This window comes from Talpa europaea (assembly GCF_964194135.1).
Source record: "Talpa europaea genome assembly, chromosome: 1".
Classification (NCBI taxonomy): Eukaryota; Metazoa; Chordata; class Mammalia; order Eulipotyphla; family Talpidae; genus Talpa; species Talpa europaea.
In genome coordinates this window covers 8,306,224-8,378,143 of record NC_140073.1, presented here as the reverse complement: position 1 = coordinate 8,378,143, position 71,920 = coordinate 8,306,224, and the positions used below count along the sequence as shown (strand labels likewise).

General features: G+C 50.7%; 1 pseudogene across 1 annotated transcript; it reads right to left on the bottom strand.

Moving 5' to 3' along the window:
• Positions 1-46,641: 46,641 nt before the first annotated feature.
• On the bottom strand, positions 46,642-47,449 carry LOC311185593 (olfactory receptor 8H1-like; annotated as a pseudogene). Its single transcript has one exon. The product of its transcript is annotated as an olfactory receptor 8H1-like (transcript).
• Between the last annotated feature and the right edge of the window lie 24,471 nt (positions 47,450-71,920).

The window sequence follows — 71,920 nt, the reverse complement described above, 5'->3', positions numbered from 1 at the left end:
AGATATGATCCGTTATAAGGTAAATTCATATTTTTTCCATCCTTCCTTCCTACCCTTGACTGCCTTCCATTTGTTTGAGGACACATTATCCATCTTCTCCACATGGAAGACCGCCCGGGCGTTTCCCCTCTTCCTTCCTGAGGGAACCACAATTACGCTGAATAATACATTAACTCTAGAGAACATCTCACAATTGGCTCCAAGTGCAGAGGTCCCTTCCCTTACCAGAGGTGGGTCTAGAGAAAACGTATGACCCAATGTTGGCCAATGTGACCTAAGAGGAATTCTGCTGGGTGCTACTTGAAAATACTCCCCTTCCTGGTAAGGAAGAAAGGTGTAAGAAGAGTCTTTTTGCTTCTCTCTCCCTTCTTCGTTGGTGACTATTGGGCTGTCCCATGATGCCTGCAACTGGGGCAGCCGTCCTTCCACATCCCAGGGTGCTCCCTTGGCCCAGAGCCAGTGATAGCAGAGAAGAGGACAGAAAGAGCCTGGGGTTGGAACAGTCCCAGCCTTCTTGAGAATTCCTAAGTAAACTAGAATTTTCCTAATAGTTGAAGTCAGGCTTTTCTGTAACTTGTAGCCACAAAAGCATTTCCCTGTACACCTGGGCTCTAAAATCAAGTGGAAAGCTCTATTACATTAAATAGAAAAGTAATCGTGTTAATTATGATGACAGAAATATGATGAAAGAGCTTTGGCTCCACCCAAGACTGATAGTAGCACTGTTTGAAGGGGGTGGGGAAAGCACCCCATTCTGTCTCCCAGGAGGAGGGGCGGGTTTGGTGAGGCATCTGTGGTCACTGCTAAATAATCCTGAGCAAGATTTATTTATTTATGCATACAAGAACTGTGGTATAGGCCAGAGTTCTGGGGGGTGAAAGGATTCACCAGAGACAGAGTGGGGAGCACAACAGGGGGATTGATGGAAATCCACTGCTGAGGGGAGCAGCGGGGAGACAGGAGAGGTCTGCTGCGCCATGTGGGTAGCTCCCTGGCCGGCTGGGCATCCGAACTCGTGCCGCAGAGGCTGCGGAAGCTTCATAGCTTGCGTCTTAACCCCAGGGAGGCCCTGAGCAAGTTTTTAAATCCCAGTAGACCCGTTTTGCCGTTTTAGTGGCTTCCTGGCGTTTTCGTTGGTGTATTTCTGGAGCAGACAGGGCTATTGCTTCCTTTGAGTTTGATTTTCCAACTTGCCGGCGGCAGCGGGCCTGCGCAGTGGGCGTGGCCACCGAGGGCGCGTCGGGGCGTGGCCGCCCCCACCTGCCGCACCTGCGTCCCCCCCCCCCCCCCGCATGTGCTCAGTGCTGTTGCTGTGGCTCTGCTCCCGCCCGCTTCCCCGACTTTGGGGGGAGTTGGGGCTGCTGGGACCTGGTCTCACTAGACCCAGCCGGGGGTCCTCATCCGTGCGATTGGACGGGGCCCCTCGGGCTGGCAGAGGAGGAGGTGAGCCGAGGGCGAGGGGCGGGGAGCACATCGCCCTGAGGGCAGCTGACTGCGGAGGGCAGTGGGAGGACCCAGGGCGGGAGGGCTGGATGTGGAGACCTGGGGGGGATTTGGGGTTCGTACTGGGCCTGGAGGAATAGAGGGGTCCGGGCTCATTCCTGAGCGTGACCCTCCGTGTCCGCCTCCAGGCGCTGAAGCGCGGCCTCCTGCGCCCCCGCCCAGGCGCCTCTGCGGCCTGGATGGCCCCGGGAGCTCCCGGGCTCTTCGGCGCCGCTGGCCTGGGTGCGGTTATCAGAGCGGTTCATCATGGAGTTTGGGGAGCAGGGAGCGTTTTCTGGGGCTGACGTCCCCTCCCGCCCGGGTCTAGCCAGTGGGAGGCAAAGCCGCCCAAGGTCGAGTCTGAGCAGCCGCACCCCCCCCCCCAATGGCCTTGGAGGCGGGGAGAGAGGAGGTGAAGAGAGCGCTCATCCTTTGGGGCTCCCCAGGCGTCCTTCAGATAGAAGGTGAATCCGGGCCTCCCCGGGAGCGCTGGGCTGCGAAGCTGCCCGCGGCCTCTGCGGCACAGGTTCGATCCCCGGCTGCTCCCCGGCCACCAGAGGAGGGTCCCACATGGCGCGCAGACCTCTCCTGCCGCCCGCTGCTCCCCTCAGCAGTGTACCTCGGTCCTTCTGCCTGCTCTGCTCCCCGCTCTGGCTCTGGTGAATCCTCTCACCCCCACATCTCTGACCTGCACCCTAGCTCTTGGATGCATAAATAAATCTTTAAAAAATATATCTCCACCCCACACAGGGCCCTACAGGACATGCAGATGCTGGGACTCAAAAGTGCAAACACTTTCCACAGCCCCTGCCCTCCCCTCCCCACTGCAGTCTCCTCCACGATGGCGTCCTCAGCTTCGTATCCAAGGCGCATCCGAATTTGTCTGCTGAGCTCCATCCTGCCACCACCTGGCTGCAGGCGTGTCCTCTCTCACCTGACTTGTTGCAGCAGCCTCCTTACGGGTATTCTCATTTTATCTGTCACTCCTTCCAGAACATTCTGGACACAGCATTCCTGGAGGCTCCTCCTGGCTCCACACCGTGAAGAGCCGGCGGGTCCAGGTATGGAGATGCCTCTCAACAAAGGGGTTTGGCTCCGACAGTACAAAGCGCACCCATAAGCTCCAGTCTCGGACCCCACTTTCCTGGCGTGTGTCCCGGGGCAAGACAGGGAAGCCCTTTAGGCCTCCTTCCCTTCTCCATGCGCGGCATCTGCCCTTGGGCTGTTGGGGCTCCCTGAGATGCCCACAGGGGCTGTGCGCATGGACCCTGCGGGTCAGTCAGTTGTTCTGCTTGTGTGGGTCACTGGGACGGCTCAAGTATTTATCCATTTGAGAAAAAAGTGAAACCCTCGCCTCAAACTATTCAAAAAATTGTGGATAGGCCAAGCCCCTAAACACAAGGCTGGGACGCAGGCGGCAGCACAGGCAAGGGAGCACCTGGGGAGGTGGGGGGCGCCCAAGAAATCAGAGCTTGGCCTCGGCCAAGGCCCCAGACCCGAGCCCTGGGGGGGGGCAGCAGGCTGGGGAGGCCCCTGTGGAAACCCCTGGGCACGGGGAAGGGGGAGGGCCGGGGATGCGGGAGGGAGCGCGCTCCACTTCACGGGTCACAAGGAAAGGGGGGCGCTCCCCCCATGGATGGCTTTGCTGGAATCTGGCCACCCTGGAAGCTGGAAGGGCGGTGACATGGGGTCCCGGCTTTCGCTTTCCCGGCGCGGGCGCGCGGTGGGCGCGATGGCTCCCCACCATCAGGCCGGGAAACTGAGGCAGGAGGGACGACACGCCAGGGGAGGATGCAGTAGTAACCATGGGCAAAGCCGGCCCCTGACCGGGGGATCTGCCCCCCTCGCAGGCCGCCTGCCACACTCCTGCTGCCGCCTTTCCCACCCCCCGTGCCCCCCCCACCACCGATGGCCGCGCTCTCTGTCGGGCACCCTGGACGCGGCTTGTGTATCTGTCACCCGGTCGCGTCCTTCTGAAATCGCGACAGCTCGGCCCGTGCAGGCGGAGCCATCCCTGGGCCTCACCCTCGTCCTGCAAGCGGGGGGCCGTTGTCTCCCCCTCTTCGGTCTGAGGGCTTCCTGGAGTGGCCCAGAGCACCCCAGCAGACGGCCATCGTCCTGGTGGCATGTGTGCTCTCCCTGCTCCTGGTGCTGACCGGGAGGCCCCTGGCGTTTCCCTGACCACCGCGCCGCCGCCGCGGGTTCCGCGTCCTCAAGGAAGTGACCGGCCAGCTGAAGGGCAGGCCGCTGAGGCCAAGTGCCCGCCCAACACCCGTTGGGACATTTCTTGTGTTGCGTTTAACCTTTTGGGGAGGCTTTGCACCCGTGACCCTGAACGAAGTCATCCTCCATGCAAATGTTTCCTATCCCACTGGGCGGGGGGCAGGGATTCGCCGGTGCCCCCAGCTGGAGGTGCAGCCCGACCTCGCAGAAGGTGGACGGAGGGAGCTCTGGGGGTGGACAGTGCTCGTAGCTTCCTGACCTGTGTCCTTGGGGTGTAGGATACTTCTCCAGCTACTGAACCCCCGTCTAGTTTCCGGAGGAGTCTTGTGTCTGTGGAGTTCGGGGTCACAGCTAGAGACTCACCCTTTATCTGCTTGTAAACAGTCCTTCCTTGACATTTGGAAAGAGGCCGCCATTAAGGGATCACGTCCTGGAGGCTGAGTCTTGGCTCCCGTGTATCCCTTGCAGTTTTTCATTCATCCTGATGATGGATTTTGTTGCTAGAAAATCCTCCCACTCAGCCGTTCCCATGTTTGCCTTCTTTCTACCATGTTACCTTCCCTTTTTGGTTGATTTGTAAGTGTTGGCCTAGTTGACTCTTGCTTCTCCGAAGAAACAGCATCAGGATGGATTTGTATCCACTCCTCCAGCTTTGCGATGTTCCCATTACTAGGTCTTGGGTTTGAAAAAAATGTGTTTTTACTCCTGGTGTCAATGTTGAGGGTGAATGCTTTGTGTTCTCTGACCAATTAGCCAGTGGTAGAACCAGCCTTGGCAGCTTCCTGAAGTTGGATGCCCCGTGTTTTTTATGTCACACTGTCCTGTTTCTAACTCGCAACCACTGGACTGACCCAAAAAGTCACTTTCTTGATTTCTGGCTCTGGGAGGCAATGTGGCCTCTCTGCCGCTTTCCCAGGCTTTCTGGAAGCCTTGGCTGCGGCCCGCCTGAATCACAACCTGGGGCGGGGGTGTGTGTGTCTTTGAGGCTAATTTTCCATTTCTCGAATCCCAAGAATGTGGGATTCATGCAAGAAACCCCAAATAAATGGTGAAATGAGTCCATGTCACTTGACTGGGATTCCAAGGCCTTTTCCTGCTGGAGAAATAAGGACATGCAGGTTTGAAATAGAGGGGTCTCTCCCCATCGTGATCCTAGGGTGCAGTTACCCCAAAAAGGGGCATGTAAAGGGACAAGGACACAAATCTGAAATGTCTCCGTGTCCAGTCGCTTCCCGCCACGCCCCCCCACGCCCCGCCACGCCCCATCCCACCCCACCCCACCCCACCCCACCCTGCCCTGCTGTTTTGGCCCCTCGAGCCTCATCACGCCCCACCCCAAACCATCGTGCGCTGTCCTGCGCTGTCCTGCCGCCACCTGAACGGGCCATCTGGTCGACCTCAGCAGGGTGCAACCCCACCTCCCCACTGGCAACCCGGCGAGGAGGAGGAGCCTATATATATAACCCAAGGCGGCCCTCCTGCATCACAGGAATGGACCAAGCAGAGCCACCAGGGGGGTGGTTAAGAAAGCACTCCTGTCCCACAGCCCCCTCTGCACCTTAGAGAGCAGTCTCTCAGACCCTTCTGGTATATAGAGCCTCCCAACAAACAAAAACCACTCTGGGAAGAGTGGTATAAACCCAAGCAGACCTCAAGCCACCACATCACACCCCAAGAGGTAGTCTACTCCAGTAACACACGATGGCCACTACCTGACAAAGCCCAGGCCCACCTCATGTAAGTGGGTAGACCAATTCCAGCAACAATGCAGTAAAGACAGACACTACAGGCTATAAGACACATACAAGCAAACCCCCCCAACCACCTTGTTCCTACATACACCAAAGCATCAAAGACCTGGGCCATATAAGCAGGGCTAGGTCAAATCAATAGGAAAGCACATGACAAAAACAGACCCCAAGCACAGAGTCAACCCCAGAGGCAGGAGCTTAAACCACAGAAGCCCCACCTTCCCAGCCCTACTGCACTAGAGTCACAAGCCCAGGGAATATCACCACCAGGGCTTAGGGCCTGGGCCCAGCCCCACACACAGGAACTAAATTCAGCACTCAAATTTTTGTGCTTCACAACACCATATTGCCACAGGGTGCATATCCAAGACAGCACACCCCTCTTAAAAATGGGGGTTTATAGGCTGCAGCTCATGCCTCAGCAAGTAGGGGTATATACACAACCCACTGTACCAGCTCTTAAGCATATAAGCTTGCAGGAAACAAGTCCCACCCCTTATAAGTGCAAACCCCACAGCCCCTGTAGTCTCTCAAGGCTGCCACCACACTTCACAAGCCCATCTTTACCAGCACAATCTCAAATCCATGGATAAAAAGTGGCACCCAACAGCAAGAACACAGGCATCAAGCCCAGCCTACATACCACTCTTTAGGGTTAGGGTTAGTCATAGTGAGTAAAAACAAACCTTGTAAAGGTGGCATAGGAGATGCAAGGGCCTGCAACAAGGAGCCATCACAACCATGACAGACCAGGCCATGGCCCCAACCACACTAATGGGGCAAGTTCAGTGAGGGGTGGAACAAACATGGGAACACACAACAGGGCACAGAGCCACTCAAGTAGATAGGGGCACAAAACCAGGGCATCAGTCCCTGCTGAAAGCTACAACAGCACAGCACTCCCACAGCCATCCCCATGGATGCTGTCTAAAAAGCTATGGTCCAAGCACACCTCTGGGCATGGCTTGTCATGCCCCCCCCACTGTCTTGAGAGCTGGATACCCCTTCTCCAAGCTGTAGCACTCACAGCAGGGAAGATGCCACTTATATGCAGGACTCAGCCAGCACTTGGCCCTACATCAAGGAGCAAGAACAGCCATTGTGGTGGCTCAATAGCATTGACCCCCACACAGGGAAGGGGCTCAGCCAATATAAACCAATTGCTTGCACAACAAAGTCTTTGTCAATTCAGGAATCCCCCCTGCCCACACAAAGTGAGGAAGGCTGCAGTGATAGGGGCACTGAGGCAACAGTGACCAGGAGGTGTGGTCACCCCCCACTAGGGGTACCATCACTTAACAACCCAGAGCTAGAGGGCTCTACCCCAAAGCCAGCCAACACAGGGCCCAAATGACACCAGCTCCTGGGGGGGCAACCAACACCATGTGGGAGATTGGTACTACTGGTACCACCCAGAAACTCAGGCCTGTGACACTTCCAGGCAAAACAAGTACAGCCAACCCAGAGCCATCAAAGTTAACATTTGCTGGACCTACCATAGCCTGGGTACTTACCCAGGGACAATCACACACCTAAGAGTCCCAACCAGCACCAGCTCCCAGGCAGGCCCACCAGGTCTCTATTGTACACTAGGGCTTTCCTCTGGCATCTCCTCCAGCAGCACCACACAATGGCTGCCCCTCCAAAAGCCCCAAAACAGGCCCATGGGCACAACATGGGGGGGCACAAAGTACTTGCTCATTCCAAAGTAAAAGCACCAGATAGCAGGACACCCCACTGAGAGAACCAGGCAATCCACCAGCTGCCCAGATAGCAGCCACAGGAACACTCACAAGCTCTGAGGGGTTAGGGAGACTGATCCCAAGCACAAGATTCACCTGGGGATCCCTATACAACTTAACTGCTCAGTGAGAATCAGCTATAGAACACAAGGGCCCTTTCATGCACCCCAATTGGGTAGTAGCCTTGGGAAGAAATCCAGAGACCTTGGCACAGTGTTAGCCAAAAGGCAGGAGCATATGGCCAGAGAATACCATACAAAAGGCCACCAGAGGCCCAACTCAGGATCTATATGCACAGCAGGGCCAGTGCATTGGAAACTACATGACTGATCATCCAGGAGGTGAGGAAAAGCTCCCGAAGGAGCCACACACTCCCTTCAGTATATGGTTGTAGAAAACTCACTCAACCCAAACTTGGCCTGAGGCCAGCACCACCACAGGGAGTCCACTGGGACACAAGGCAGAGCAGCACCCACTGCTGTGGTGCTGCTTTCAGGGCATCAGAACAGCAAGGCACACTGGGTGGGGTCAGGCACTATAGATAAGCAAAAAGGAACAAAGAGAAGCAAGTTCTAAACCCACATGGGCACACAGAGGCACCTCCACAGAAAACATGCACCCATGCTAGGACACCTGCATCCTTCCAGCTTCAGTGTGCCACACCCACAGCATGGAGAGCAACTTCCAGCACTGGTACCTGTGCAAGGTTTACACCTGTAACAGTCTCAGGGATTTTCTCCACACAGCTATGTGTGCTTGAGCCCATCTTGTGGGCACAGAGAACCCCCTTTTCACAGGAAGAGCTGAACAGGTCATAGTGCTCACCATACCACTGGGGCACTGGGGAGTGTTGTCTATCCTTGAAACAAGGCCTCTCATCCAACTCAGAGCACCCCCTCACTAGCTTTCCAAGGTGGGGGGTGCAGTGTGGATCCAGTATCTGCGTTATACAAGAAGCACAGCCGTGTTTGCCAGGTTCTGGGAAACCTGCAGGAAAGCACACAATCCTGTTGGGCAATGCTCTGCTCGGTAGCACCCTGAACTGTTTTAGATGTACTCACTTTGGAAACTCTGTAATTACGCAGTATGAACAGTTTTTTTCTCATGTTTGTTTCTCTTTTGACACACATTCCCTTCACTGTTAGGGAGAGGTGATGCCCACCCAAGACCACGTAGAGTAGCCGGCTGTGCTCACACCACGGCCTGGGCCTACTGCAGTTTGTGGGGCGCTGCTTCAATGTGCCATAACAGGCGCACGAACCGGTACCAAAATTCAAAACCGCAGGCACAGGTGAGGGAAGGCGTGGAGTTTCGCCAAGTGAGAGAAACCAATAGTCTGGTGGCAAAAAGCGCCGATTTTGGGCCAGAAAAACCTCAGCGCCAGAGGCGGTGCTGAGCCGCAGGTCCCCGCGGGTGCCTGGAGCGGTGGCCCAGCCCCCGGCTCCCCGCGCGACCCCTTTCCCGCCGCTCCAGAGCGCGCCGGGGCTTCTGGTCGACCTCGGGCGCGGGGCGGTGTGGACAGGGGCTGGGACCCCGCGGCGGGGCCGTCCAGCTTCGGCCGTCCGTGCGTGCGGAGGCCTCTCCGCGCTGGGGGCGCGGCCGTCCCGGGTCCCCGCAGCGGCCCTCCCTGAGGGCGGCTCGGGCCCGATCCCGCCGGAGACCCGGGACCTGCGGTTCCAGGGCCCAGCTTCAGCCCACGGCCTCGGCCCCGGCCCCGGCCCCGGCCTTTCCGCGGGTTCCGGCGCGAAGCTCGCAACTCGCGGGTCTCGCCTCGGCCCCCGCGACCGCCCCCGTCCCAGGTTCTCGGCCCGGCTCAGCCTCCCCGGCCCCGCCCGCGGCGCCGGGTTCACGAATCGGCCCCCCGGCCCCCTCACCCGCGGCTGCTGGCCCTGCTCCGGCTCCGGACACCCCAGGCTCGCGGCCCCTGCCCCAGCTCCGGCGCCGCCCCCACCCGCAGCTCGGTCCCCAGCCCCGGCCCGACCCCACCCCGGGGGCACCGGCCCCGCTTCATTCCGGCGGCGGTTCCTGCCGGAGACTTGGGCCGAACCGCGGCGGCCCCTGCGACCTCCGGGCACGGCAGCGGCAGGAGCGGGGCTGGACCCCGGTCGCCCCTCACACCCCCGTGCACCCCCGGGGCTCCCTCCCCCGGAGCGGGGCGCGGCAGTCGGGCCGACGGAGATGCAGCCCCGGCGCTGGGCAGCCGCCGCCTCCCCCGGGGCCCGACCGTGCGCCCCGCGCTGGGCCGTCGCGGGCTCCGGGCGGGCTGCGTGTGTACCGGGTGCGCCGGGTGCCCCAGGCGGGCTTGGCGTCCCGGACGCCCCAGGCTCCGGTTGGGTGGGCTGCGGGGGTCTCGCGCGTGGGATCCCGGCGGCTGCTGGTCGACCCGCGCAGCGCGCAGCCCCCACCCCTCTAGGCGAGCGCGCTGACCGCCTCCCCATGCATCTGCGCCCACAATCCTCCAGCGTCAGGCGCCGCGCGCACAGCCCGCCCGACCAGCCCGTCCCGCCCGCGCGCCCCGGCCTCCTGGAACCGCGCGCCGGGCGCTGCCGCCAAATCCGCCCCCTTCGCGGGTGGGCGTGCGGGCGGCAGGCGCTATCTACGCGGCCGCCAGGGGGCGCCCACGCCCCCCACCTCGCCCGGCCGGCTCCGCCTCGCGCGCGGCTCTGGAGGGTCCAGGCGGCCGCGCTCCCGGGAAGACACCAAGACCCAACGGCCGAGGCGAGGCGGGGGGTCGGCGCGCACCAGCACGAGCCCCGCAAGGACGCGGGACACGACCCAATGGCCCGGCCCTGGGAAGCGGGAGCGGAGGCGGCTGGGAGTCCTTTCCCTGTGGCCGGAATTGGGGAGCGGCTGTCCGGCGCCCGCCTGGAGGCGTGGGGCGCAGGGGTTGCCCCAAGGTCAGGCCTCCTGCTGGGTGGCCCCAGGCGGTGGCCTCAGGCCCTCCCCTGAGGTCGCTCCACCTGCGCGGGCCCCCTTCGCGCGCGCCTCTGGGGACAGGGCCGCCCTCCGCTCCCGCCGGCGTCCGCTAGTCTCGGCTGGGGGGTGCCAGGACCCTCCTCTGACAGAGCCCTGCAGCAGTGCGCCCGGTCTCAAGGCGGCTCCGCGGCGGGGTGGCTCCTCTGGGCCCTCCCAGCAGGTGCAGGAAAGAACCGGAACGCTTGGTTTCTGACTTGGAGGGCCCCCAGGGCTAGTGCTGTGGATGCTCACCGTGCGGCCCTTCACCCCAGGACTCATTCTTCCTGAGGGCCCCCTGTGTGCTGAAGCCCGACATCCAGAGTACAGGGGAGATTCAGACCCCACAATTCCTGACCTCCTGGGCGCCAGGGCCAGGCCAGGGCTTTCCCCCCTTACTCATTTCCCCGGATGTTTTCTGAGGACATACTGTGTGCTGGGGCCAGTGCCAGTGATGCCAGACTAGAAGCAAAAAGTCCGACAGTCCCTGGTTCCTTCGCAGAGCTGAGCTGAGCTGAGAGGCCTCCCGGGTCTGGGCTCTCCTCCAGTTATACACCCACAGACCCCTTGGCTTAACTTTTCAAATAAATCATGTTTTTCAAACTTTGGGGGGTGGAACAAAGAAACCTGAGTATGGCTTGTGCAAGGATATGAGGAGATTCACTCTTGGGATGACGCTGCGGCTATTTAGGAGATGATTTTGCTTAGACACACAAGTGAAGGTATTTACCAGTGAAACGAAGTCAGATCGTATGAATTTATTTCAAAATGAATTTGGAAACATACTTTCATGACTTATTTTAAAAGCGGTTATGTGTTATAAACCTTAGTAAACTCTTGTTTTTCTTGGTGGCGTTTAACATTTCAAAGGTGTTGGATTAAGGAATGCACCACGCTTTATACTTTTTGTTATAATTGACAAATCTCATTGTTTTTTAAACGTGTTTTCCCAGGCACAGGGCAGTTCGTCAGTCAGCGTTGAGCCCAGACTGTGGGCATCTCGGGGTACCCCGTGTGTAGCGTGTAAGAGAATGAACGGAATCCCCAGGGGCCGGCCGTGTGGGGGTGCACTCAGGCAAATGAGCGAATAGTCACAGGAACCCTCGCTTACAGGGAAATAGAGCAGAGGCGGCCAGGGGACCACAGACAATGGTCTGGGAGGGGCCCCTGGGAGGACTCTGTGCTTCTGGGGGGGACTTAGTACCTGGGGGGGCTCGGTGCCCGGGGAGGGGTGGCTGGTTATCTTTTTGACTGCACAAGTTGCCCACCACGGGCCGTGACTGGTGAGATGATGCTGGGGTCCTGCTGTGATTATGGCTCCGAGGGAGGCTGCGGCGGACCTGCGCCCAGTGGGCCATGGGGTGCTGCGGCAGCGGGGCGCCCCGAAGGCAGCGGCTCCTGGAAGGGGGTCCTTTGGTGTGCGGTGCCGGCCCCCGTGCGCGGCCAGTCTCTCCGCTGCCGAGTCCGGCGGGGCCGCAGCCCGTGCGTCCTGCTCCCGGCGGCTCCGCCGCAGTCTCGGTTCCGGACCTGCAGGGCTGAAAAGGGAAACCCGAGCCGGCGCCCTTTGTCCTGGGTGCCCTTTGTCATGGGGAGCGGGGGGAGTGGGGGGCGGGGGGGGAGACACACTCAGGGCAGGAGGGCCCAGGCGGGGGCGGCTGCGAGGGGGGCGGGAGCGGGGCCCACACCGGGGCGGGGCAGCTGCGGCCACGCGGGTGAGGATCAGATGGCGCAGGGGCTCGGGCGCTGCGGGCGCGGGTCGGTGTGGGGGCTCCCTCGTGCTGGGGGTCCCGCGCCCTCGGGCTGCACCCCTCTTCTCCCGGGGGCGCAGCGGGCATTGGGAAGAGGACGGGCGGGCAGGGGGGGGAAGGGACCGCGCGGGGGGTCGCCCTGCCTCTGCACCGCGAGGGAATAGACGCGCAGACGCGCCCTCCCCGTCCGGGTCCCACTCCGGGGGCTTTGGGCGGCCTCCGCCGGGTGCAGCGAGTTCGGGCCGCTTCTCGCCCCGAGACACCCGTCCCGCCGCTGCGCTGGGGTGCGACGCGTCCCGCGGCCGGAACTACAGCTCCCAGAAGCCCGCGGGGGCGGGGCGTGCCGCGGGGGCGGGGCCGGCGCGCGGACCGGAGAGGCGGAGGCGCCGGCCCCAGGTCACGCAGCGGCCCGCGGCGCCCTCAGCCCACAGCCGCCCCCGCGCGCCCCCAGCTGCGCGTCCAGCCCTCGCCGGTCGCTCGCGGGCTCGGCCGATTCACCGCGGTGACAGACCCGCCCGCGCCCCTGACGCCCGCGGCCCCCACGCCTGTCGCGCCGCGGGCGGGCCCCGAGGGGGCAGAGCAGGGGGCGCGGGGTCTCCGGGGAAGGAGCCCCAGGGGAGCCCGGGAACCGTCTCAGCGCCGCGACCTCGCCCGCCGCCCCCGCCTTCCCGCGCCCGCCGCGGGGCCTGTCCGGGGCCGGGCGGCGCCTCCGGAGCTGGCGCGCGGGGAGCGGGGCGTCTGCGCCGGGGAACGTGTCCCTGGAGCCCCGGGGTCGCCCCTCGGGGACAAGCTGACGGGCACGAGCGTCCTGGGGGGCCGGAGCCCGAGCAAGCGCGGGACCCCCGGCTCAGGAGGGCGAGGAGGGCGGGGAGGGCCCGGCGGGACCCCCCAGGCTGGGGAGGGCGAGGAGGGCGGGGAAGGGCGCGGGCGCGCGCGGGCTCTCGGCACAGTCGCCAAGTCATGTTGGGGTGCGGAGGGGCGCAGGGGCTGATAACCTGCGCAGCTCGCGCCCCAGACGCGCCGAGGGCGGGCGGGGCGGGCTCCCAGGCCGGGCGGGCGCTGCATCGGGGACGAAGGAGCAGCCGCGCCCTCGGCCGAGCTTTCCGGGGCCAGAACGGGGTGGGGGGGGTGAGGTGCTCGTCGGCCCCGAGCCCGGAGACCCGCCCTGGCGCTCCGTGGGCGCGAAAGGGCCGCGGGCTCCCCAGGGCCGGCCCGCGCTGTCCGGAGACGGGGCGTCGGGGCGCGAGCGGGGTCCAGCGCCTGGGAAGGGAAGGGGGTGTCGAGGGCCGAAGACAGACGCCGGGCGGGGCGCGCAGGAGCCGGGGCGCCGCGGGGTCGGGAGCTCCAGGCCAGGTCCGGGCGGCGCCGGCGGCGTTTCCGGGGACGGAGGGGCCGCGGGGACCGGTCGGGGCGCCGCGTCCCGCGGCCCCGCTCAGCCAGACCCGTCACGCAGCCCGTTTCCCGCGCCCCGTCCCGCCGCCTCCGCCTCCAGGCGCCTTCTGCGCGGGGACAGGACAGCGGCGGCGAGGACCGGCGGCGGGGAATGCGGGGGGCTGCGGAGGCGCCAGGGGTGAGGGGACGCTCCGACCCACTTTCCTTGGGACTTCAACGGCCGAGCCGCTGACCGAAGCCCCCAGCCCGCGGCCCTCCCGGGCGGCTCGGGGCGGCGGCTGAAGCGGAGGCGCGGGCGGGGCCGGCCCGGAGGGACCCCTGGGGCTCACCTCCTGCCCGGGGGTGGGGGGAGCGCCTGAACCCCGCCTCTGTGGGACCCCCACGCGGAGGGAACCGGCGCCGGGTGTGCGGCTGGAGCAGGAGATGAGAGGCTGCGGGGAGGGGCCCCAGCCACCCCCGCGTCTCCCCTCCAGCCACCACGCCCCCCTCCAGGCACCCAGCACATCCCCCCCAGCCACCCACCGCGCCCCCCCGCCCCCCCATGTCCCCCCTTCTTCCTTCCCCGGCGGCTCGCCCAGGCCGACAGGCCCCCGGCGCGCCCCTCTCCCCTCTTGGGCAGCGCGGGCCCTGGGCCGGGAGACTCAGGAGGCGGCGGGGCCCGCGGGCTGCGGGGCCGGGGCGGCGGCGGAGGCGCTTCCCGCGGGGCTCACCTTGTCCGGCGGGGAGCGCCGGGCGGGCGGGGCTGCTGCTTCCTCCTTGGGCCGCGGACTCTCTGGCCGGGCGGGCGGGGCCAGCGGGAAGGGATGGACGCGGACCCGGGCTGGGGCTCCTGTTGGGCCCTGAGGAGCACACGGGCGGGCCTGGCCCCGAGCGTGACCCCGCGGCCGCGGGCTCGCCCCCCCCCCTCCTCAGGGCCCTGAGGGCGCCCCCGGGTCGGGCTCCCCTCTGTCCTGCGGGCTGCTTTCACTCCTGTGGGTTTAGGGTGGCTTTTGGGGCGCACGTAGTAAACTTTCCGGGCGGAGCCCACTCCTGCCCCAGGCCCAGCGTGGGGCGGGCAGAGCGGGTGCCCGGGTGTGCGCAGCTGGGGGGGTCGCTGCTTCCACCCCGAGGGGAGCCCCATTTCACTCCAGTGTAAGGGAGGCGGGAGAGCAGGTGCCCCCAAGAGTATCAGAGAATCGCTGGGGCACCTCCTCGGCCCGCTGACCCCAAGTGCTGTTCGGGGGTCCGTGTTTTGGGGGAGCATCTCCCCTTCTCTCTGTCGGGTGTTTGGCTTGCAGAGTCCCTTCTCCTGTAATCTCCCCCTGTCGGGGAGCCCCTGAGGGCAGTGGACTCGCCTTCAGCTTAGGCCTCCAAAGAAAGAGCTGGAGAAACAGCCTCTCCGAGGCCACACAGTTCTGCAACCCCGGGAGTGGGGGGGTGGTAGCAGAGTGGAGCCACAAAGGCAGTCATAGGCCTGGAGGACCCCCTGGCATCTGTGCCTTCATGCAAGGCTCCAGGGCCCCATTTTTCAAGGCCCTCCCTGCACACTTCACCACTAGTCTGCTCCCCCTTCCTCCCCGCCCCCCTCACTGCACCCCCAATGTCATGAACTGAAAGAGCACTGATTCGGGAGCCCCACATCCAAGTGGGGACCCTCCTATCTTTGGACCTCTCAGCTGGCGCGGCTCCTCTCCCCGACAGTGCAGACAACTCGCTGACTTTATGACTCTGGGGGCCTGGGTGGAGTTGATGGTGGATACTTGACGCTGCTGGTACCCAAAACTCAGCCCTAACCCTGAGCACAGCATTGCCCTCCTCTCTGGGGGCGCTGCCCTGTACACCGCCCCTCCCAGGTGTGCCAACCACTGTTTCCTGCCCTCCCCTCTCTTCTGGTGAAGTCCCAGTAGCTCTGTGAGTGCTCCCTGAGTGCAGAACTGCCCCATATCTGATTCCAGATCCTGCCGGGGCAGAAGCCTCTCGCCAGGAGCGGAGACCTTCGTGCAGGGGAGCGGTTCCCTTTGGCAGAAGGTGCACAGCCGTGAGGCAGTGAGTCTGAGAACCCGCGGGACCAGGTCATACTGAGTAAGAGTGGGAAGGGGAACCAGGCCTGTAGGATTCCTGGGGTGCAGCATCAGGTCACTGGGAAGGGACACGGAGTGCCCCCCAAATCAGGACAGCGGGAGATCTGTACAATTGTTGTGCTCTTTATAACCTTTTCCTAAGAGACATGCCCTGTACCTTCAGCTGCAGCCATTTCTCTTTTGCTTGAAAATGCTCATATAATCAATCCTGTGATGTATTTTCTGTTTCAGGCTAATGAACAGCGCCCCTGGTGTTGACGCAGCTCAGGGTGACTGGGAAGCTCGGGTAAGTGACACTCAGATGGGAGAGCTTTGATTATGATGCATAAATGAAAAATTAATCTGTGTTAATAAAAACCATGATCAATGTTGTCATCACCTCTGGAGATCATCTCATTCATGGCTCCCCCACACGAGTATCTTCTCATTTTGAGAGAAATACTTTATCCTGAAACTGCAATGAAATAAAATAAATTGCATACAGGTAGTGAGTCCCCCACCTGATATGTTACTTTTTCCTATTATGGAACATTCATAAAACAGAGCATTAAAAAAAATCCACCTTGGTGGACACATTAGATGTATTTGGGACACATTAGATGTATTTGGGAAAGAGGAAGAAAGAATATTCCCGAGATAAAACTGGTTTATCATGTTATAGAGGATACGGTATTAAAATAAGGCCACTGTGGAGCTACCACAAAAGTTCACGTGAGCGTTTTAATGCCCCCGGCTCTCCTACTGCCTGTGGCGTCTCCATTTAATGAACCAGGGTTTGAGCTTTAGGAGAGACAGAAAGTTAAAGCCACAGTTGAACTACCAACGATGATCTTTGCCAGGACACTGGATTGATACTGATCTGTGACAGCCTGAGCTGCACATGGGAATTCCATTCTATTCTATTCTGTCCTATTCTTCTTTTTCTTTTTGTAAAGGCAAGGAATTAGTCACAGAGGGAAGCTTTCAGTTATACAAAATTTTGTTTTATGAAATATCCTGGCCCCATTCATTATTCTGTCCTGCTCCTCTCGTAGGTGTAGACAACTTTCAGGACTCTTGTGTTTGGAAGCTGGAAGGGCACAGACTTTGAAGTACGGTCTTGTTTTCACTGCTTTAGTTTTAATTAAAGCTATATACAGCTGTGCATTCAACAGAATAAATTTCTAAATTTAAAAATGAAGAAAAAGGGCAAAGGATGTTTATTTTGGTTGAAAAGCTAGCCAGAGCACAGGTTCAGGCTAGAAACCCAAACCCTCTCACTAAAAAAAAAAAATGAGGTGACCTTGACATTAACTCCCAGCGCTGCTGCTCTGCCCTCGCCTATGTGACTAGCAGGAGGCCATGTTTCATCCTCAAATGTTTTTCTGTAACCACATGGAATTCTTAAGACTTTTTAAAAATTACTTTTCCCCTGCCAAGGAGCAAGGAGGTCATTTTACCAATGGAGTTTTCATCAGCTTCCATTACTGGTCCTGATAATGACAGGGAGTTGTGTATATTATAGAAATTGTATATTATAGAAGAGTAGAATAAAATAGGATGAACAGTATCAAAAAATACTCTTGTGACTTAGCACGTTTCCTTCCTAGTTTTTTCCCCAATATTTGCGATTGTGAAATAGAATGCCTGTGTAGAAGGTAGGTAGTATTTTGAGACTTAGAAAACGAGCTTCCATTAAATAGGTCAAGGAATGTAAAATCACATCATATTATCTTCGTCCATAAGGAAGCCCCTATATGGCTGTCACTAATTTTTTTTCTTTGCTCTTCACTACATATCCTGCTATGCATCACAGCATTTATCATTAAAATGTGATTTAATTTTGTGTGATGTTGTTTCTGTCTCAGATGACAGTCAATAGTATGAAGGCAAGACTAGTCCACATTTTGGATGCACCTAGAGTGTTTATTCTCACTGCTGTATAACAGTCCACTCGATGCTGTTGTTTACATGGTGTTCTACTCAGGTAAGGGGTAAGGAGAGGATGTTTCATCAATATATTCCTTCTGTGGTGGAATGACATCATTGCTAGATATCTCCACTGTCAACATTTAACACTAATATAAGTACTTTCCATATCATTAAAAACTATTCAGTGTTGGGCCTCCCCGGTGGCACAGCAGTTGAGCGGTGGGTTGCTAAGCTGCCCGCAGCCTCTGCAGCGCTGCTTCGGTCCCCGGCTGCCGGGTGAGGGTCCCACATGGTGCCAGACCTCTCCTGCTGCTTGCTGCTCCCCTCAAAGTGTACGTCAGTCCTTCTGCCTGTTCTGATTCCCACTCTGGCTCTGGTGAATTCTCTCACCCTCCCGCGCTTCTGACTGTACCCAGTGCATGTATAAATAAATCTTAAAATTATTCAGTGTTACTGTATGTAGTTTTTACATTTAATTTTGTATATATTGGCGGTTTTTATTTAGTTTCAAATCACTTTACTGTAAATAAAGTGTTAGTGAACATTTTTACACATAGGGTTTTTTTTTTTTTTAAGATTTATTTATTTATACAAGCACTGGGTACAGTCAGAAGCGCGGGAGGGCGAGAGAATTCACCAGAGCCAGAGCGGGGAGCAGAGCAGGCAGAAGGACCGAAGCACACTGCTGAGGGGAGCAGCGGGCGGCAGGAGAGGTCTGCGCGCCATGCGGGACCCTCCCCGGCAGCCGGGGATCGAACCCGCGCTGCAGAAGCTGCGGGCAGCTTAGCAACCCAAGGCTCAACCACTGCGCCACGGGGGGAGGCCCTACACATTAGGATTTTTTAATCTGAATTTGGAAACATTTCTTTAGGTCATTTCCAAAAATAAAATCACTATTTCCATTGAAAATGTAAGTATTTTAGGGCCTCCCGGTGGCGCAGCGGGCTGAGCGCCGCGCTGTGAAGCGTCCGCAGCCTCAGCGCCGGGTCGATCCCCGCCGGCCTCGGAGCAGCCCCCAGGGCGCGGCAGACCCGCCTGTCTCCCGGCTGCGCCCTCGGCCGGTTCGCTCCCCGCCCTGTCTCTGCGGCGGCCTCGCCCCCTCCCGCGCCCCCCGGTCCGTCCCCGCGGTTATGTAAATAAATAAATCTAAAAAAAAAAACAAAAAACGGAAAACGTGATTATTTTAGATTCAAAAGCTCCCCGCAGAGGTTGCGAACTTACTTCCCAGGAACAGTGCGACCAGGTCTCCTCTCCTGCGTCACTTGCTCTGTCCCGCTGTCCTGGTGAAGCCTCCCGCCCTCCCCTGCGCCACGGCGCGGGCCTCCCTCCTCTCAGCTCCGCCATTGCCCAGCGAGGCCCGCGGCGCTCTCAGGCCTCCCGCCGCTCCTTTAGCAGCCCTTTGAAGTATTGGCCCTTTAAGCGCGCCCTCAGCACACGTCATCACTCTGAGACTCCCAGGATGCACCTGGCGGAACGTGAGCGGCAGCGCCAAGCGCGGCTTGGGGGGGGGGCAAACTAAAGGAGCGAATGGAGCGCGTGTCGCCGCCTTGTGGATTGGGGTGGTATCGTGGGAAAATCACGGTCTGAAATGCCAGCTAGACCTTAAATGGCCGCGCCAAGAGCGGCTCCCGAAGGTAAACTAAAGGAGCGAAAGGAGCGAGTGTCGCCGCCTTGTGGACCGGGGTGGTATCGTGGGAAAATCGAGGCCAGAAATGCCAGCAGGACTGGAAGTGGCGTCCTTCGCCAGTGAGGCTCCCGGAGGGAAACATGAAGGAGCGAGATGGGCGAGTGTCGCCGCCTTGTGGACTGGGGTGGTATCGTGGGAAAATGGAGGCCAGAACTGCTAGCGGGACTGGAAGTGGCCGGCCAGCGCCAAGAGCGGCTCCTGGAGGTAAATTAAAGGAGCGAAAGGAGCGAGTGTCGCCGCCTTGTGGACCGGGGTGGTATCGTGGGAAAATCGAGGCCAGAAACGCCAGCAGGACCGGATGTGCCGGCGCCGAGAGCGGCTCACGGAGGGAAAATGAAGGAGCGAGATGGGCACGTCTCGCCGCCTTGTGGACTGGGGTGGTATCGTGGGAAAGTCGCAGTGCAAGGCTTCAGCTGGACCAGAACTGGCGGCGCCAAGAGCGGCTCCCGGAGGCAAAAATAAAAGATCGAGACGAGCACGTGTCGCCGCCTTGTGGACCGGGGTGGTATCGTGGGAATATCGCGGCCCGAAACGCGAGTGGGTCCATAAGTGGTGGCGCCCAGAGCGGCTCCCGGCCGCGTAATGAAGGCGCGGGTGGAGCGGGTGGCGCCGCCTTGTGGCCCGGGGGGGTAATGCGGGGAAACGCAGACTGATGGCAGGGGGATGGGTAAGGTAAAGCGCCTGGAGGGGTGAGAGAGGTGGAGAGGAAGGCGGGAAACGGCAGGAGGAACGAGGTATCGGGGCCAAGCCCGGAATAATGTGCGGGCTGGACTGTGAATAAGGCAGAGACGTGTTTCAGGCAATGGAAAGGGCGGTGAGGACCATGTGAAAAATAACGGGGAGGGCGCCGCCTGGTGGCCATCAGTGGCGAGACAGCACATTCCTAACAAGCTGCCAAAGGGGAGGAGAGGCGCAGGTGGCTGAGCTCAGGGACCACGAGGGGGCCTGTGGGGTGGAGTTGACTGACGGTGGGGAACAGCCATGACGGCCGCGGGGAAGGGGCGGCCAGCGCAGAGGCAGGAGCAGCAGAGCACGGTGGGAATGTGTGTCCAGAAAAACCGGATAGACTGTTAGTGAGACTAGGAAACCTGCCCTCACTAATCCTGAGAAGTAAGTTCACAACCCCTCTGCAGGGAACTTTGAATTTAAAATACTTGAATTTTTAATGGAAATAGTAATTTTATTTTTGGAAATGACCTAAGAAAATGTTTTCAAATTCAGATAAAAATCTTTGTGTAAAATTGTTCACCAACACTTTATAGTAAAATGATTTGAAATTATCTAAATAAAACCCCCCAATATATACAAAATTAAATGTAAAGACTGGACAGATACAGTACGCTGAATAGTTTTTAATGCTGTGGAGAGTACTTACAGTGCAGTGTTAAATGATGAAGAATATAAATTTTTAGCGATGATGTAAGCATACTCTCCTTAACCCTTATGTGTGAGTAAAACACAATGTAAACAACAACTGTACACCAAGTGTAATATTATACAGCAGTGCAAATAAAAGCCTCAAGCTACATCCAAAATGTGGAATAGCTTTGCCATCATACTGTTGAGTGACATTCAAGACAGAAACAGAACATGATTTAATTTATTTAAATATTAAATACCAGACAAAATTAAAATCACATTTTAATGGTACATGCAGTGGATACATACCTAGGATATGTAGTGAAGAGCAAAGAAAAAAAAATAGTGACAGCCATATAGGGGCTTCCTTATGGACGAAGATCATGATATGATGTGACTTTACATTTCTTGACCTATTTAATGGAAGCTCATTTTCTAAGTCTCAAAATACTACCTACCTTCTACACAGGCATTCTATTTCACAATTGCAAATATGGGGGAAAAACTAGGAAGGAAACGTGCTAAGTCACAAGAGTACTTTTTAATATTGTTCATCCTAATTTATTCTACTCTTCTATAACATACACAACTCCCTGTCATTATCAGGACCAGTAATAGAAGCTGATGAAAACTCCATTGGTAAAATGATCTCCTTGCTCCTTGGCAGGGGAAAAGTAATTTTTAAAAAGTCTTAAGAATTCCATGTGGTTACAGAAAAACATTTGAGGATGAAACATGGCCTCCTGCTAGTCACATAGGTGAGGGCAGAGCAGCAGCGCTGGGAGTTAATGTCAAGGTCACCTCATTTTTTTTTTTTAGTGAGAGGGTTTGGGTTTCTAGCCTGAACCTGTGCTCTGGCTAGCTTTTCAACCAAAATAAACATCCTTTGCCCTTTTTCTTCATTTTTAAATTTAGAAATTTATTCTGTTGAATGCACAGCTGTATATAGCTTTAATTAAAAATAAATCAGTGAAAACAAGACAATATCTGAGCCCTTCCATCTTCCAAATACAAGAAAGTTGTCTACACCTACAAGAGGAGCAGGACAAAATAATGAATGGGGCCAGGATATTTCATAAAACAAAATTTTACATAACTGAAAGCTCCTCCTTGTGACTAGTTCATTGCCTTTACAAAAAGGAAAATAAGAGAACAGAGGGGCACCCTGGGGGCGCAAGGGGTTAAGACGCTGCACTATAAGCTATCACCAGCAACTGCAGCTTGTGCTCGATCCCTGTCTAGGGAGCTGACCCACATGGTGCAGCAGACCTCTCCTGTCTCCCCGCTGCTCCCCTCAGCAATGTTTCAGTCAGTCTGCTTGTTCTGTCCCCCACTCTGTCTTTGATGAATCCTCTCACCCCCCATATTTGGCTTACACCCCAATTCTTGTATGCATAATCCTTTTTAAAAAGATTTATTTGTTTATGCACACAAGAACTGGGGTACAGGCCAGAGATGCAGGGGATGAGTGGATTCACCAGAGACAGAGTGGGGAACAGAACAGGCAGATCTACTGAAATACACTGCTGAGGGGAGCAGTGGGCGTGACAGGAGAGGTCTGCCGTGCCATGCGGGACCCTCTCTGGCTGGCAGGGATCGAACCGGTGCTGCAGAGGCTGTGGACAGCTTCACAGCGCTGCACTCAACGGCCTGTGCCACCTGGGGAAGCCTTGTTTTAAATACAATTCTTAACACACCTTACTTTATTTGCATGTAGAGTTAGGACCTTCTAACTTTTGATTTTTAGATTGTAAGAGGTTATAGAAGAATTTCATCTTTATTTATCCCTCAGGCCCAGAGGTGATCTTTTTTCCAAAGTCCGAGCCCTGAGCCATCAGACTACAGAGCACCCATCTCCCTGGCAGGGGCAGATTCGCACCTTAAAGCAAGCAGGGGGCAGAGAAGCAGGAGACTTCCAAGAGCTCACCTGGTCATCTGGGGCGCACAGTCAGGCCCCTGGCCAGAGAAAGTCCATCAGTCACACCCTGAAACCTTTAGTCCACCCCCAGGCCTTCTCCCAACATAACTCCAGCTAATGAGCAGGTCACAGTGGGCTGTGTCAGGCGGGCTAAGGCAGGAGGCACGGGTGTGTCTGTGGCAGGCTCTGGGACTCTCAGCCTTTCACTGACAATGTCCATTGCAGCCAGACCCTAAAATATCTGCAAGTCATGAAAACAGCAAACAAGGTTGCTTGAATTTCTGGGATTTTTTTTTTTAAATCATTGCTAAAAATCCCCTTACCTGAAACCAACATAAAAGCAAGGCTTGGGGCCTCCCTGGTGGCGCAGGGGTTAAGCACCGCACTGTGAAGCCATCCGCAGCCTCTGCAGCGCTAGATCCATCTGATGGAGGACACGAATGGAGATACTGGAAAGGAGGCCTCACAAGACTAAAACCTGACTCACGCAAGGAGGTGGGGGTGGAGGGAAATCACACGACCTTTAACCCAGCTGTGGAGGTCGGACCCTCAGGCGCCAGTGCCTTGTGACAAGGCAGGAGACCTGAGCAGGATCAGATGCTCTAGGGAGTGGTGCACAGGCCTGAGGGGAAGGATATGGAGATTGGGCCCACCCTGGAACCTCTTGTCCCTTTCTAGGGTTGCCTGTTACCCAACATCAGCAACAAGCAGCCACTCCACGGAGGAGTGACCCTCCCAAAGAGAAAAGGGGTATCGGGGCAGTCTCTGCACAGGCTCGAGGCAGCCCTCCCACTGCCCACCCGTGACTGTGCAGGTGCCTCTTTTCACCAACTCTCTCCCTCTGCAGGGCAGCAGCCTCCTGCCTGCCGTGACCTGTCAAGGCCGCCCACCTGCAACCATGCAGGCCTCTCTCAGCAAAACCTGTCCCTTTCTTTTTCCCTAATAAACCCGCTCTTTAACTGTAACTAATGTCTCTGTCCCATGGAGAAACGTGCCTGAGGAACTCGCCGGGTGCCGTTGAAACGGGAGCTCTGGGGACACCTTTGCCAGAGTCAACCCCAGGACCGGCACGCACTCTACAACCTACAACATTTTGGTGACCACAAAGGGACTCGTCATGTCATCTGGTGCCAACATCACATGCCCAGCCAGGAAGGTGACCCACAGGGAGCCGCAGACCTCTCCTGTCTCCCCGCTGCTCCCCTCAGCAGTGGATTTCAGTCAGTCCACCTGTTCTGTTCCCCGCTCTGTCTCCAGTGAATCCCTTTACCCCACCCCCGTACCTCTGGCTGCACCCCAGCTCTTGTGTTCATAAGTAAATAAATCTGTAAAAAAAATAAGTAAAATAAAATAAAAGCATGACTAAAATCATCCTTTACCTGCAGATCCTCAAATGGATCCTATTGCAAACATTAAAAAGCAGCTGCTATTCAAAATACATTATGAGAAAAATGAAGGCTCTCGGCTCCACATAGAAGGTTTCTCTTTGCATATCATGGTGCGGCACAATACACCGTGGCCCAGACTCGGACATCCCTGAGTCTGTTCTGTGGTTTGGTGTAATATTCAGCCTTGAGCCGGGAGCCTGTGTTTATTTTTGGGGCTCAGACGGGTCTCCCGGGGACTGCATAAACTTGGGTTTTGATTCCTGAACCAAGGTTGGCCTCTCTCTGACTTTGTATGGGTGAGTTCAATAGAGGATCTTCTACTGCCACTTTGACTTTAGTTTTCTGGTTCTATTTCCCTGCTCAGCTTTTTCTTTTTTCTTTCTTTCTTTCTTTTTTTTTTTTTGCATTTTCTTCTCTTTAAATTATACAGGAGATTTTTTTTTAACATTTCTTTCAGGGAAGATCTAGTGTTAGTGGACCACTTCTTCAGCTTTTGTTTGTCTGGGAAGAACATTATTACTCTCTCATCTCCATAGGACAATCCTGCAGGTTAGGATATTTGTGACTCGTATATTTTATCTCTATTCTGAATACGTTATTTCATCCTCTCCTTGCCCTACAGTCCTCCAGAAATGGAGGTTGGGTCCATCCCCACATATGCACGGTCCATGACAGAAACTTGCTAAGAGGTGCTGGGATCTGGACCTCGTCCTGGCACCGTTACCTGAGCATTCTGAAAGGATAACTCACAAACCTAGAGCCGTAGATATCACCTACAAGGCTTTCCATGAAAACCAGCATCAGGCTCATCATCAGTACACTCCACCTATAGACCAGAGAGAGAGAGAGAGATTGGAGAAAGATGAAAATTTCAATAGAAAGCAGTCCAATAAATCCAGAAAAGAAAAAAAAATTATTATATAAGGAAAAGATAGCCAAGATCACCAATTTTCTGGAGCACAAGGACCACAGGGAAAGCTTTGGGTCTGGGGACATTGCAAGAGTCGTGCCTACTGTTGGAGCGCCATGCAAGAAATCCCAGGTCCAGATGTGCAAATGAGCCCTCTTACTTTCCTTTTACTTTGTGAAATGAAAGTGTTTATTACTGTAAAACAATATCCTTTGTACTCACTGAGTATTTCTTCTGGGAGAAAAAGATGAGAAGAATAAGTCAGGGGCTACCAGCAAACATTTCCATTTTAAAGCCCTATCAGTGACTCATCCAGGGCTGCTACCATATAAGGCCAAATGTGGCATTTACTCTATGAAGCTAATTCATTTCCTGCATGTTTGCTTGGGGCATTATTTCATTTCTCTGGAAGTTCCTATAAGATTCAGAATATATAATGTTATTCATTGTACCCAAAAATATAATGGGTCTTTATAATGTAAATAAAAATGATGTTTCAGGGTATCATTGCTGCAGGGGGCCTTGATGCCCCAGCCAGATAAGACACTGGCAAGCAGCTAAGTTAAAGGGCCTCACACCGTGAGGCCGAAGCTAAAGGGCTGGTCCCCGGCATATCATCACTGTGAATGTTACATTAATCTCAAGAAATTCATGCATTCTACTTGGATATAGAATATTGAATTGAATTCTTTCCCACGTTTAGTGAGATGAGCCCTATAGACTGACCTCATTTTAGTGGATTTATTTCATACTACTGTTCCCAATATGAGTTACTTTATATTTGGGGCTTTATATGTACCTAGTTGGACAGAAAACTGAGCAGGCAAAGTATAAGCAGACCAAAAATACCACAAAAATAGAAAAAAACCCTCTTATGTTCAGAACAATTGAATAGCAACATTTCTCTATATCAAAGACAAGAAGCTACCTAGAAATCGTTTTTCAACTCTATAATATAGTGATAGCCTGAAATTAATGAGGCAAAAGGAGCTTTCCCAGATCCCACGCAGTTCTGAGTGATCATGTGACTAGTTCTTCCCAATGGAAAGTGAACAGATGTGACAGATGTCACCTCTGGACATGTTAAGAAACTCATGTTCCTTCTCAATGAACTCTTAGTCCACACCCAAAGAATGGATGTGATATGCTATGACATTTTCAAGGATACTTGATCTGTGAGCCAGAGGTTGCGAGTATTCTTGCAAGACCTCGCAAGATAAAACTGGTTCCATCAGAATTGTTTCTTAGAAAGAATCATTTTATAAGAAAAAAATGTTTTATTCTGAACTGTTGCATTTGGATTTAATGATCACCACAATCTTGTGTGTCTTCACTAATCTTTATGATGAATATACTCTCTGCTATTGCTTACAAATCTTTAATATTTCCAGAGATCTCAGTCTATGTATCTCCCTAGGAGCTCTGTAACGTCATCTATTTTCATTCAAGCACACATACTTTGTGGGTATTGCATTGTGTTATCAAATTTACTGGGGAAGGGAGAAGTTGGTCATATAGATTGGTATGAAATGAAATTGTTACTGGAATGATAACCATGACATTAACAATGCCTGTAGATAAGTAGTGATTTTACCACTTCTTAAAAGAACTACATCCCCTTAAATTTAGCTAATACTATTTGCTGTGCCCATGAACATTCTGACAGGTGTGATGAGACTGCACTTCCTTCCTTCGTCATTCAGACAGTGAAAGTAGTTTCATGGAACACGTGTTTTAGATGAAAAGGAACAGGTAGGAAAGAAATATATAATGCAAATCTAGACCCATAGCAGGATAGTTGACAGCTGCATGTCTGAAGGAAAAAAAGAGTCAATATTTTCTGTGAGGATAGACTGAAATGGGATTAAAGCACAGCTGGATTTTATCTGATGCTCCATAACAGTACACATTTCTCTCAGACGTAAAAGAAGTATCTGGATGAGTTTGACAACTTAGACTATTCAGTAATCACAAATTCTATCAATTTCTTGTATATAAATATTGATAATTTTCATATAGCTAATGTGACATTTCAGGAATACGAATGCCTTGCAAAATACTATTGTAATAGATTCAGGTTTGCTCAATGATGCCTATGTGCTGACGTCTCTAAAACCTTACCAAAATGATGTACACAAATCATGACCTTTTTACTTGACTGAGAAAGATATAACCCTGTGATCTCAAGAATTGTATGATGCTGTATGCACTCAGATTCTTCTAGAAATTTCCTAATTATGTTTATATATGAGCTTGATCATTATGTTTAAAATGTTATTCTGAAGAAAATAGATCATATATATAATATTATAATATACTTTTCATTAAACTATTAACTGTTCTTCTATCAACATTCAGTTAATCTTATGTATCAAATAAATCACATTCCCAAATATTTTCTTTTGTTTTATGCTTGTCAGGCAGAATTTTATGTTCATTTTTATTATATTCCTATGTACAATGTGAAAGTTCCTGCCAAAATGCAGAGGTAATTCATATGAGCAAAGGTTTTTTTGGTGGGGGGGAGCAATGGGCTAGACATTTTAATTATTTAAAAAACACAAGAGGGCCTCCCTGGTGGCGCAGGTGGTTGGGCGCCACACTGTGAAGCTGTCTGCAGCCTCTGTAGTGCAGGTTCGATCCTGGCCAGGTGGCAAGGGTCCCACATGGCGAGGCAGACCTCTCCTGTCTAGCCCACTGCTCCCCTCAGCAGTGTATTTTGTCAGTCTTCCTGTTCTGCCCCCTGTTCTGGCTCTGGTGGAGCCTCTCACCCCCCACATCTCTGGCCTATACCCTGGTTCTGGTATAAAAATAAATAAATCTTTGGGCCTCCCCTGGTGGTGCAGCAGTTGGGTGCTGGGCTGCGAAGCTGCCTGCAGCCTCTGCAGCACCGGTTCTATCCACGGCCACCGGCAAGGGTCCCACATGGTGCAACAGACCTCTCCTGCCGTGCCCACTGCTCCCCTCAGCAGTATGTTTCATCAGTCTGCCTGTTCTATTCCCTGCTCTGGTTCTGGTGAGTTCTCTCACCCTTCCGCACTTCTGACTGTTCCCGGTGCTTATATAAATAAATAAATAAATCTTTAAAAAAAAACACAAGAAACTCTCAGTGTTATCCTGTAAATGCTATGAAAGCTAACAACAAGGATTATGTTGCTATCCATTACTCTAAGGACAAAGAATGAAATTCAGCCTGGCCCACAGACCCTGGATCATCTGTACTGGATCCTCCTTTCTTAAAATAAACAGGAAGATATGCCCAGCTCATGGGTTAGAGGAATCAACATTGTCAAAATGGCCATCCAACCCAAAGCAATTTAGAGATTCAATGCAATCCCAAAAAAAACCCCAATGGCGTTCTTCAAAGAAATAGAACAAAGATTACTGAAGTTCATCAGAAATCACAGAAGACCCCAAATAGCCAAAGCTGTTCTGAGATCAAAGGGGGGAAATGAAGGTATCCCACCTCTGATTTCCAACTATGCTATAAAGCCAGAGAAGTAAAAGCAGCATGGTAATGGAACAAAAACAGACACACACACTAATGGAATAGAATTGAGAGCCCAGATGAAAAACTGCATGTTTATGGACAAGTAATATACAAGACAGGAGCAAAGTACATATGCTGGAACAAGGAAAGCCTCTCCAATACATGGTGCTGAAAAACAGGAACTGCCACAAGCAAAATAAAGAAACTAGATCATTATCTCATATAACACATGAAAATCAACTCAAAATGGGTAACAGACTCGGCTATGAGACCTGAAACCACCAAAAAACAAAACACAGAAAAGAATTGGACAGAATAGAATGAAACTCCTAGGTTCCAAAAACTTGCCCCGTTTATAGCCATCCCCAGGGTCTGGCCCGAAGGCACGCTGTCATTTTCGGTCTCCTCCTCCTAGAGCTCAGATCCTGATGCTGGTAGCAGAGATTCCAAAGTCAACAAGAAACATGGTGGCAGCAACATAGAGCGTTCCACTTTTGTGGAAATGCAGCCGTGGGCTGACTTCTGGGCAGGCTTGCCAACCCTATGAGGCCAGAAGCATCATCAAGTATTTGGGTGCTAAGACTCCAATGAAGCAATGAGGAAGCAAAAACACCTCTGGGCATAACCAGAGCCATGTCAAGGAGCCGCAGGAACGCCAACATCAGGGTTCTCCACCACGGAGTAGGAGTAACATCTCTATAGTGTCATTAATGGAGATCACTCACTCAGTCATGCGTGCACTGCAGGGCCTCAGGTCACCTCCAGCAGGTGCTCAGTAAACGAGATTCCTTTCTCCTTCCCTGGGGAGCCCAACTTCTCCTCGTAACAGGGAATTGCGAGGAAGGAGGTAACATCACTTTAACACATTAGAATGGTTAAGAGGCAATGTGGATTATCTACAAAATGCCCAGTTCCCAGGGGAATGAGTCACTGTGGCTGATGCAGCCCCCAAAATAGGAGGGATCCTCTTGGCACCAGCTGTCATAGAGAAAAGATCTCAAGAGCTCAGGAAAGGGCCCTTCCAGGTCTCAGATGATCCCCCATGAAGAACTTTGCACCCTCGTTGGTGACAGTGCCCGGCTGCACCTGCCGGTGGGTCCTTTAGTGACGTAGAGAGGGCCGCTGCTTTCAATACACTGACTCTGTTAATAATAACCCGCTTTAGAAAACCAAAGACTTGCAGCTGGAGTGTGGCAGGCCATGGGGCTCCTGGTCACTCAAGGCTCAGGAAGGCCTGGATTCTACTCAAGGGAGAGTCTAAAGTCAGCCCATGGGCCTCCCTGGTGGTGCAAGGGGTTAAGAAGCAACCTATGAAGCGATCTGCAGCGTCTGCAGCCTGTGTTTGATCCCCAGGCGGCCAGGGAGCGGCCCACATGGCGCAGCAGACCCCTCCAGACTTGCCAGCGGCTCCCCTCAGCAGTGTACTTCAGTCAATCTGCCTGTTCTGTTCCCCGCTCATACCACTGGCCTGTGGTTCTTGCATGCATAAATAAATCTTTAAAAAATAAAAAAATATATAAAGGCGCCTCCGGAGGCAGTTTCCAGGTGTGAAAGCCCCTTCCAGGCTCGGAATGACCACATCGGCTGCGCGGCAGGGAAGTGACACCTCAGCCCTCAGACGAGGGCCCAGGCCCAGCAGGGGCAGCATCCCAGACCCCGTGAGGAAAGCAGAGCCCCAGGCCCACGCGGCCCACTGGTCAGAGCCCGCGCCGGGGAGACTGGACACGGCTCGGCCTCCTGCCTGCTGGACCAGGGGCGGGAGGGGGATGGGCCCCGGGAACGTGGAAAACCCGGTCCCCAAACTGCACTGTAGACCGCGGGATGGAAACGCACAGGCCCGCAGGGGGAGGGAGGCCCAGGACCCGCAGGGGCGCCCTCAGGGGCCGCAGGGAGCAAACGCCTCAGGGAGCAGCGGGGCCACGCGCAGGAGGGACCCGGACCCCTGCGTCCTGCCGGCCCCAAAATGAACCCCAAAGCCCCATTTCTCCACACCCAGCCCGCGCGCGGGGCCGCCCCGAGCCCTCGCGCCTTCCCTCCCTCGGCCTCACCTGTCCGCTCCCCGCCGCCCGCTCCCCAGGTCAAGGGCAGAGGCGCCCCGCGGGGCTCCTGAAGGACAGGCTCACCCCAGCCGGAACCTCACCCCGAGTCGGGGGCCAGCAGGGCCAGGGGCCTGGGCGAGCGCGCATGCGCGGTAACGGTGCAGGGGCAGCCAAGTGCGCTGGGCGGGGCCGGGCGCGCAGGGGCTCCCGGAGGCCACGCCCACCCGGCTGCAGGCGCTGGCGGGAGGGTCGCAAACGAACACTGAGATGCAGACACATGTCTCCTCCTCGCCCAACACACTGTGACCCTACAGTGTCTGCTAGTCATTAAAATGGCAAACAAGGTTGCCGTTTCTGGGAAAGATTATTTTTTTTTAAATCATTCTTAAAAATGCCCTTACCTGAAGCTGACATAACAGCATGACGAGGGGCCACCCTGGTGGGCAGGGGTTAAGCACCGCACTGTGAAGCCATCAGCAGCTTCTGGAGCCCCAGTTCCATCCCCAGCCAGGAAGGTGACCCACAGGGCGCCACAGACCTCTCCTGTCTCCCCGCTGCTCCCCTCAGCAGTGGATTTCAGTCAGTCCACCTGTTCTGTTCCCTGCTCTGTCTCTGGTGAATCCCCTTACCCCCACCCATGCACCTCTGGCTGCACCCCAGCTCTTGTATTCATAAGTAAATCAATCTGTAAAAAAATAAAATAAAGCATGACTAAAACGTCATTTACCTGCAGATCCTGAAATGGATCCTGTTGCAAACATTAAAAAGCAGCTGTTATAGGGCCTCCCTGGTGGTGCAGGGGGTTAAGCACCACACTATGAAGCAATCAGCAGACTGTTGCAAGAGTTCCATCACACAGCCTGCCAGGGAACATTCCACATGACACAGCAGATCTCTCCTGATTCGCCCAGTGCTCTCCTCAGCAGTGTACTTCAATCAGTCTGCCTGTTCTGTTCCCCACTCTGTCTCTGGTGAGTCCTCTCACTGCCCCCCCAACCCTGCCCCAGCATCTTTGGCCTGTGCCCCCAGCTCTTGTATGCATAAATAAATAAATCTTTTTTAAAAAGCAGCTGTTATCAAAATACATTATGAGAAAAATGAAGGCTCTCAGCTCCACATATAACATTTCTCTTTGCACATCATGGTGCAGTACAATACACTGTGGCCCAGACTTTGACATCCCTGAGTCTGTTCTGTGGTGGGTGGTTAGGGCTTGGAGTCAGGCCAAGCTGCAGAGATTGGGGGAGGGGTACTCCCCTGTTATCAGCAGTGATGAATGAATGAGCCAAAAGAAAAAAAGAACACACCCCTGCCAAACTGCAATTACAAACATGTCTCAAATTGAGTTTCCTATCTTGGAATAATTGATGGAGGACAAGAGTGAAAAACCTGGAAAGGGGGTGCCCCGAGACCAGAACCTGACTCACATAAGGAGGTGGGGGTAGAGGGAAGTAACACAACCATTAACCCAGTGTAGAAATCAAGGCCCTCGGGCGCAGAGCCTTGTCACAAGGCCTAAGGCCCAAGCAGGATGAGATGCTCTAGGGAGTGGAGCACAGGCCTGAGGGTAAAGATAGGGAGATTGGGTCCATCCTGGAACCCCAGGCCTCTTTCTACTTTTGCCAAGTTATCCAACCTCAGCAACAGACAGGCCACTCCACAGAGGACTGACGCCTCCCAAAGAGAAAAGGACTGTACCCGTGCAGTCTCTGCCCTGGCGAGGGGCAGCTGTCCCTCTGCCCACCGATGACTATGCAGGTGCTATTGTAACAGGGTGGTCCCCAGGAAAGGGGGAGGTTCCAGGTTTCCTGCCCCACCCAAAAGGAGGGTGGAGCAGAGCAGGGAGAAGAAGCTGCAGAGGAGACTGAGGAAGGAAGGACGCAGGATGGAGCCAGAAGGAGACCTGGAGGAGGCACGTGGAGCTGAGAGACACGTGGAGAAACTGCGCTTGCCTTTTGGTCATAGACTGGGTGTCACAGACGGGGATAAGAGACCTGTGGGAGGGAACAATGGCAGTTTTTGTCTTGATTTTGCTCTTTCCTCCCAGACTTGTCTGGTTGTTTCTGGTGCTTTTCTGTAGGTCCCCAATGGAAGGTGCTTTAGACTTGTGACAGGCTTTGGGGCCTTGCTCTGGGCCAATCCTGCCTCGGTGGACTTTTACCCATGAGGGGACGGGTGACTTTAGGTGCTTGATTTAGAAACTATGTTCTTTGTCTTTTCTGTATTGTTCACTAATTGTATTAAATTTCCTTCCCACGAAAGTCTTATTTGTGTTGATGCAGCGGATGGCAGAACCCATTCAGCGTAGGCAGGTTTGTGGGGTCTGGAGTGCCCCTCTCCTTGCCTTGGAACACTTCCTGTCACCAACTCTCTCCATCCGCAGGTCAGCAGCCTCCTGCCTGCCCGTGACCTGAACCTGCCGGGACTTCTCCTCACTGACCCCCTCAGCAGAGGCTGCTCCCCTCAGGGCCCCCACCTGCTACCTCACACCATGCACAAAAACCAACTCAAAATGGATTAAAAACTGGACATGACCTGAAACCATAAAATATATAGAAGGGAATAGAGGTGAAACACTACATGACATGCACCTCAGTGACATCTTTAAAGACACATCACCCAAAGCAGTGATAGTGAAGGAAAGGATAGATAGCAGGATGACATCAGGTAAAGACCTCCGTACAGTGAAAGAGACATGAATCCAAACAAAGACACAACACACTGATGGGGAGAAAATTTTCGCACACAACAGTAATGATAAGAGACTGATCACAAAAATCTACAAATAGTTGACGAGACTCAACAAAAAAACAGAGTAAATCACCTTGTCAAAAAATGGGCAGAAGAAGGGCCTCCCTGGTGGTGCAGCGGTTAAGGGTTGGGTTGCGAAGCTGCCCACAGTCTCTGCAGCACCGGTTCAATCCCCGGCCACTGGCTGAGGTCCCACATGGTGCTCAGACCTCTCCTGCTGCCCGCTGCTCCCCTCAGCAGTGTACTTCGTCACTGCCTGTTCTACTCTCCGCTCTGGCTATGGTGAATTCTTTCACCCTCCCATGCTTCTGACTGTACCCAGTGCTTAAATAAATAAATAAATATGTTTTAAAAAAAATTGGCAGAGGAGCTAAAAAGATACGTCTCCAAAGAGGAAATGCAAATGGCCAACAGGCATATGAAAAAATGTTCAGCATCACTTGCAATCAGGGAAATGCAAATCAAAACTACAATGAGGTATCATCTTACACCAGTGAGAATGGCACATATTAAAAAACTAGCAACAGCAAATGCTGGCGAGGATGTGGAGAAAAAAAAAAATCTCTCCTGCACTGCTGGTGGGAGTGCAAACTGGGGCAACCACTATGGAGAGCTGTGTGGAGGTTCCTCAATCTACTGAAAATGGAGTTTCCATATGGCCCAGCAATTCCACTCCTAGGAATCTACCCAAAAGACACAAAAACATTAATTCAAAAGGACACCTGTACCCCTATGGTTAATGCAGGAGTATTTACAATAGGGAAAACCTGGAACCAACCCAAATGCCCAAAAATAGATGACTGGATCAAAAAAATATGGCACACACACACACACACACACACACACACAATATGGAATATTACTCAGCCATCAAAAAGATAAACTCGTGCCATTTACAGCAACATGGATGGAGCTGGAAGGGATCATGCTCAGCGAAATAAGCCAGAAAGAAAAAGAAAAACAGGGCCTCCCCAGTGGTGCAGCAGTTCAGCACTGGGTTGCTAAGCCGCCCTAAGCCTCTGCAGCGCCAGTTTGATCACTGGCCGCCGGTGAGGGTCCCACATGGCGTGCAGACCTCTCCTGCCGCCCGCTGCTCCCCTCAGCAGTGTATTTCGTCAGTCTGCCGGCTCTGCTATCCCCTCTGACTCTGGTGAATTCTCTCACCCTCCCGCGCTTCTGACTGTACCCAGTGCGGAAAGGGGAAGGAAAGGGGAAGGAAAGGGGAAGGAAAGGGGAAGGAAAGAAAAGGAAAGGAAAAGAAAAGAAAAGAAAAGAAAGCGATAAAGAGAGAAAGCAAGCAAGGAAGGAAGGAAGGAAAAGAAAAAGAAAAACACTGATGGTCTCACTCACAGCAGGAATTTAGAAAACCCAGATATGGGACCAGGAAAAAGACTAATTATAATAAAGTAAAAAGCAAAATCAACAGGCAACTATAAGCCAGAGACACACTGGGGTGGGGGGAGAGAAGGGAGTAGGATCCAAACAAGGGGGTGGGAATTTTACGGGGACTATAACCAAGATGCATACATTGTGCAAAGATGAAAATGATGTAAAAATATATAAAATAAAAAAAAATTAAAAACCTTCAATTTAAGCCAAAAAACCCCCACAATTGCTTTCCAACGAGGCACCCAGAGCCACCCCTACCCTGCGGTGAATCCCCCGACAGGGCCCCCCCCCAAGGCCACAGTGGCCGGAGCTGCCCTTCTGAGGCCCCAGCCGGCAGGGCCTAGCAAGGGGGGGCGGGACTGGCTGAAGGAGAGGGAGCGAGATCCCAGCACCCCCAAGGGAAGGGCCCCGCGGCCGCCGCCCCGGCCTCCTGGACACGCTGACCTGCCCCGTGGCCCCGGAGGCAGATGGGGGACACCAGCGCCTCTGCCAGAGCCCCCCGCCCGCCCTGAGCCCCAACGCTGGGGGCCCTGGTCCAGGCCCCGCCTCTCTGCGGCTCCCCCGCCAGAGGCTGCTCCGGCTCTGGGCGACCCTGTGCTGCTGCCCGGGGCGGTGCGGGGGGAGGGGGTGGGGGGGCCCGAGTCCCCTTCATCCCCCCACCCTGCTGCTGCTGCGGGGCGTCCTTGGCAGCCTGAGCCCCGCGGCCTGGGTGGGACAGGCGCCTCCCTCTGTGCCCCTTGGGGCGGGGAGCCAGGCTGGGGGGTGCTCAGACCTTCTGGGTCAGCTGCTGGGAGCCCCGCGTGTCCTGCTGCTCCCCGCGGCCCTCCTGGCGCTCTTCACTGCAGCTTCTCCGGGGGCTCCCTGCCCACTGGCTGTGCTGGGTACCCGCAGGCTCTGGGGGGCTGGAGGGACGCAGCAGCTGCCCTCCTTTACTGCAGGTGGGGCACACTGGCCCACCCCAGGCCTGCACCCCAGCTCTTCTGTCTAAGGGGAGCTGTTCTGGGCATGGCTGGGGTCTCCCCCATCCCTGGGCTCTCCCCCTGGATGGCTGTGGCTCCTCACTCTCCGTCCAGTCCTGACACCCACAGATGTCTCCAAACATGGTCAGCCACCCCTGGTCTAATTGAAGGGGTGTCCCTCACCAGATGGGGTGCCGGCACTCGCATGGGGTCCCACAGGACAACACGGGAGCCAAGCACACGGGCATGAATGTGTGTGTGAGCTGCGGCGGCCACGGCTCTCCTGACTAGAAACACTCTGTCACCTGCAGTGACCAGTCCCCGCGGCTGCCATTCCCAGGCGTCTTGTTCAGCATTTAGAACATGAAACACACCCCTTTCTGGAACAGAAAGTAGAACTTGGATAGATTATCAATAAATGATGGGGGGCGCTCAGCCTCCAGGCACCGCCTGGGGGGTGGCCACGACCAAGCGGCCGTGCACCCCAGCTGTGCCCGGCGACTCCAGGTTCCCAAGGACAAGTGGCCAAAGTGCTTTGCGTCTTAGCAACAGTGTGGGATGCAGCTTATTCTGTCCATTAACTAATATCTGATGCACCTGCCACAGGACCCAGCGACCCCACTCCTAGGACACAGACAAACGGATCTGAAGGAAACCTGCGCCTGGATGTTCACTGTGGCACCTTGAACAAGAGCCGAGTTATGGAAACTCCTCAAATGCCCCCAAACAGAAGAACGGATCAAAATGTGGACTCTATACACCGTGGAATACTACTCAGCCATCAAAAAGATAAACTCATGCCACTCATAGCATCATAGATGGAGCGGGAAGGGATGGTGCTCAGTGAGATACATCAGAAGGAAAGACATAAACATCAGATGTTTTCATTTACAGGTGGAATGTAGGGAAACTGAATAAAAGATCAGGAAAAAACACAAAACTGGGAGGCACCCATAGGTCTGAGGCACATGGCAGTGGAGAGGGAGGGGGTCAAAACAGGAGAGGGAAGGTCACAAGGGACTACGCTGACACTGATGGTTCACGGGTGCTGTGGTGGGGGGAGGGGGAAGTCAAATATTCTCCAAAAATAAACAATGATGTAAGAGAATACAAAACAATAACAAATACAGCAGAGGGGCTCGATAGCATTAATAGCCAGTGATGGGAAGAACCTAAGAAATTGACTGCAAAATAGAGAGAAAACAAAACAGCATAGAGAAGAATGTGAAAAAAACAAGTATGTGAGGGTGTTTACAGTATTACCGGAGCTTGATCTAAGTTCAGTTCACACTGTCTTCATCCTCAGTGCGGCTCAGTATGGGACAGCGATGACAGCTGCGGCCCAAATTCTATTGTCGACAGGTGCAGCGGCCTCATGTGTCTAGGAGCCTGGTGTCTGCGGGGTCGCGTGCGGGGAGCCCAGAGGAGAGGTGCTCTGCCAGTTCTGAGGAGGAGCCCAGACCCACGTCCTGACGAGAGGGGACAGGGACATAGCAGCCCACTAGCTCTGAAGCTCCCAGATCCAGCCTCAGGAACCCGGCCAAGGTCACATGAGCTGCAGCGGCCAGAGAGGAAGGTGAAGAGGAGGACAGGACGGGGTCACAGTCCCGTGACCCCCCCCAGTAACTGCCCCCAGCTTTGGGCAGCGCCTGCGAGTCCTCTCTGCAAGTCCCCCCTCCAGGAGCTGTGGGGGGAGAGGACATGCCTGACCTGCCCTCAGGCTTCTGAGTTCTGGGGCCTTGCTGCCGGGGTCTCCACCGCCTTAGGTGTCTATCCTAGAAGGACCTGCCGGAACAATGTGCCTGAGCCATGAGGGGTCTCTGTGCCCCTCTCCACCCCTTTCAGTCCTTCCCACGCTGCAGAGAGATGCCCAGACCCACTGTGGGGACATCCCCCGGGGCAAACACCTGCCCAAGATGGAGACTTCTGCACGAAAGTCTCCAGCTCACCAGAGGAAGGTCCACGGGAACATGGAAGGGGAGACCCCAGTAGGCTGCACCTCCATGCACCCCTCTACCTGCAAGGGAGCAGAATACGCCCCTCACCCCATGCTGCTGTGGCCCAAGATTCAGTGCAGGACAGGCCCTTGACAAAAAGCTGGGTCAAGAACACTGACCCCTACCCCCCCCACCAAAGCAGGAGCTGAATCTCCCCCGCTGGGGCTGCCCGATGGGGGGGGGGAAGCTCACAGGGGTCTGCAGGTCCGTCTCCCCTGCCCGGGGCCGGCGCCTCAACCTCTCCCGGCTGCTGTCCCCCCAGAGCCTCCTCTGGCCCAAGGGAGGTGCCCGCTGTGGTCCGAGGACCCCCGAAACCTGCTCGTGTCTCCCTGGAGAGATGTGTGTGGGGACGGGACACCTGACACCACCCACTATTAAAAATTCCTCCCCGTTTCTCCGTGCGCGTCCCAGTTTGGGGGGCGGGCTCCCCCGACTCACCAGCAGTTTCCTTCCCACAGGATGTTCCCGAGGCCGCAGGGGCTGGACACGGAGCACCGGCGCCGCCTCCCGGCCAGGACGGCGAGCAGCGTCTGAAAGATGAGAACGATTTGCATTTTCCCAGTAAAGAAGTCGCCGAGCAGATCTCGGGACCAGGCTCCGGCCCACTGGACGCAGGTCCCCCTCGCCGGGCTGCCCCCGAGGCGGCGAGCCTCAGCGTCCACGCGGCGGAGCCCCGGCCGGGGGGCTCCAAGGCGGACCCTGACTTTCCAGGGCCCCGCCCCGGCTCTGGCGAGAACTGCTTCTGGGCCGCAGATGGGGAGACAGCAGGAAGGATGGGGCCAAGGCCAAAGTCGGAACATGTCTTTAAAAATCGTTTTATGATGGAAAAACTTTTTCACCCATGTGTGAAAGTCTGGAGAGTACAGACATACTGAAAGGGAAATCAAGGCCCCCCACAGTCACAGGGAAACGCGCCGTTTTGTGTCTCGTTTTTATGCCTTTCTTGTTTTGTGTCCCGCGGACACGAATGTATTTGCAAAAGCGACGAAGGACTCGGAGCAGCTGCGGCCCGTTCCAGAGGCGGCGCGTGGACCCCGGAGGCCACCCGGGCGCGGCCAGTGCGGGCTCAGGGGGACCAGGCAGGAACCTCCATCCCTGTGGACTTTCTGATCATTCTCACGGCACATACCCTGGGAGAGACAACTCAGTCTCTACTTTATTACTCTTCAGAACATGCTTCTCTGTGGAAGATGAGTTTGCTTGTTTGTTCACACTTCCCCACTCCATGTTCAAAACGTATACGTGTGTGTGTATATATATTCCAGTTATGTATAAAACCTGGCAACCTTTGATACTCTATACTTGTATAGGTTATGCATTTCCTGTCTCCAGAAACAAAAAATAATAAGCAATGTAACTGCTCACCACCTTAACTTTGTGAGAAAGGATAATTTCATTTTATTGTGAGAAAGGATTATGGTTACATACTTCCAATTCATGAAAAATAACCTTCTTTCTGAAAAATGTTTCTAAGTTTTCTCTCTATAGTAGTACATATAAGAGAGAGGTGCTGGACTATTGAAATGATTTCAAATGAAAAAGGGATGGATGTGTGCCTGGATCTCCACATTTCATCCTTTGTAAACCCAGATGTCATGAAAGGTGAGAACAATTCCCTGACCTTGAATTGCATGTCTGCTTTGAGAAAATAACTTTTATTCTGACATTTAATATAGTTGACTCCTATTGTACTGCACTTACATTAAAGAGAAATTATATCTTTAAAACAAAAGAATGAAAACATTTTCATAATGTCTAAAAGTTGTATATCTTCTTGAAAGTAGAATAAATGAGTGTATTAGTCAGTCAGGACTGGTCATTAGCTTCCACCTTGTCTTAACATTTATTTCTCACTGCTTTTTGTTTGATTTTAAGAAATAAATAGAGTGCATAAAACTCTGTTGATACCCACTTTATCTGAAAAATACAAGCTATAAGAGAACAGAAAGCAGCCCTGGTCAAGGACACAAACCTTGTAACAAAATATATCCATGAAAAAAGTTCTAAAGAAGAGAAAGTCATTTTCAGAGGGCCCCATAACTGGACAGAGCATGCTTTGATCTTATGGGAATCGTATGCAAATCTTATTAGACAAGCACAGAAATGATCATTCCAGAAGAGTTTCCCTGTGTGTTGACTTTCTTTTCACCCCAATTTATTCTCTCACAAACACAAGACATTCCAAGAATGAAATACAATATGAATAATAGCAACCCTGAGATCACCCATTTGTAATTTCTGTAACAAAATTAAAAATCACACATCTAAGCAGGAAGAAGAATACATGCAATTCCAATCACAATATTTTTGGTTAAGAATTAAGTACACAGAGAACTGCATTTCTTCACAAATGAGCAAAGGGAAAGAAAAACACAGCAACAAGATGAACTTTTTTTTATACAAGAGCCGGGGTACAGGTCAGAGGCACGGGAGGGTGAGAGGATTCACCAGAGGCAGAGCAGGGAGCTGAACAGGCAGACGACAGAAACACTCTGCTGAGGGGAGCAGCAGGCATGACAGGAGAGGTCTACCGCACCATGTGGGACCTGGCCAGCCCGTTGGGATCGAACCCACACTGCGGAGGCTGCAGACAGCCCCACAGCACAGCGCTCAACCTGCTGTGCCACCAGGGAAACCCAACAAGATGAATTTTACACAGTTCTCTTTCAAGTACAAAACCAAAAAAAAAAAAAAAGGAAAACAGGAAATGTTAGGCAGTATAGAGATGAATGATGTGTGATGGATGATTTTCAAGAGAAACAAAATGAAATTGCAGGCTAAAACCACCCACTCTCTCAGAAATTCTCCAAAACTACTCTTTTGGAAACAGGAGTGATAAAGTCATAGAAAGTGATGCAATGATCATTTATGAACAGAATGAAGATGTGAATGCTATTGTACAACTGACAAACACAATCAGGAGGAGAAAACAACAGAATTAAAATATCGAGATGAATCAGACATTGAGAATCTGTTTGATAAAAATCTCCTACTGTTTCGAGGACAAAAATACAAATTAACTAAAGACATAAAACGAAATTGTAATTAGGGAACATAACAAATGGAAAATCAATGTGAAAACTGTTGTTGTGCCTGTACAAGAGAAGAAAAACAAAAAGCAAAGTGAAAGCCTCCCTGGTGGCATAAGGGGTTAAGCACCGCATTGTGAAGCAATCCTCAGCCTCTGCAGCATGAGTTCAATCCCCCGGCTGGCCAGGGTGAAACCCACATGGCGCAGCAGACCTCTCCTGTCTCGCCTCAGCAGTGTATTTCAGTCAGCCTGCCTGTTCTGCTCTGTTCTGTTCCCCACTCTGTATCTGGTGAATCCTCTCACTCCCCCACACCTCTGGCCTGCACCCCAGCTCTTGTATGCATAAATAAATAGATCTTTTAAAAAAAAAAAAAGCAAAGTAAAAACACTGGATAGATGATTGATTGATGATTGATAGATAGATAGATAGATAGATAGATAGATAGATAGATAGAGGAGGGCCGATAGTTAGATCGATCGATCACAGGTCGATTGATCAACAGAGTAGAGATATAGAGAGATAAATTTGGTAGAGTTTAGAAAAAAATCTTCCGAATTTCCAGAGTTCAGAAAATTCTGTTCAATTGTAAAGCAATACATAAAGTCACACTTTATTGGAAATATTAGAAGTGAAAGGGACAGGTTCTGCAGATTTCTGAAAAAGGAAAGACTGAGATTGATTATACTAAAGCAAGTTATTATTCAAGACTAAAGAAGAGGAAAAAAGTACAATTTTAAACATTAAGTGGAAATTTGGGCCTCCCCGGTGGTGCAGCGGTTGAGTGCTGGGTTGCAAAGCTGCCCGTGGCCTCTGAGGCGCCGGTTCAATCCCCGGCTGCTCCCCGGCCACCGGAGGAGGGTCCCACATGGCGTGCAGACCCGTCCTGCCGCCCGCTGCTCCCCTCAGCAGTGTACTTCGGTCCTTCTGCCTGCTCTGCTCCCCGCTCTGGCTCTGGTGAATTCTCTCACCCTCCCGCGCTTCTGACTGTACCCAGTGCTTGCATAAATAAATAAAAAGAAAGAAAAAAGAAAGAAATCTACACAATGCTTATTAAAAAAAATTAAGTGGAAATTTAACATTATCTAAAGATTGGTACATCTCAATAATGATAATAGAATTGGTGAAGCAATTTAGAGTACAATACATTTAGAAATGGAACAATTTTTAAATAATGTACAATGCTTTGCTTTCAAAACTGATTTTTTACTAAAAATAATGATTCAACTAACATTACAGGCTAAAAGTAAAGTTCAAGACTTTGCTAAAAAAAAGAAACCAAGAAAGATTTAGATGGGTTTGGAGATTGAAGAGGGGTTAGAAAACCATGGGGTGTCTTTTTCCTATTTTCTTTAAAAATGCCATTGTTGGGCCTCCCCTGGTGGTGCAGGCAGTTGAGCGCCTCACTGTGAAGCTGTCTGCAGCCTCTGCAGCACTGGTTCGATTCCAGCCGGCTGGTGAGGGTCTCACAAGATTTAAATAAATCTTTTTAAAAAAAATCTAAAAAACCACAATTATTCAAAGCAATAAAGCACAGCAATGGTACCATGACCCCAAATGTCAACAGTAATGTCCAGTTTGGGGAGCAAAAGGATCAGAGTGTGGTGGCAGGGAGTACTGGCTACCTCACTGCAGACACATGGATTTACGGCCTGGGGAAGGATTTGACCAGAAATCAAGTCATATGTGTTTCCTCTGTAGCTGTTCAATAGCATAATAAAAACTAAACTCCCTATTTTCTACTTACAACTGAGATTCAACCAATGATAGCTATAAGTTTTTGACATTTTTAAAAGACCACAATAAATTTTAAAGAGGCTGTGTGTATAGCCCAGTCCCTGGCAGACTGCAGGCACTTAGCTAACCCTTGTTCACTATCTTGAGTGTTCATAGTATTTTCTATCATGGAAAAGAATACACACCCTCCTGTGCTGACATAACTGCTGAAAAAAATAGTTATGTACAGACATCATCATTAAATTAAAGTCTACTTATCCAGATGTGGATACTTTATTAAAACCCAAAGGATCGTTCTCAGAAGTGTCTATAAAGGCACACCCCATCCTGCTTGCTTTGCTTTATCAGATATCGCTTTTCACAAATTGAAGGTGTGTGGCAACCTGGACTGGGGTAAGTCCAGCAGCACCATTTTCCAAAAAATATATGCTCACCTCATGTCTCAGTGATATCTAATTAGGGTATTTTCTTGTTAGACAAAATACTATTGCATACTTAATAGACTACACTATAGAGCAAACAATGTTCATTCACACCAGGAAACCAACAAAAAAGTAATGCCTTGATTTATGCAATAGGTTTGTTGTGGTATTCTGGAAATGAACCAACAATATCTCAAAGGTGTGCCTGTACCACCTTTTATTTGGTGCAGTGTAAGTACACCTATTAAAGCAAATAAATTCATTTTGCTAAGTCTGCTGTTTGGAGCTGGCCCTACGCCCACTATGGCAAACCTAATAAAGACAGATGATCACAGCCTGTGCTTGGATAGAGAAACGCTTGTCACAAAATGCTTAAGAACATGTATCATGATGATATAGACCTATTTTTATCTCCAGAGAATTGTTTTGTATTTTGTTTATATCCAAAGGACAATTTAAAACTGAAGGTAAGTACAGGACAGTGCACAGACACCAGCGGGCAGAAAGAGCTGCAAACGCAAAAGGTTTGTGCAAAGAAACACCTGCACAGTCAGAGGCAGAGGGAGAGCTGCCTCACTCTCCAGGGCATTTTGTTAAAGTAGGACATACATCTTCACACTCAACTTCACATTCGGTTCATTGTAATGACAAAAATAATTGAGATCATTTCAGAGAATGGATGTGTGCTCTTCGATACTGAAAGAGAATTACTAAGAGTGATATGCAAGAATCTAAACTTTAGAACTATGTAAATAATCTTTTTTTAATCTAATCACAAAATGATACAAATTCACTGAGAAACTTGTCAACAGAGGAAGCATGAATAACAAAACAATCACCATGAATACCAACATCATGAGGACACCAGTCACTGCTTCCAGTATGTTTCCCACTTGTATAGACGAGATAGATCAAATCCATAACAATTAAAGGGGGGAGGTCTTATTCTGAATAACACTGCAGGCACTGCTGAGGCATCCCTTTCTTATCGATTGTTCTAGATCTCCAGGAATTCCCTCTGGTAGGTACAGCAGCTAGCCTGCTATATGGGAATCATAACAGAAAAGGCTATTTTGAAATGCAGTCTCTTACAAGTAGCGATCACATTTGGGACTAGAGCTACTTCTAAAACTATTAAGGAAATCATGTGCAACATTAAAGACAGCATCTGCATGTAACACAGTGATACATTAAACTTTTATTTTAACCTGAGCTCTTTCCTTATGAAGGAGGAAGCCTTCTGAGGATGGACAGGGTCGCCCACACCCCTCCCCTCCCCCTGGCCTTGAGGGGGTTTACAGTTTAGCCTCATTTGACAAACTCTGATTCGGCCAAAAATATGGAGTCCAAAAATCCCTGACCTTTGTCCTTATTTGTATGATCTTAACACAAGTTCCCTGTCTCTTTTGGACCTTAGGATTCTCAACTACGGAGTAGAAACAGTGTCTCTATAGTGTCATCAATGAGATCGCATAACTTAAGTGAAGAACTTGTTGCACGGAGTCAGGTAATCTCCAGCAGGTGCTCAATAAACATGGATTTCTTTCCCCTCCCCTGACCTGTTCAACTTCTCTCCAAAGCAAGCATAAAAGGATTTATGAGAAGGAGGTAATATCAGTTTAACAGATTATAAATATTAAATAGTAGAGTATCTACAAAATGTCCACTTCCCAGGGGAATGAGTGATTGTGGCTTATTCACTCGCTGAAACAGGAGGGATCCTCGTAGGGCCAGGAATCAGTATAGAACAGACCCCAAGAGCCTAGGAATGGGCCCTTCAGTGTCTCAGATGATTCCCCATGAAAGATCTTCCATCCCCATTGGTGATAGCGCCCAGCTGTCCCTGCTGTGGGAATCTTAGGGGTGATGTTTAGTGATACAGAGATGGCCACAGGTTTCAATACACTGAATCAGTGAACACAAACCCATTTTTGAAAACCAAACTGTCCGGACCAGCCGGGCAAATCAACGGGGTACCCGGGGGAGGAAGCAGGGGCTTGGTATGGAACAGGGGTACGCAAGGAGTGGAGACAAAGCCAGGATCATCACCAGTCTCATTTATTCAGGAATGTGTACAATGTTATATAGGGTTCAGAGGAGGAGGTCTCTCCTTATCTCTAGCAAGGAGAGACCACCAATGCAAACAAGCCACAGTAGCAAGCAGGGGGAAAGGTTCAGTCTTCACAATAGGAAACTTGAAACCTTCTCTGGAGCTAACATTCAGTACCTGCTTCAGGCAAGAACCCGGATGTTCAGGTCTGGGCCTCAGGTCTGGGCCCCGACACCAAACATTGTAGCCAGAGTGTAGCAGCCCTGTGGCTCTTGGCCACTCAAGGCTCAGGACAGCCTGGTTCTAGTCAAGGGGAGTCTAAAGTCACCTCATGAGGCAGTTTCCAGGCTCAAACCCCCCTTCAAGGCTCTGAATGGCCACATCACCTGCACGACAGGTAGTGACGCCTCGGCCCCCACACGTGGGCCCAGGCCCAGCACGGGCAGCATCTCAGACCCCGTGAGAAATGCAGAGCCCCAGGCACCACGAAACCCACTGGGTCAGAACCTGCACCCCGGGAGACTGGGACTCGACTCTGCCCTCCTGCCTGCCAGACCTGGCGTGGGGAGGGGGGTGTCAGGCCCAGAAAAGTGTACAATACATTCCCCAGATTATATTCTAGGCCACAGAATAAAACACACAGATCAACGGAACAGAACGGAGAGCCCAGAAAACCCACCCGGGAGTGATCAGTGCAGCAGGGAGGAGCCGCGAGCAAACACGGGGACGCGCTCTCATTCAGGGGCGCCGGGCACCCCCAGGTCACACTCAGGAAGGTCCTGACCCCCATGTGCCTCCAGGACCCGAAATGGCCCGCGCAGCCTCCCCACAGCCCGCCCGCCCGCCCGGGTCCCCCGACTCACCGCTCTGCAGGCACCGCCGGCGGGAGACGTCCTCGCCCCCCCTCGCTCTGGGGCGGCTCCTGAAGAAGCCGGGTCCCGCGGGCAAGGACTTCACCCCACGTCCGGAGAAGCCGGTGCCAAGGCGAGCCCGGCCCCGGGGAGCAGGAGCCAGTGTTGGGGCGGGGCGGGGCCGCAGGGAGGGTGTGGGGGGGCGCTCCAGGCCCGGGGGCAAGTGGGACGGCCCCGGGGTGCTCACCGGGGCGCCCCCGCTCGTCCTGCTGCGGCTGAAGTTTAGAAAATCAAGCGGACGCGGAGGCGAAGAGCCCACGTCTCTGAACACGCTGTGAACCTGGAATTCCCGCAGCCAGTAAAACAGCAGATCGTGTCCACGTGCATCACAGACACGCGGGGGACACGGACCCGGCCACAGGGGCCCCGAGCCCGCCGCCCCCACAGTGAGAGAAGGGGCGGCCCGCCCCGGCCCCGCCCGCCCGGCCTCGCGCGCCCTGGCGCCTCCACATGATTCCCCGCGAGGCCGCATTTCCCCGCCTCACCACCAGGCGGCGCGCGCTCCCCCCGTCCTGTGCTTTGCCCCTCCCGGGGCTTCTCCTTCCTCACCCTGTGGGCCCGCTCCGCCGGGGCGGGCGCTCCTGGTTTCCGTGTTGCCGCCACTTCAGCTCCTGCCGCAGCGCTTGCGTAAGCGCACAGCGATGTTACGTCAACACGCAGGGGGCGGGGCAAGGCCGAGGAAGGAGAGGCTCGCGGGGGGAACCAGGGGCGCAGCAGCAGCGCGCGCCGCCTGGTGGCGCGGAGGGGCGGTGCAGCCGAGGCGGGACAAGGGCTAGTGGAGGAGGCGTTGGGGCGGCGGGAGGCGCAGGGGGGCTGGAGGGGCGGGTCGGCCGGGCGAGGGGGGATGCAGCCCGGAGAGTCGTGGGGGGGGTGTGCAGGGGGGGAGCAGGAAGCCGGAGTGTGTGACGTCAGAGCCCTGAAGATGGGGAGACAGAATGACGTGGAGGCAAGAACCCGCTGAAATGGGGGTTCTCGCGCATTTGGGGAAGAGAACAAGGTGGTGTCGCGCTTCTGGACTGAGCTGCCAGCGTTTGGGATGTTACACGTGTGTGTGTGTCTGCATTAAAAGGAGCAGTCATTCAGGTTTTGAGACGTGACCTGAGGAGACGCTTCCACACACACACATACACACACACCCTGGAGCTAGAAATGCCCCCATCCTCCATGGCGCCAGAAACCCCCTGGGCCCTCGACCCCTCCCCGGACATCACTATCTCAAGTGCCTGGAAACCTCTCTCTTCTGCAGGAGTCTAAGGACACTTTCACTTTCACTTCTTTGTTGAGAAGACTATAAATGAGGGGTTTCAGCATGGGGGTCACGATAGTGTTTTACACTATTGTGTTTTACACAGACACCTCCTGATCCCTTCCCAAGGAGTAGGATGTACTCGGTCTTAAGTAACTGAAGATCATGGTGCTATAAAAGATGGTGACTGCCACCACATGTGAGCCGCAGTTGGAGAAGGCTTTTCTCCTTCCTGAAGTAGATTTAATTTTCAGGATGGCAGAGAGAATGGACACATAGGAAAATGATACTGTGATTAGAGACCCGAGAATGGTACAGCCAGCAAAAAAGAAATATCATGATTTCAATGTCCTGGGTTTCAGTGCAAGACAGGGCTATAAGAGGGAACGCATCACAGAAAAAAATGAGGGATTTCATTGGAGTTACAGAAGGTCAATTTCCTCATGCTAAACAGAGAGACTAAACAGTCTGTGACACCTACCAAATAGGGCCGGAACACCAGGGACCAGCAGCGTCTTGTGGACATGACAACAGGGTAGTGGAGAGGATTGCAGATGGCTACATAGCGATCATTGGCCGTGGAGGAGAGAGAAAACATTCAGCAGCAACAAAGAATACAAAAATATAGTGTTGAGTGAAGCAAGTCATGTATGAAATCTTCTTGTTGGAGGTCAGTAAGTTATATAAGGTTCTAGGTGAGATGACAGATGAGTAACTGAGGTCAATGAAAGACAGGTGACTGAGGCAAAAATACATGGGGGTGTGAAGTTGGGCATCAAGTCGCATGAGCAGTATTACCCCTGCATTCCCCAGCACAGTGACCAGGTATATCAGGAGAAAGAGCACACAGAGCACCAGCTGGATGTCTTCAGCATTTGTAAATTCCAAAAGGATGATAAGGCACATATGTATTATTTCGTCTATGCGTTGTTCTCCACTGCTTTTACCTGTTGAGAAGTCAAATTCAATACTTAGTGGATATAACATCAAAAGGTTAGGTTTTTATGAATGCTGTGTCTGTATATAGTTAAATATTTAGTGGTTGATAACAATGTGTGGTTTACAGAAAAAGGTGAAGAAATTGAATTTGATTGTCATATATAGAAATGGGTAAAAGTTAATTATTATTGATGATGTAATAAATCCAGATATATTGCTTAATTGGTATGAAGCTGACACTGTTCTAAGTGTTTCTCTTTTTTTTCATGTTTTTATTTCAAATAAAATATACCATTGGTGTGACTGTTAGCCATATTTTTTTAGATGAGGAAGAGGACAGTTAATAAATTTATCCTTAGTGAAAGCTATTAAATGATCATGCTCTAGTATACAATATAAACTAAGTATAGAGAGCTTATCAAATACAATATTCCTCATTAAAATTAATTTCACCAAGGTTGTAAAAAAATTATATATATATGTATATAAGCCAATAAAGTATGGTTTTATGGCATAAATCTAATCTTTTTTATTTCTAAAAATGTTTATGTTAATGACAAAATCAAATTAAAAGGACTTCAATATGGTGTATTAGAGTTTTTAATATGCGCTGATATCAGTACAAAATTCCAGAAGATAAAATGTTTTCATAAATTGAGCTTTTAAAATCAAATTTCTGCAAAATTGTTTCCGAAATTTTGTAGTCACTGAATTTTACCCTGATTCTATTCACTCTCTATTTCCATTTCCAGAAGAACTTGCCTCATTTTGAGAAATTCTAAATGACATGTGTGTGCATGCCCTTCAGGACTCTTGCCATTTTATTTGATTCTAAATAAAATTCTTAATTTTGAACGTAATACTTACTGTGAGCCAATGTCAGTAGAATGAAAAAAAAAAAGCTTCTCCAAAACGATCTGTCTAGAAATTTGTCAACCTCAAATTTTTCTCAGAGTAAAATATGAAATACATCTGAGTCAAAAATTTCTGTAATTGGGCCTCCCGGTGGCGCAGCGGTTGAGCGCTGGGTTGCGAAGCTGCCCGTGGCCTTTGCAGTGTCGGTTCGATCCCCGGCTGCTCCCCGGCCACCGGAGGAGGGTCCCACGTGGCGCGCAGACCTCTCCTGCCGCCCGCTGCTCCCCTCAGCAGTGTTCTTCTGTCCTTCTGCCTCTCTGCTCCCCGCTCCGGCTCTGGTGAATTCTCTCACCCTCCCGCGCTTCTGACTGTACCCAGTGCATGTATAAGCAAAACAAACAAATAAATAAATAAATAAATAAATAAAACATGCCTCTATAAAAAAAAAATTCTGTAATCTATATTTTCTTTGTGATAAGGTCTTTTTCAATTTTTGTGCATTCATATTTTTTAATTCTGATGCAAAATAAATTAACCTAGTAATTTTGTTAAGATTCTGGTCAAGTGGAAATTTGCCTGGTGTGATGTCTATAAAGAATATATCAGGTTGTTCTGAGACTCTCAGACAGAGCTGCTTTGTCTCTCATCCTTATATTTCTGGGCACCTGATATAGCGTGGATGATGATAATGCAAACTTTGGTCATCCTTGTGAGACTAATTCCTAAGAGAAGTGTTTGGCCTGTTCCCAAGGAAAAAAGTTCAAGAACTCATACAACTATGTTAAGTATTCAGACACAGTTAATTCTCCTTGAAACCACATAATGAAGAGTCTGTTTTGGTCTTGTTTTGCAGAACTCTAAATTTTTGATTGGGGAGATGAACAAAGATTTTCTAGATATTCAACCATCTATTTTGAAGGCATCAGAGATGAAATGATTTATTTTCCACAGTGAAATATTTATATATTTTATGAGACCATACTTCATTTCAAATAGTGTATGGACAGTAGGTTTATTATAAAAAGTATATTTTTCACTTTCACCATTACAATGAAATAAATACAGAATTAAGCTCCTTGTCTCGTAATCAAAAAGGCTTTTAAAAACTTTGTTGTAGCATCTCTTTTTATATTTGGTAGACACTTTCATATTAAGATCGTAGCCACACCTCTACCTAAGCAGTTCCCACACATACAGGAAAACACTATCATCCTCTGTTCTTCCTCCATTCACTCTGATATATACACCTGCACACACATGTGAACACATGTGCACATATGTACTGACACTGAGTGTGTTACTTTGCTAGGTTTGCTATAACCAAATGTAAAAGTCTGGGAGCTGAAACATTCACAAGTTATTTCTCACTGTTCTGTAATCCAGAGCCTGACATCCAGCTGGCATTAGGGCTGATTTTGGTGAGGCCCTCTCCCTTCATCTTGATAGATGTCTTTTCTTCTAGCTTCCTGTGTCTATTACCCTCCCTATTTCTGTGCTGTGATCCTTTCTTCCATGACACCAGTCCATTGGACTAGGGTACACTCGCAATACTTAGTTTTAAATAATTACCAGTAAAACGATCTTATCACTAGAGCTACATACAGAAGTACCAGGAGTGATGTCTTCAACATATGAGCATTGATATATATAAATATATATTTACATATTTACCCAAATCTATATATATGTATATGGAAAGAAGGGTAAACATGCACTTAGTAGGCTGTCACATATAGTTTTAAATGTATAGTATTAACCTTAATATCCATATGACTTAAATTGAGTAGCCCCCAATAGTTACAGGTAAAAATATTTTATAATTTCATTTGCCTAGTTTGGCAATTAAAAAGTAATCAATGCAAAATTACATTGCATATTTCCGTACAATTTTCTATGAATTCATTGTCACTCTACTCCATCCTCTGGTTTATGCATTGGCCTGAATCTAAACAGAGCTTGTTGTTCAGGGACCACAGATCCAAATTCCTGGAGTCAACACCATGCTGGGTTTTTTTTCCTATTTTATTTTCTCATCCAGACCATAAGCAAAAAATTCATTCCTTATTTTACTGGGCACATATGAACTAGACACATGAATTTATTAAAACTACACTTAAATTCAAGAATGACAAGAGACAAGCAACATTCAAGGCTAAGCTACAACAGGATGGTCAATTTGTGTTTTCCCAGAGCTGAACCCCCGCCCATGTGTATGGGTCTCCCTGATGAGCTGGTCCTCTCTCAGCTTTACCCGGGATTCCTTTGACCTTGTGATGCCCTGGCAGAGCCCACAACTCCTCTGCATTCAGGCCAAGAACCAAGGAAGAAAAAGCAGCCTACTAAGTAAATGTTTACTCTTCCTTCCTCAAACTGCATTTTCATTGCATAAGTGTATGAGCACAAACTTATTTTGAAGTGGTAGTGGTCTTCCTTTCTTCTTCCCATATTTTCATTATATTTAATAGCATTGTTGCTATAAATTTTATTCTGTGAAAACTGTTTAGATGCCAACTGAAAAGTCTCTTTAAAACACAATACAGTAATCTAAAGGGATGTCCCTAAATGTGAATGTTGAAACTAAATAAAATTCCAACACTGCTAAGACGAGGATCTATTTCCCAATATATCGCCTGTAATTTTTCTGCATTTTTTATTCAGAATCCTATTTACAATGATATTCACATGATTCCTTCTTTGAATATTTCCCTTTGTGAGACATCTTAGACTATGACCATTGCAATTCACTTCCTTTACAGCTCCTCATGTCTTCTTTCTTAAATGCACCTATTGCAAATATCACTACTTTACATATTATGCACTTTAATTTCCTTAACTCATATTTGACTTATTTTTAATCTAGCCCAGAATCTAGACCAGTGTATGAGATGTATTGTTATTTGTTAAATTCCCCTAAATGAATAAATATTTATTGCATAATGTTCAGATCCGTATAGTGCCAACTTCTGCTGGAGTGAAATGGTTTTACTTACAACTTACTATGTTAAATGCACATAATCACATTGTGAATTTATTCAAGGAACCATTACAACAGTGAGACCATACAATTCACTGGGCAGTAAAGGATGAAGGTTCTGAGGCTCCTGGCAAATTCCTGGAGCAGGAAGTGACTTAGCCCAGAGTTCCTGGCAGCTGTCTGCAGGAAGAGGAACATCACTATTCCAAATGATAGTGCCAGCTGGATCTCACTAAAATCTGGACAAACCATTTGGATCATGAGATAAGATATCATAAGATGCATAGGCATCCCAAATTGGCTTAATATTCGTACATATATTTCTGCCACTTTTCAGTGAATATAATCAGGACCACCTGTTAATTTGGATTTACACAGTAACTCAGCACAACTAGATTTTTCATCTGACCTTGTTACTATATGTCTGCTTACAAACACATGTCTTCCTAAACAAGGGGTTCTTGTTAAACTGAGAAGTGATGTTGCTCTATCTCAGGTGGTTCCACAGGTTCATCATCAGGGACATTACTATGTCAATGCATATAATATCATAAGTCAGGCTCACAGCAATGCCAATACATAGGATGATCATATACATAAAGAACTGTCAAAAACATTTCATTTAATGCAATGAAGGCACATGTTTATGGGTTGCCACATATCTGAATTTATTATCAATTCTTAGCACTACAACATTCTCCATTACATGTAAAATGAGAGAACGATGGGTCTATTTCAATAATGTGCTTGTGAAGAGCATAACAGATCTTAGAAACAAGTAGAAAAAAATGGTTTGTAAAAATATACAGAATTTCAACAAATAAACAGTTACTAAAAGTATTAACAGTCATGTGACTCTGGCGGACATGCTGACCGAGTACAGGAGCGGGTTGTAGATGGCCATGTAGCGGTCATACGCCTTCGCGGCCAGGAGGAAGCATTCCGTGGTCCCAAAAGTCACAAAGAGAAACATCTGAGTGGCACAGCCAACGAACGAGATGGCCTTGTTCTCTGACAAGAAATTGACCAACATTTTGGGGGTGACAACGGAGGAATAGCAGGCATCCAAGAAGGATTACACACTCAGAAAGTAGTATATCGGGGTGTGGAGCCAGGAATCCCCAATGACCAATATAACCAGCCCCAAATTTCCTATCAGGGTGAACAGATAAATTGCCAGGAACAGTAAAAACAGGAAGACTTGCATCTCAAAATCACCCCTGAAGCCTATTAATATAAACATGGTGAACTCAATCATGTTTTCCCACTAAATCCTAAATGTACACATCATCTAATGTAATCTACACAGAAACTGTAAAATAGATAATTCAACATCTGTTTATAGAGAAGAAAACCAAGAGCCAAACAGGCACATAGTTTGCCCCAATGTTGTGCAATTTTTAAGAGAATGAGGATCCAATCCTAGATTTCTCTGACTTCACCCTCTATTTCTACTTGATCATAGCAAGCCCACAGTGTCATGCCATCATTCTTGAAATGCTGTCACCTAGAAATAATGTAACATGCATCCGTGTACATTCAAATTTATTTTTAAAACAATGAAGTTGATTAATTCGTTTCTCTAGAATCCAGTATTCTCTTCCTGAGAATATAACCTCTCATAATTCTCTGAAAAATCTCATAAACATAGACATGCTAAAATATAATAAAGAAGCATAACCTAGGATAGAAGTTTTTAATTCTTTAATTAAAAAATTATTCTTTTTCAAATTTTAAAATACTATTTTTCTGAATTATGTTGGAAAATTATTTAAGCTTATTGATATTTTAATAGTCAAACATTTTGAGTTAGAAGGGACAATCTTCTCTTGGGGATACCATAGAATAATCTATGGACCAATGCTAGCTAAGTACCTGAGACTCTCTTAGAAGAATTATAGAAAATACATGGAAGCTTAGACTCCATACCCACAGATTAAAATTTAATAAATCAGAAATGTTGGAACCTGAATGCAAATAAGAAGAGAAAGTAAAGCATACTCCCTGAAGTTCAACTGTGAAAAATCAATCTTTTAAATGCAATCCTAAATTGTTTTATAGATTCAAGCAACCCCAATTAAAGCATGTATTTTTAAGAAGTGGAAAGTATATGTAATCACAGAATTGTGCTGATTCTACAAATTACATGAAAAATAAAAAAAAAATGAAAAGAATAATAAAGGTACTATATTCACATAATCTGATTTTAGGTGTCAGTATAACATTAAAATAGAAAATAAAGTATTAGTGCAAAGATTAGTGGAGCAAATATAGTGTTTTGGAAGAGAGTCATGCATATATACTCAACTGATTTTTTGATAATATGCTAAGGAAAATCCATGGGGGAAGGATAATTTTTTAAATTTTTTTAATTTTTTTAATATTTATTTATTTATTTATACAAGCACTGGGTACAGTCAGAAGTGCGGGAGGGTGAGAGAATTCACCAGAGCCAGAGCGGGGAGCAGAGCAGGCAGAAGGACCGAAGTACACTGCTGAGGGGAGCAGCGGGCGGCAGGAGAGGTCTGCGCGCCATGTGGGACCCTCCTCTGGTGGCCGGGGAGCAGCCGGGGATCGAACCGGCACCGCAGAGGCTGCGGGCAGCTTCACAACCCAGCGCTCAACTGCTGCGCCACCGGGGAGGCCCAGGATAATTTTTTTAAAATGAAATTTGGTTTATACCATGCACAAAAATTTTTGACTCATTGTTTGCCCCATATATAAAACTTTTTTTTTCAGCATGAATCTTCAACCTTAATATAAAACCTAGTACTGTCACATTTCTCGTGAAAGCAGCACAGCTCTGTGGCCATGGGTTAGGCAAAGCATTTTATGTAAATGTCAAAGTATATGAGCCACTGTAGAAAAAGTGTTAAGGTCCACATCATCACAACTAAAATGATCTTTTCTGCAAAAAGACATTGCGAAGGGAATGAACAATCAAGACTTGTGCAAAATATTTGCTAAAGAGTCAGGGACAAAACAGGAATTAGGCATATAGAAAGAAACAAGCAGAGTGAATAAAATATGCAAACTTTGATACATTACTCATTTTGACTGGTGTATGGGATCAAAAGCTTGTTTTAAAGTATGGTTATTTTTCTCCTGACAGATGTTGTTTAACCATCTTTCATGGTTTACTTACCCTCAATGTTGAAATGGCTATTCCTGCTTATGCCCACTTCTTATAGTTTTTCGTTTTATATAAAAAATTTTATATACTTTTTTCCAGTTAATCTATTATTTCACTACACTGACTGGCATAAATGTCTGAGGACCTAGATATAATTCTTATTTTTGTTTACCCAGAGTAATTGTGAGATAATAATTTCAATTTGGGGGTGGGGAATCTTCCATATTAGTTTCTATAATGACTGTGCTCACTTATATTCCTACCAACAGTGTGCCAAGATTGACTTTTCTCCACATCCTTACCAAAACTTGTTACTTTTTAAAAAATAATAGCCAACCTACTCTGTGTCACATTGTGGTTTAATGTATATTTCTTTGATAATTAGTGTGTTGAATACCGTTCCAGAAGAAGGTAAAGTGACTGTTTTATTTCCAACCTTTCAAATATCCCATAAATCAGTTTCTCAAGTTGGCCCTAAGGACCAGGGCTTGTAGTGGGTTAGCTGAGGACATTGCACCTCTTGATATAGCATGGTTACCTGGGGTCTTTTTTTCTATTTCAATATTTTTTTTTTTTGGATTTCAAATATTTATAATCAAAATAATACTCTGGGTCTTTGTGAGCAATAGTTCAATCTCTCTGCTTGTTCAGCTTTTTTTATATATGAAAATCTTACCCATTTTGTTTTGATCTGTTCCTACAGTTTGGGAAAAATAATCCTCACCTCACAGGCTTGGAAGCATTAAATGAGGGAGTTGATGGAAGGGACATAAGGCATCACACCTTGTCCGAGGCAGAGGCTGGGTGTGAAGCACAAGGCTGCCAGGCACAGCTCCAGTGTCACTTGTCACCATTGAAGATTTCACTTTTTATTTACATTGTTTGTTCTCTCCTAGAGACTCATCTGAGGAAAGAGGGAGTGATACCTCTGCAGACCAAAAACCAACGCAGTAACTAACGTTCCTGACTCTTTCACCAGGTAAACTCGCATTCTGAGTTCATCGTGCCTCCATGGGGCTTTCCCACCCGCTTCCCTGTAAGCGTCCCTCCCAGCGCCGTCTCCATCTTACATGGGCCCGGTTGTGATGTCAGAGTCAGAGCACACGCTTGAATTCTCTGACTCATCCCCTGCTGAGGGGTAATTGTAGCTGCATTTGGATCCCATCTTGGCATGAGCAGTGGCCTTGGCGGGACAATGACGCAAGCTCTATTATCCCATCTGCAGAGAGGCCTACTTTGCTGGGCAATTGGAGATTTTTTTAAAGATTTATTTTTTATTTATTTATGCATACAGGAACTGGGGTCCAGGCCAGAGGTGCAGGGGTGAGAGGATTCACCAGAGACAGAGTGGGGAGCAGAACAGGCAGATCTACTGAAATACACTGCTGAGGGGAGCAGCGGGCGCGGCAGGAGAGGTCTATTGTAAATGACATCTGCAACTTTAAATATAGAGACCAGTCCCCTCTGTTGGATGTGGGGGGAAGGGGAGGGGGACATCTTCCAGGGGTCCATGAAGGACTCACTGTCCAACAGCACTGGCCTGTCCCCTGACTCCGCCAGGCCTGATTGCGGTGTCTGGCCCATTCTCTCCTCCTCCAGCCAGGTGAGTGTCTTTGCTTCTCAAGTGTTTGACATTAGCGGAATAACACAGCCACTGCCACTCCAGGCAAAAGATCTTGATTTGATGATTAAATGCAGACTTACTCGGTACAGCCAACACAATGCTTAGTTTTAAGGAAGTGTGCAGAGTGCATGGCCTCTTCAGGGCAAACCCTCTGTCCCCAGCGCTGACAGACAATTTCAACAGTGTCATAGAAGCATCCACTGGAAGTTAAGTTTTCTAAGTAGCTCAAAGGGCCCCTTGAGCACTGCTACCAGGTGGCAATGGGTTTGTGCCAAAGCTTTTCCTGAAAGGAAAAGCAAGGCCAGGGCTCTAATGGACAGCTGTAAATGTCCTGACCCAGCCATCAGCCACGGACACGCTGTCCTTCTAGTGGCTCAGTTGAAAGACCAGGGGTCTTCACTGCTTCTCTGACTTCCGGACACCCGCACAAGCAGATCTAAGTTGTTCTTCACCTGTCTGTATCTTGGTACCCATCCCTTGTGACATTTTAGGAGGTTTTAAGGAATAACAGTGATTTGATAAAAACCGTGACAGCTTTTCTCTTTACTTCTAACTTCTTGGCCATTATTTTTACAACTATACGTTTGTTGACTCTCTCCAAACCCCACAGAGCACCTAGAATTTAAGCAGTGGTTGTTGCTTCGTGTATATTTTATACATTCAGTCAAGTCAGGAAAAGCTTTCACCTATTATTCCCACCAACACCGTCAACTTGACATCAACAACTGTTCCGTGGGTTTCATACAAAGGAGTTTTCATCGCCTATAAATATATTCTTCCCTTGTCTGGCCAGCTTTTCAGAAACATCATCCAACACTGAGTCTCTCTTAGTCGTTCTGAAACAAGATTTCTTCACACGTTCCTCGCAAAGCACTTTCTGGATCCTCAGTTTGGAGGCGCCTAACTCTGGAGTCTTCCCGCAGGATGGCAAATATCTGCGCATAGCAGTGCACCCCTGGGCTCTCCTGTTGGTGGACAGCTCCCCAGCGCACGGGTCCTTTAGCAAAGTTGGCTCATTTGCTGGGGGCTCCAGTCCCATTTGACCAGTCCCCCTGGCCCCCCAGGAGCGGGATGCCGGCTGTTTTGGGTCATTTCGCTCCCTGCAAGCGCAGCACGTGGGCGCCCACAGGTCTTCTGGGGGCTTGGGAGCCTGCAGGAGCAGGCCTGGAACTGCCTCATCTGGTGGGGCACTCAGCCTGCAGCGGGTGGGAGGAGGTGGCAGCGTTGACTGCACACCAAGCCTGCACCCTGCCCCGTCCTTCCTGATGCCCTGCACCCCTGCGTGTCCGCTGACTCTGCTGCATGCATGCGTCCCCACCCCCAGCCCTATCACCCCACCTTCCTGGCCCTCCTCCTGCTGCTGAGCGCATATCCAGTGGATGGGTTCTTGTGTCCCAGCCATTGAGGAAAAATCGCCGGAGATTACTGAAGCTCCGGTTTATTGTGAGAGCCGCCCCACTGCAGGAGGGGTCCAAAGGAGAAGCCCAGGCTTAGGGAGCTGGGTTCACTTTTATAGGGCTTCTGGGGACTGTCCGCCCCCCTGGAAAGCGCCTGGGGGCTTTTTCCTTCTTTGGGGTACTCCTCCACTGCCCCGCTTTGTCTCCTCGCCCCTTCTTGGCACCTGGAGGTGTGAGGCGCTCCAAGCGCGGTTTTCTCCACCCCGCTCTTGCGTCGCCAGCTCCTGTCTGCCAGCTCCGTGGCTGTCAGCCTTGGCGCACAAGCCCCTGCCGGCTTCCTCCTCCCGGCGCCCAGCCTCCACGCGCTGCGTCCCTGTGCCCTGCCTCCCCGCGCCCTGGACTCCCCGCGCCCTGGACTCCCCGCGCCCTGGCCTCCCTGCGCCCTGCCTCCCTGCGCCCTGCCTCCCCGCGCCCAGCCTCCCCGTGCCCTGCCTCCCAGCGCCCTGGCCTCCCTGCGCCCCGGCCTTCCCGCGCTGCCTCCCCGCGCCCCTGCCTCCCTGCGCCCAGGCCTCCCCGCGCCCTGGCCTCCCCGCGCTGCCTCCCTGCGCCCTGCCTTCAGGGTCCTTGACGAAGGCAGTTGCAACCTTTGGGCTTCCCATGCTTTTGCCTCCTCTACCCCTCCCTTCTTGCGCACGAAGCCTTCCAATACCCCTCCCAGGTGCAGTAGCAGGTAATGGGACCATCGTGAGTCACTGCTTGCCCAGGACTGGCGCGCACCTCAGCCTCGGATGCCCAGTGGCTACACGGGCTGTCAGTCTCTAAGGAGGCCAGTGCAGATAAAAGCTGAATGAGAACCCACTGGGTGTCATTTCCTCTCCACAGCTCTTGGGTGTCCCAGCACGATTGTCACCCGCACTCCTGGGACAGAGTCTTGGCTTCTGTGAGTGGGGCCTCTGGCCTGGGGCGGGGTGGAGTTCTTGGAGGTGGTGGGCAAAGGCACCAGGCAGAAGACCCTCAGCCCAGAGCCCGGGAGGGTTTTTTTTTGGGAGGGCGGTAGGGAGGGCAGCCTTGGGGCAGCTTCACGTGATGGGTGTTGGGCACCCCCTTCCCGCTCCCATCACCCCAGGTTAAGAGTTTACTCTGGTAAAGTCACTTTGAGACTCACAGGGCTCCAGTCAAATGTGCGCATCTGGGGTGGGGGGAGCAGGGGCTGGGGGGCTAAGTCAAAAGCTCAAATTCCACTGTTGTTCCTGAAATTCACCCCTACAAATCCCCATCCTTCCTGGCGGTGTCAGGTCTCTACCTTTTTAACAAGCTCAGAGGGATAATTCATAGGACAATGAAAGTTAGACCTGAGCCCAGCTCTAATTTCCAAATAGAGAATGGAAGATTCCTGAGAGTGAAGGAAGAGGCATGTGGGGCATCACCATTAAAGGATTGGGGTTCTTTCCCTGTGGGGGGGGGCGCTCCCTGTCTGTCACAACCAGTGCTCCTGGCTAAGGTCCCTCCTACCTCTCTCCCCCAGCTCTCTGAAGTCGGGGTGGGGAAATTAGACCTCCAGATTCTTTTAGTTGGGTTTCCCAAGTGCTGAGTTTATTTTGTCCCATTGGGAGTGAAGAAACCTTTTCAAGAATCTCTCTCTCTCTCTGTCTCTCTCTGTCTCTCTCTGTCTCTCTCTCTCTCTCACACACACACACACACACACACACACACTCGCTATACATACATATCAGAATTGTACGAACTCTTATCCTGGGGTGGGGGACCTGCCTTCTTAGCAGTACTACAAGGTGCCTCTATCCTTGCTGCTTGTATTTGTGTAAAAGCAAAGTTCACAGGCAACAGAAGAGTTTAACCTCCAATAAATCTGCTTCTCAAGCTGACCCTAAGGACTAGGAAGTTCAAAGATTTGTGTTTCAGCTGATGGGACTTTCTGAAACCAAACAACTACAGCAAATGCATCCACAGCCTCCCTCCCCCACCCTTCCTGTTTCTGTCCTGCCCAGCTGCTAGGAGAGATGGTGAGGAGTGGTGGGTGGAAGAGGGTGAATATGAAACCAAAAGTAACCTAGGGCCCCCAGAGCAGCAGTTACCCAAGACCAGAAGCCCTTTCAGAACGGAGCTAGACCTCCCTCTTCCTGTCCTGGGGACATAGCTTGAGCTGTCTACCTCTCAGGTACCTGATTCCTGTGCTGGGTATTGGCAGCTGCCTGGGTGCAGGGCTGGTGTGGGGGGTACAGATGGGAACAGAGATGATGAAGGGGAGGAGAAAAATGAAGAAGGATGGAAGGGGGAGGGGGAGAAAAAGGAATTATAAAGCAAAGGCCAAGCCTCGCCAATGGGGGTTGAGCACAGGGCTATGAAGCTATCTGCAGCCTTTGCAGTTCAAGTTTGATTCCCCAGCCGGCCAGGAAGCTACCCACATGGCGCGGCAGACCTCTCCTGTCTCGCCCACTGCTCCCCTCAGCAGTGTATTTCAGTCAATCTGCCTGTTCTGTTCCCCGCTCTGTCTCTGGTGAATTGTCTCACCCCTTGTGACTCTGGCCTGTACCCACTTTTAAAAAAAAGAAAATAAAAGCAAATACCTAGCTTTTCCAGGTTGCTGGAAATTGGCCCAGGAGTGAGCTCCATCAAGCAATCTCTGTTCTCTTTGCTGTAAAACAAAGGAAAAAGTCATCATAACTTTTTCCAGCTATAAAACAGGGTTTGTAGTAGGTTAGCTGAGGACATTGCACATTTTGATATAGCATGGTTCAGTGGGGTCTTCAATTTCAATTTTTTTTGTATTCCAAATATTCATAATCAAAATAATACTCTCTGGGTCTTTGTGATCTTGAGTCAATAGTTCAATCTTTCTGCATGTTCAGCTTTTTTTATATATGAAAATCTTACCCATTTTGTTTTTATCTATTCCTACAGTTTGGGAAAAATAATCCTCGCTTCACAGATTGATGGAAGGGACATAGGGCATTGCACTTTGACTGTGCAGAGGCTGGGTGTGAAGAGGCTGCCAAGAACAGCTCCAGTGTCTCTTGTCACCATTGAAGATTTCACTTCTTATTTACGTTGTTTGTTCTCTCCTAGAGACTCATCTGAGGAAGGAGGGAGCGATACCTCTGCAGACCAAAAACCAACACAATAACTAACATTCCTGACTATTTCCCCAGGTAAACTTGCATTCTGAGTTCATTGTGCCTCCATGGGGCTTTCCCATCCGCTTCCCTGTAAGCGTACCTCCCTGCACCGTCTTCATCTTACATGGGCCCGGTTGTGATGTCAGGGTCTGAGCACACGCTTGAATTCTCTGACTCATCCCCTGCTGAGGGGTATTTGTAGCTGCATTTGGATCCCATCTTGGCATGAGCAGTGGCCTTGGCAGGGCACCAACACAGATGCCCATTTGCAGAATGCAGAGATGCCTGCTTTATACAGTACCTTGGGCAACTGGAGATTTTTTTTAAGATTTATTTTTTATTTATTTATGCATACGGGAACTGGGGTCCAGGCCAGAGAGGCAGGAGGTGACAGGACTCACCAGAGACAGAGTAGGGAGCAGAACAGGCAGATCTACTGAAATACACTGTTGAGGGGAGCAGACAGTGAGACAGCAGAGGTCTGCGGCGCCATGTGGGTCACCTCCTGAGCTGGGGATAGAACTCAGGCTGCAGTAGTTGGCAATAGCTTGATAGCACTGAGACTTTAACCCCTGTACAGGGAGGCCCATGATTGGAGGTGATTTTTATAAAGTGATAGAGTGCCTGACATGCTGTGCTTTATAAAAGGGCATCTTTATGTTGAGGTGACTCTTAGATTGGTGAATAAACCGTTTACTTCTAAGTCATATCTGAGGACAGTGAAGTTAGAACCGAGGGGAGAAAGTAATATATGGGGAGTCATGTCTTCTTGCAGTTAACCAAACCTGTGAACATACTTCTGAAATCATTGTTTCAGCTGAACTGTCTGTTTATTTTCAAGTTATCATGAGCTCGAGGAAGCATGGGTCAGAGAGCATCCCATTCGATGCCAAGAGAAATAAGAAAACTGATCATGGTTTCTGTCAGGTACTGTGATACATGATGTTATGTTGAATCCACAGCAGCCCTGGCTGTTTGCATCACCAGGAAGGGTCGTTGCTGTCACATGAGCCCATTTCTGCTGGCATCAGCCAGAATGATTTACGACATGGAGATTCCAAATCTTTAGACATAGGAATCATATGCCCTTCATTTTGTATTGAATGTTTCTTATTTGATTAATTCTCCTTATTTAATTCCTATCCCATCCTTGGTTTTTAAGATAATGCCCTATAAAAATGCAGTTATGGATATCAAGTTTACCAAAAAAGCTGATACAGTCTAATGGAACAAGTACTGGATGAATATGTATTTGAGTTCTGATATTTACTTCATTCCTCAGTTACTTGGTGACCCTAGGAAAGACATTGATAAGTAAAATTGTCTACCCCTCAGATGCTCTACCAAGAGGAAAAAAAGGCAATATTCATTATTCTCACTTCATAGGATTTTGGGTTTAATTCTATGAGAAAATTTGGGTTCTTTGATCATTGCTGGGTCAGTCAAGATTTTTATTTTTTTATTTTTTTAAAGATTTATTTATTTATTCATAAAAGCACTGGGTACAGTCAGAAGCACGGGAGGGTAAGAGAATCCACCAGAGACAGAGCGGTGAACAGAACAGGCAGACCGATGAAATACACTGCTGAGGGGAGCAGCGGTCATGGCAGGAGAGGTCTGGGCGCCATGTGGGACCCTCCCCAGCTGCCAGGGATAGAACCGGTGCTGCAGAGGCTGCTGGCAGCTTTGCAGCCCAGCGCTCAACCGCTGCGCCACCAAGGGAGGCCCAGGCAAGATTTTTATTATTAAAAATAGCTATATTTTTACAACCCAATGATTAGCTAACTTGTCATGGTTTTAACATAGAAACCATGGTAAATGATCCTTGCGGAGTTTGATGCTTAAAGAATACATTTTTGCTGTGATCTGTCAGCATACTTGGAAAAAGGAAATATTACATAGCTGAAAATAATAAACAAGATCTGGAATAACACTATGGGAGAGCTGGCAGACTTTGAAGTACCCCTGTTTTTGATGCACTTAGAAAAAAAAAAAAGGTGTTTTCTTTCTTATGTTCTCTGAAAAATATACCAGTATAATAGTATTAAGAATTTATTTGACTGATGGAACAAGAAACTCAGCTGTTATTTTGGATCCTAATTTAAATTCTGATTTAATTCCATTCATTGGCCTTTTGAGATTAGCTCTGAATTTCCAAGAGAAATTTTATAAATTGCATCCTGAAAGGAGAAATAAAAGATGAGGGTTTGGCGAGCAGACCTCTCCTGTCTTGCCTGCTGCTCCCCTCAGCATTGTATTTCGTCATTCTGCCTGTTCTGTTCCCCACTCTGTCTCCGGTGAATCCTCTCACCCTCCCGTGCATCTGGACTGTACCTCGGCTCTTGTATAAATAAAATAAATCTTTAAATAAATAAATAAATATCTCTTTAAAAAAAAAAAGATGAGGGTTGCATTCAAAGTTTTTAGTGATTTAACATTTATTTTTAGGTTGACAAAACCCAGCAGAATGATCCCAGTCTTCTGCAAACATCCTCTGAAAAATGTACAAAAGGCCAAACTAACCTCCAGGCTGAAGATCCCAGAGCCCAGGCTATGTCTGCCACTAAGACAGTGAAGGTTACTTTGGAGGGAGACGACAGTGCACATGAGGTCAAAGGCTGTGAGAGAGCTAGCTTGTACGAGGTGCTCACTGATGAGAGTGGGGCTGTCAAAGAAAAGATTGATTCCCAGAAAGGCAAAGAAATGCTGGTACGAGGCGTAGAAGGCATTGATGGGTTCATCAACCCAGGGATGCCCCTGAGTTGTTTCCCTGAAAACTGACATGTGGAAATTACATTTGTCCAAAGTAGAAATGAGCAGAAGAAAGAGAATCAGGTAGTTGGCCGACTTGACCAGGGGGCTGGTGAGTGCGTCAAGTTTTATATTCATGCCATTGGGAAGGAAGAAGAACAGATCGTGGAACTCAGGCAGCTTCACAGAAAGGGTGACAAACTCTGCATCTACGCTTTCAAAGGAGAAACCATCAGGCAGGCCTTGTGCAAGGATGGCAGATTTCAACCTTTTCCGAAGGATCTTAACTGGAAACTCATTGAAAACGGGGCCACCGTTTTAGAAAGCACACAGCTGGTGGATGACTTAGAGGAAAGGGTCTTTGAGGTGGAGTTTGAGAAAAGGTGCACTAGGGCTGACACGACTCAAAACGCTGAGCCACAGAACGGAAACACCACTCTTTTGAAAGAAGCGTCTGTGGAGGAGAACCCCAGTTTGAGAAGTGAAATGCTGAAAATCAAAGAGAATTTACAGCAAAAAGAAAAAAATTCAAACACTACTTTGTTCAAATTGTATGAATCAACTTCTACTAAGGTTGAAGTCCCTCAAGTTGTTACTGATCGCAGTAAGTCTGTTGGGTACTTGGAATGGAACAACCATGGGAACAGAGGTGTTGCCTCCTGCTTTGCTTTCAGTGGGCCGTACATTATCACTGCCGGGCATGTGTTAGAAAGGATTGTGGGGAAAGGAATCGAGTTCAGAGACTGGGAAAGAGTAATTATTCTAAGTGTATGGGTGACTTTCAGTTATGTAAATCCCAAAAGTAAAGAAAATAACAAGTTTTTCATTGATTCTATTTCATTTTATAGTAAAACTCCTGATTATGCAGTTCTGAGACTGAAGGAAAATGGACAAGTAGTACCCCCGGGATTATGTCATAAAATTGATGCTGTACCACTTACTGGGTGGGTGTATATCACCGGCCATTCAAATGGAAAGGCGAAGAAAACTGTTCCTTGTCTTGTGATCCCTCAGGGTCAGCGAGAAGAGGAATGTCGACATCATTTCCCAGATATGGTCTCGTTTATCCAGAAAATGGATAGCAAACCTGATGGGATTACCTGTTACACCTCCTTTGGCCAAGGTTCTTCTGGCTCCCCGGTATTTGACTCAAGTGGTGCATTGGTAGCCATGCCGACAGCTGGCAGAATTAGCATTCCTGATAAAGGTGAAAGAGGGGATTTTTCTTTTGCGTTTGGCCCATCTATGAAATCCATCCTCCTTCATGTTTATCAAAGAAAAGGTGGAAAAGACTGGTTTAATGAAATAAATGTAGATATTTCTGCATACCTTGTAGAGGATTGAGGATGGCTCTTAGGGAATTACCTATGGAAGTATTATCCCACAGGGAATGATGATAGTAAAAATGTCAAACAAATGACCTTTTCTAGAGCATAAGTTATAGTTACAGAATTGGGAGAAGAATCCCTGATGCTCAACAGGGCCATCCAGTTGTTGGGCTGGGTCTCAACTCTGGGGGGAACCCACTGGGTGGGTCCTGTAAGGTGAAATAACTTAACCTGCACGTGCTCAGGTTAGAGACAAGCCTTAATCTGGTGGGGACCAGGATGTCACAGCTGACTTTGAAACATACCCCAGTTTGGGCAGGATACTATTGTTTAGTTTGTCTTATGTTTTAACAACTGTATGTGCATCCAAGGTTCTATCAAAATAAATAAATTTTATTTTTATTTTTTACATCATTGTTCATTTTTAAACAATATTTGCTTCCCCCACCCCCTCAGATGTAGTCCCTATAGAGTTTCCTTCCCCAATGCACCTGTGCACCATCACCTCCGTCCCCTTGTGCGCCTCTCACCCTCCCTCCGATCCCTCTCCCTCCTCCTCCCCTGCAGCATGTCTCTGATTTATAATTGTCTGTTTTTGCTTTGTTATGTTTTGTCTTATTATTTTTTACATTGGTGTTTTATTGGGTTCCCCTACATTCCTGCTAAAGTGAAACCATCCGATATTTTTCTTTTTCCTTCTGGCTTATTTCACTGAGCATAGTTCCTTCTTGCTCCATCCACATTGCTGGGAATGGCATGAGTCTATCTCTTTTGATTGCTGAGTAATATTCCATTGTGTATATATGCCACATCTTCCTGAGCCAGTCATCTATTTTGGGGCATTTGGGTTGTTTCCAGGTTTTACCTATTGTAAATGACATCTGCAACTTTAAATACAGAGACCAGTCCCCTCTGTTGGATGTGGGGGGAAGGGGAGGGGGTCATCTTCCAGGGGTCCATGAAGGACTCGCTGTCCAACAGCACTGGCCTGTCCCCTGACTCCGCCAGGCCTGACTGCGGTGTCTGACCCATTCTCTCCTCCTCCAGCTAGGTGAGTGTCTTTGCTTCTCAAGTGTTTGACATTAGCGGAATAACACAGCCACTGCCACTCCAGGCAAAAGATCTTGATTTGATGATAAAATGCAGACTTACTCGGTACAGCCAACACAATGCTTAGTTTCAAGGAAGTGTGCAGTGCATGGCCTCTTCAGGGCAAACCCTCTGTCCCCAGAGCTGACAGACAATTTCAACAGTGTCATAGAAGCATCCACTGGAAGTTAAGTTTTCTAAGTAGCTCAAAGGGCCCCTTGAGTACTGCTACCAGGTGGCAATGGGTTTGTGCCAAAGCTTTTCCTGAAAGGAAAAGCAAGGCCAGGGCTCTAATGGACAGCTGTAAATGTCCTGACCCAGCCATCAGCCACGGACACGCTGTCTTTCTAGTGGCTCAGTCGAAAGACCAGGGGTCCTCACTGCTTCTCTGACTTCCGGACACCGGCACAAGCAGAACGCATAGAGGTCTTCAGGTACACCTCTCTTCACACCTCCATACTCCCAGCCATGCCTCCCACATCTTACCAATGCGGGCCCATTCCCTCACCCTCTTCTACATCTACCCTTCTCCCACTAGAGTTCTTTGTCCACAGGACTGCCGGTGATTTTTTTATTTTTTTCAGTTTCATTTATTTATGCATACAAGAACTGGGGTACAGGCCAGAGGTGCAGGGGGTGAGAGGATTCACCAGAGACAGAGTGGGAAACAGAACAGGCAGACTGACTGAAATACACTGCTGAGGGGAGCAGTGGGCGAGATGGGAGAGGTCTGCTGCGCCTTGTGGGTAGCTCCCTGGCTGGGGACCGAACTCATGCTGCAGTGGCTGTCAATAGCGTGATAGCGCTGTGTCTTTAACCTCTCTGCCACCAGGGCGCACGCAGGTCATCGGGAAGCTTGGAAGCCCACAGGAGTGGGCCTGGAGCCTCTGCCATGCCAGTGATTTTTTAAAAAATACAAGTCCAGTAATTTTACTCCAGGCTTCAAAATGTTTGAAATAAATTTCAGTCATAATAAAACGCAAACTCCTTACTGCTTCAAGGTGCGGAGTGCCGGTGGGTCTGTAAGTGCTCCCTAAGGCAGGTTCCCTTGTAGGGCATATCCTCTGTCCCCAGAGAGGTCAGGCGATTTCAACAAGACATTGTCTGCTGTCTCTTGCTTTTCAGAACTTCTTAACGTTTGTCTCCAGATTCTCCAAAGGAAAAAATATATATTATTGTGTAATAAGTGGTTCCTCATCTGTCTGTATCTTGGTACCCATCCCTTGTGACATTTTAGGAGGTTTTAAGGAATAACAGTGATTTGATAAAAACCGTGACAGCTTTTCTCTTTACTTCTAACTTCTTGGCCATTATTTTTACAACTATACATTTGTTGACTCTCTCCAAACCCCACAGAGCACCTAGAATTTAAGCAGTGGTTGTTGCTTCGTGTATATTTTATACATTCAGTCAAGTCAGGAAAAGCTTTCACCTATTATTCCCACCAACACCGTCAACTTGACATCAACAACTGCTCCGTGGGTTTCATGCAAAAGTTTTCATGGCCTATGAATATATCCGTCCCTTGTCTGGCCAGCTTTACAGAAACATCATCCAATACTGAAGTCTCTCTTAGTCGTTCTGAAACAAGATTTCTTCCCAGCTTCCTCGCAAAGCACTTTCTGGATCCTCAGTTTGGAGGCGCCTAACTCTGGAGTCTTCCCGCTGGATGGCAAATTTCTGCGCATAGCAGTGAGCCCCTGGGCTCTCCTGCTGGTGGACAGCTCCCCAGAGCACGGGTCCTTTAGCGAATTGGCTCATTGGCTGGGGGCTCCAGTCCCATTTTCCAGTCCCCCTGGCCCCCCAGGAGCAGGCTGCTGGCTGCTTTGGGTCATTTCGCCCCCTGCAAGCGCAGCACGTGGGCGTCCACAGGTCTTCTGGGGGCTTGGGAGCCTGCGGGAGCAGGCCTGGAACTTTGCCTCATCTGGTGGGGCACTCAGCCTGCAGCGGGGAGGGGGGGGTGGAAGGGGCCAGCATTGGCTGCACATCAAGCCCGCGCCCCGCTCCCTCCTTCCTGATGCCCTGCACCCCCGCGTGTCCGCCGGCTCTGCCACATGCGCTCCCCCCCCCCACCCCCAGCCCTATCACCCTGCCTTCCCGGCTCTCCTGCTGCTGCTGAGCGCATAACCAGCGGGTGGGTTCTTGAGTCCCAGCCATTGAGGAATAATCGCCCGAAGAGTAGGAAGCCCAGGTTTATTGTGAGAGCAGCCCCACTGCAGGAGGGGTCCAAGGGAGGAGCCCAGGCTTAGGGCGCTGGGTTCACTTTTATAGGGCTTCTGGGGACTGTCCACCCCCCTCGAAAGCGCCTGGGGGCGTTTTCCTTCTTTGGGGTACTCCTCCTCTGCCCCCAATCCCGCCACTGCTCTGCTTTGTCTCCTCGCCCCTTCTTGGCACCTGGAGGTGTGAGGCGCCCCAAGCACGGTTTTCTCCACCCCGCTCCTGCTTTGCCAGCTCCTGTCTGCCAGCTCCGTGCCTGTCAGCCTTGGCGCACAAACCCCTGCCCGGCTTCCTTCTCCCCGCGCCCGGCCTCTCCGCGCTGCCTCCCTGCGCTGCCTCCCCGCGCTGCCTCCCTGCGCCCCGGCCTCCCCGCGCCCCGGCCTCCCCGCGCTGCCTCCCCGCGCCCAGGCCTCCGCGCGCCCCGCCTCCGCGTGCTCTTTCCGCCTGGCGCTCTAGTACACACACCCCACCACACTGCCTCCCCCGACCCTGCCTCCCCGCGCCCCTGCTTGCCGGGTCCTCGCGCCGGGCAGTCGCAGCCTTTGGCTTTCCGTGCTTTTGCCTCAGGCGCCGCTGCTCGCAGTTGCCGGCTCTAGCTTCCCGCGCCCGCCTCGCAGCCAATCGACCGTCGTGAGTCACCGCCCGGGACGGGCTGGCAGCCGCGGCCTCGCTGCCCAGTGGCCACGCGGGCTGTCAGTCTCCAGGGCGGCCAGCGCCAACTTCTGGCAGCAGCGTAAACGCGGGATGACAGACCCCCTGGGCGCCATTTCTTGCCACTGCTCTCGAGGAGGCGCACGTCGGTCACCCGCGCTCCTGAGACGGAGTCTCGGCGTCCGTGAGTGGGGCCTCTCCTGGGGCGGGGTGGGGTGCTTGGAGGTGGTGGGCAAAGGCACCAGGCAGGAGACCCTCAGCCCAGAGCCTGGGAGGGTTTTTTTTTTGGGGGGGGTGTGGGGAGTAGGGAGGGCAGCTGTCGGGCAGCTTCTCGTGGTGGGTGGTGGGCACCCCCTTCCAGCTCCCTTCACCCCAGGTTAAGAGTTTACTCCTATAAAGTCACTTTGGGACTCACAGGGCTCCAGCCAAATGTGCGCATCTTGGGGGGGGGGGACGGCAACCTCAAAAGTGCAAATTCCACTGTTGTTCCTGAAATCCCCCCCTGCAAATCCCGATGCTTCTGGCGGGATCAGGTCTTTTTAACAAGCTGAGAGGGATAATTCATAGGACGTGATAGGGAATCGAAGATTCCCCCAGAGGAGTGAACCAGAGGCACTGAGCGAAAGATTCGGGGCAGGGCTTGTTTTGCGCGGGGGCAGGGGAATGGGGGGGTGTGGGGGGGAGTGGGGGGTGTGGGGGGGAGTGGGGTGGTGTGGGGGGTTGTGGGGGGGCTGGGCGGGGTTCTTTCCCCGGGGTGGGGGGGCTGCTCCCTGCTTTGTGGCAATCAGTCCCTCCTACCAACTCTCCCCCAGCTTTCCGAAGTCGGGTGAGGAAATTAGACCTTCAGATTCTTTTGGTTGGGTTCCCCAGGTGCTGAGTTTATTTTGTCCCATTGGGTGTAAAGAAACGTTTTCAGGAATCTTTCTGACACACACACACACACACACACACACATTCACACACACACACCATACATACATATCAGAATTGTAAGAATTCTTATCCTGGGGTGGGGGACCTACCTTCTTAGCAGTACTACAAGGTACCTCTATGCTTGCCGCTTGTATTTGTGTAAAAGCAAAGTTCACAGGCAACAGAAGAGTTTAACCGTCAATAAATCTGTTTCTCAAGCCGGGGCTAAGGACTAGGAAGTTCAGAGGTTTCGTTTCTGAAACCAAACTACTACAGCAAACTCATCCACAGCCTCCCTCCCCCGCCCTTCCTGTTTCTCTCTCTCTTTAAAAAAAGATTTATTTATTCATGCATACAAGAACTGGGGTACAGGCTGGAGGTGTGGGGGGGTGAGAGGATTCACCAGAGACAGAGCGGGGAGCAGAACAGGCAGACTGACTGAAACACACTGCTGAGGGGAGCAGCGGGGAGACAGGAGAGGTCTGCAGAGGCTGCAGACAGCCCGGTTTCTGTCCTGCCCAGCTGTGCAAAGAACCAGGAGAGATGGTGAGGAGTGGTGGGTGGAAGAGGGTGAATATGAAAGCAAAAGTGACCTAGGGTCCCCAAAGCAGCAGATACCCCAGACCAGAAGCCCTTTCAGATCAGAGCTAGACCCCACTCTTCCTGTCCTGGGGACACAGTTTGAGCTGTGTGTGTGCTCAACAGCTGTGTCTTCAGAGCCCAGGGGCCTTCGCCCTCCCCCCATCACCAAGAACCTACCTCTCTTGGGCACATGCACATGATGCCTGTGCTGGGTATTGGCAGCTGTGGAACTGGAACTGCAGGATGGGAGGGGCAGAACCTTGTGGGGCTGGAGGCCCTGGCCTGGCAGTGCTGCCCTCCTGGGGGGCTTGATATTGAGAAAACCAGGTTTTATTTCAGTGCTTCCTCCTTGTGCAGTCCACTGGCGAGCACTGGGCGATCTGTTGGCATCTGCGGGCCTGGGCTCTGGTGAAGCCTTGGGATCTGATTGGGGAGAAAAGGAGGCAGAAAACAAGCATGGGAGTGTGCAGAGGAGGGGACAGAGTAAGGGAGGGAAATGGTGAAGGGGAGGGAGAGGAAGAGGGAGGATGGGCAGAAAAGAGGGATTATAAAAGCACAGACCTAGCCTTTCCAGGCTGCTGGGAATTGGCCCAGGAGCAAGCTGCATCAAGCAATCACTGCTCTCTCTTTGCTGTAAAACAAAGGAAAAGGTCATCAGAACCTTTCCCAGCTATGAAACAGGGTTTGTAGCGGGTTAGCTGAGGACATTGCACCTCTTGATATAGCATGGTTCACTGGGATCTTTTTTTCTATTTCAACTTTTTTGGATTTCAAATATTTATAATCAAAATAATACTCTCTGGGTCATTGTGATCAATAGTTCAATCTCTCTGCTTTTCAGCTTTTTTTTATATATGAAAATCTTACCCATTTTTTTTTTTTGATCTGTTCCTACAGTTTGGGAAAAATAATCCTTACCTCACAGGCTTGGAAGCATTACATGAGGGAGTTGATGGAAGGGACATAGGGCATCACACCTTGTCCGTGGCAGAGGCTGGGTGTGAAGCACAAGGCTGCCAGGCACAGCTCCAGTGTCACTTGTCACCATTGAAGATTTCACTTTTTATTTACGTTGTTGTTCTCTCCTAGAGGCTCATCTGAGGAAAGAGGGAGCGATACCTCTGCAGACCAAAAACCAACGCAGTAACTAACGTTCCTGACTCTTTCACCAGGTAAACTCGCATTCTGAGTTCATTGTGCCTCCATGGGGCTTTCCCATCCGCTTCCCTGTAAGCCTCCCTCCCGGTGCTGTCTCCATCTTACATGGGCCTGGTTGTGATGTCTGGGTCAGAGCACAGGCTTGAATTCTCTGACTCATCCCCTGCTGAGGGGTATTTGTAGCTGCATTTGGATCCCACCTTGGCATGAGCGGTGGCCTTGGCAGGGCACCAACACAGATGCCCATTTGCAGAATGCAGAGATGCCTGCTTTATATAGTGCCTTGGGCAATTGGAGATTTTTTTTTAAGATTTATTTTTTATTTATTTATGCATACAGGAACTGGGGTCCATGCCAGAGGTGCAGTGGTGAGAGGATTCACCAGAGACAGAGTAGGTTGCAAAACAGGCAGATCTACTGAAATACACTGTTGAGGGGAGCAGCAGGTGAGACAGGAGAGGTCCGCTGAACCATGTGGGTCACCTCCTGAGCCGGGGATGGAACTCAGGCTGCAGTGGCTGGAGATAGCTTGATAGCACTGAGACTTTAACCCCTGTACCACCAGGGAGGCCCATGATTGGAGATGAGTTTTATAAAGTGGTAAAGTGTCTGACATGCAGTGCTGTATAAAAA